This window comes from Lotus japonicus, chromosome 2, assembly GCF_012489685.1.
Source record: "Lotus japonicus ecotype B-129 chromosome 2, LjGifu_v1.2".
Lineage (NCBI taxonomy): Eukaryota > Viridiplantae > Streptophyta > Magnoliopsida > Fabales > Fabaceae > Lotus > Lotus japonicus.
In genome coordinates this window covers 72,781,556-72,851,947 of record NC_080042.1, presented here as the reverse complement: position 1 = coordinate 72,851,947, position 70,392 = coordinate 72,781,556, and the positions used below count along the sequence as shown (strand labels likewise).

At 36.6% G+C, this 70,392-nt stretch overlaps 8 protein-coding genes, 1 long non-coding RNA gene and 1 pseudogene across 12 annotated transcripts in view; 8 read left to right on the top strand and 2 right to left on the bottom strand.

The window, feature by feature from the left end:
* The first annotated feature begins 5,995 nt into the window (after positions 1–5,995).
* Positions 5,996–6,382, top strand: LOC130739385 (uncharacterized). The gene has a single exon (XM_057591656.1). It carries the CDS (start codon positions 6,103–6,105, stop codon positions 6,262–6,264), a length of 162 nt encoding a protein of 53 aa, XP_057447639.1. The 5' UTR covers positions 5,996–6,102; the 3' UTR covers positions 6,265–6,382.
* Positions 6,383–11,561: 5,179 nt separating this feature from the next.
* On the bottom strand, positions 11,562–16,279 carry LOC130739384 (KH domain-containing protein HEN4-like). The gene is made up of 8 exons (XM_057591655.1): positions 16,127–16,279; positions 15,082–15,720; positions 14,399–14,827; positions 13,905–14,162; positions 13,538–13,804; positions 13,365–13,420; positions 12,022–12,089; positions 11,562–11,858 (listed from the first exon to the last, which is right to left on the bottom strand). The coding sequence occupies exons 2-7, from the start codon at positions 15,652–15,654 to the stop codon at positions 12,041–12,043; spliced, it is 1,632 nt and encodes a 543-aa protein (XP_057447638.1). The 5' UTR covers positions 15,655–15,720; positions 16,127–16,279; the 3' UTR covers positions 11,562–11,858; positions 12,022–12,040.
* A 2,304-nt stretch (positions 16,280–18,583) lies between these two features.
* LOC130739383 (polypyrimidine tract-binding protein homolog 1-like) lies at positions 18,584–24,385 on the top strand. Of its 2 annotated transcripts, none has more exons than XM_057591654.1 (10): positions 18,584–18,910; positions 20,282–20,491; positions 20,637–20,699; positions 20,778–20,851; positions 20,927–21,022; positions 21,878–21,935; positions 22,013–22,117; positions 22,191–22,272; positions 23,230–23,295; positions 23,569–23,731. In XM_057591654.1, the coding sequence occupies exons 1-10, from the start codon at positions 18,728–18,730 to the stop codon at positions 23,577–23,579; spliced, it is 948 nt and encodes a 315-aa protein (XP_057447637.1). In that variant the 5' UTR covers positions 18,584–18,727; the 3' UTR covers positions 23,580–23,731. The 2 variants fall into 2 exon arrangements, with proteins under 2 accessions (XP_057447637.1, XP_057447636.1); XM_057591653.1 differs by having other exon boundaries at positions 18,586–18,910; positions 23,230–23,342; positions 23,569–24,385.
* A 6,336-nt stretch (positions 24,386–30,721) lies between these two features.
* LOC130739382 (uncharacterized) lies at positions 30,722–34,137 on the bottom strand. Its single transcript, XR_009019860.1, has 4 exons — positions 33,391–34,137; positions 31,935–32,795; positions 31,209–31,253; positions 30,722–31,124 (listed from the first exon to the last, which is right to left on the bottom strand). It is a non-coding gene; the product is annotated as an uncharacterized LOC130739382 (long non-coding RNA).
* A 2,064-nt stretch (positions 34,138–36,201) lies between these two features.
* Positions 36,202–38,588, top strand: LOC130739380 (expansin-A1-like; annotated as a pseudogene).
* A 791-nt stretch (positions 38,589–39,379) lies between these two features.
* On the top strand, positions 39,380–42,180 carry LOC130739381 (reticulon-like protein B16). 3 transcript variants are annotated; one of them, XM_057591652.1, is made up of 6 exons: positions 39,380–39,614; positions 39,876–39,958; positions 40,288–40,468; positions 40,555–40,696; positions 41,421–41,490; positions 41,941–42,180. In XM_057591652.1, the coding sequence occupies exons 2-6, from the start codon at positions 39,922–39,924 to the stop codon at positions 42,105–42,107; spliced, it is 597 nt and encodes a 198-aa protein (XP_057447635.1). In that variant the 5' UTR covers positions 39,380–39,614; positions 39,876–39,921; the 3' UTR covers positions 42,108–42,180. The 3 variants fall into 3 exon arrangements, with proteins under 3 accessions (XP_057447635.1, XP_057447633.1, XP_057447634.1); XM_057591650.1 differs by having other exon boundaries at positions 39,381–39,603; XM_057591651.1 differs by lacking the exon at positions 39,380–39,614 and having other exon boundaries at positions 39,621–39,958.
* A 1,189-nt stretch (positions 42,181–43,369) lies between these two features.
* On the top strand, positions 43,370–43,780 carry LOC130737004 (uncharacterized). Its single transcript, XM_057588776.1, has one exon. The coding sequence runs from the start codon at positions 43,370–43,372 to the stop codon at positions 43,778–43,780; it is 411 nt and encodes a 136-aa protein (XP_057444759.1).
* Positions 43,781–43,903: 123 nt separating this feature from the next.
* On the top strand, positions 43,904–47,723 carry LOC130739379 (zinc finger BED domain-containing protein RICESLEEPER 2-like). Its single transcript, XM_057591649.1, has 5 exons — positions 43,904–44,113; positions 44,224–44,270; positions 45,256–47,091; positions 47,208–47,270; positions 47,374–47,723. Exons 3-4 carry the CDS (start codon positions 45,309–45,311, stop codon positions 47,264–47,266), a joined length of 1,842 nt encoding a protein of 613 aa, XP_057447632.1. The 5' UTR covers positions 43,904–44,113; positions 44,224–44,270; positions 45,256–45,308; the 3' UTR covers positions 47,267–47,270; positions 47,374–47,723.
* A 17,740-nt stretch (positions 47,724–65,463) lies between these two features.
* On the top strand, positions 65,464–66,868 carry LOC130739378 (uncharacterized protein At5g19025-like). The gene has a single exon (XM_057591648.1). It carries the CDS (start codon positions 65,864–65,866, stop codon positions 66,605–66,607), a length of 744 nt encoding a protein of 247 aa, XP_057447631.1. The 5' UTR covers positions 65,464–65,863; the 3' UTR covers positions 66,608–66,868.
* A 2,508-nt stretch (positions 66,869–69,376) lies between these two features.
* Positions 69,377–70,392, top strand: part of LOC130739377 (uncharacterized) — a 2,209-nt gene continuing 1,193 nt past the window's right edge. The window contains exons 1-2 of the mRNA XM_057591647.1: positions 69,377–69,717; positions 70,308–70,392. The exon at positions 70,308–70,392 is cut by the window's right edge and continues 258 nt beyond it. Of these exons, the coding sequence (XP_057447630.1) occupies positions 70,309–70,392 (84 nt within the window). The 5' untranslated portion in view covers positions 69,377–69,717; position 70,308. The remainder of the gene's footprint in view (positions 69,718–70,307) is intronic.

Genomic DNA, 70,392 nt, shown 5'->3' with positions numbered 1-70,392 from the left:
CTCTTTGATTGAGTGTGTACTTGCTTCCTCTGTTCAGACACTGCTGAGGAGAGGACACTTGGTACGATGTGGTTTGCAAAAATAAATTATGATACTAATTAAGATCAAGGGACAAGATGTTTAAATTTGTTAACAAGTGCATGCCATGGGGTAAGACAAATTGTACATTTTTATGCGGTATAAAATTACAATAAGTATATATTCACACTTGAATTTTACTTATATGAGAAATGGAGAGATATTATAAATGATGTGATAAGAAAAAAGAGGAAAAAAAAATTGAGTGGAAATGAGATGAAAGAAAATGAAAATAGCAAATGAATCAAAACCCATAAAATTAAAATGTTGTTTAATTTTGAAAATTTCATAATTAATTGATAAAAAATCAATTTAGTGATAACTGATAAAAAAAGGTAAGTATTAAATAAAAAGAAATACTATCCGTTGATAAAAAAAATTACAATTTTTTACTTAGTTAACAACATATTATATGACAAAGGGTGTGTTCATTTCAAATGAGAGTAGGAAAAGAGATGGGAGGTTGGGCCGGGAGAGATTTTAATTGAGGGAATGTGAGGGAAGGGGAAGGGAATGGGGATGGGAAAAATATTTTTTCTTGTTTAATTTGGTTCAAGAGGGGTGAATTTTTAAACAACTTAAGCTTTAATTTGTTGCTCTTACTAATTTTTAATTTACAACTCAGCTAAACATGAGAAAATAGTTTTATCTAACAAAATATTTTCCCTTCAATTTCTCCACTTTTGGAGAGAAGATAAATTGAGTTATGTGAACTTTGACCCCTCTACTCTTGTCCTTGCTAAAGATTTGGCAATAAAAAAGCTTAAAAAACCTCTCATATCCCCTCCTCTTGGCCTCTCCCTTTCAACCAAACACTATGAAAGGGATAGATAGATAATATAAGATTTGAGTCCAAAACTAAGGTTTTGGCAAGTGTAAACAAAGTTAGGCTACCTAATTATATTAGTAGACTGTTCAAACCTGTGCATGCATGCACCTTTTCTGCTAATGGGAGACTAAAATATTGCACTTTCGGCTAAATATAGTTCACAATTACAAACTCGCATAAGCAACAAAAAGGGTATTGCTTGCTAAAGAGAGTAAGATATTAAATAAATATAAAATTGATAAGGAATGTAATATGTGGTGGCCCTCTTCGCAAGGGTCTTTCTCACGTCTGGAATCGGAGCTCTAGACGGGTGGAGTTTGAGATAGATTGTGTGGACCTCTAGTGGCTGTAGTTAGTAAAGCGACTCTGATCGCTTTGAGGTAAGTCTTCGGGAGATAAAGTTCATGTTATGGCGTGATTGAGAAGTTTTCGTTCACTGGGTTCTAATTAAGAGGGTGTAATGCAATTTTTTACTGGCTCGCTAGAGCAGGGACTAGATATCGACACTCGTGTTGAGTTTTAGAGGCTCGTATGTTGAGATGGAAACTCTCTTTGACATTCTCTACTTATTCCTTAGTGTTTTCGTTTCTTGTCTTATTTTTCGATGTATAAAAAAAAAAGAATGAACTTTTTTTAAGATCCAGGACTAGAATAATTCATTATTAAATTAGGAATGGAATAGTTTATAGTATTACATTGACAAGATAAAAATATCACATGCTTATGATTAAAATAAGTGTGGTTAAACCCAACACATGTTAGTTGGGAAGGAAGAAGCACTTACTCTTAGAAGGTTGTGTCATGTGTGTTTAATTTATGCTATCAATATGAGAGTTGTATAGGTAGATAATCTGTAAGTACCTCTGTAAACGATTTATGATTCTAATTAAAAACATGCTCTAATTCGTGATGGTAACCAAAGTCAAACCCACCCAAAGTTTTTAGCATGAAAAAAAGTGTGTTAGTACACATCTACTTAGAATAGAAACCCTAAGTTAATGCTAACCTTTCTTAATGTTTTTATAAAAAAAAATATAAATCGTTGAGGATATAGTAGTTTATAGAGAGTAATTTAAATATCTAGATTTATTGATATGACTATATACTATTATTATTATTATTATTCATATATATATATATATATATATATATATATATATATATCCAATATGTTTCTTTAGGGAATGAAGGGATTTGCAGGTGATGGTCAGGGTTTAAAATTTAAATCCTGATGAAAGAACTAATTTACTAACAATTAACAACTAACATTTGTCAATAAAAATTTGATTTAAATATGAATTGCAAATTTGTAATGGATGGGTCAAAAACAATCCGTTAACCCATTAAGAATCATTAAAACTGCTTTTTTTTTTAATTTGATCCATTCATGTGGCCCATTTAACAAAATTCATTCAACTCATCTATTAATAATTTTTAACAGGTGGAAATTCAATTTATCTATTAACTTGGTTTTTTTACATAATTTTTCTCTCTTTCCCTCTGTTCACTCTCTCTCTTGTCTTTTTCCCTTATCTTTTTGTCCACATTTGGCTCGACCTAGCATTGACCTAGTCTACTGATCCCATCCAGTACTGACCTGGTCCTCCGACCCCACTCACACTACAAGAGAACACGGTAAAACCGATGGATTTTTACCGACAACCTAAAATTGTCAATAAAACTCACTATTACTGACAGTCAGGCCAACAGTAAGGAGTTTTCTAAAGATATAAAATAAAAAACACATTACAGATAGTTTTGTTATCGGTAACTTGGCGGTAATAATTTTTTTTACAAGCTTAGTTACCTCTGAATTGCTAATGCTAAGACTGTTGCTACTAACAGATTAAGTATTTGGCAATTAGGTAGGCTTAAAAAAAAATTGGTCGTTAGTTTTTTTTAAAGCAAAAATATGTATTAGATAACAGCTTTAGGAACAAAGTAAAAGAAAATACCAAGAGTTTGAAGGTGATTAAAGCACCAAAAAAGTTAATAACCTAACAACAAAGAACAACCCCTCAACTAAAAGATCAAAAGCCAGACCAATGCAACCAAAAGACAAGATAAAGGGAATCGGAAAAAAAAAACAATAGAGAACAGGACAATCTCTCAGCTTTGCCTCAACCTACGAGCTTTAATATGAGAAGCTATGTCATGGAGGGCTTCCTTATTCGAGCAATTATACGAAAAACCTAGTTGTTTCCCCGTGATCAAAGCTCACCTCACCCTCATCATAGCACCCAAAGGTCCCTTGGGGCTCAAAAAGCACTAATTACTTACCTGGGTCCTCCTCACCTAGACTTGAAGAAGAAGTATGCTCACTCACCAAGACATTGCCCACAAGCTTCTCCTTCCTGGGTCACCCATAGGGATGAGGCTCCTTAACTAAGGGACAACGACCCCTAACAATCCGTTCTTTCAGCTCGACAGGAATGTCGCAAGAGCTAAGCCCAATCTTAACCTTATTAGGCCATCCTCTCCTATTGAGGGAACTGGAAGCCTCGCCAACATCCTCACGAGGGCCATAATCAGCCCCACTTCGGGACTATAGAATACACTCTAGCCACCAACACTAAAGGAGGGGCTAGGTTGCACATCCCCTACTCTAGTAGGAAAAAGACGGAAAGGAATTGCCCCTCCAAGACGGGCCAAGTAGCCACCTATACCTAGACACAACGAGAAAAAATCACTAAAAACCAAGAAGAAACATAAAGTTTTTGTCCTCAGTTACCGACGGTCTGTGTTTTTTCAAGAAAAAAGCTAGATTATGGGAAACAATTGCTAAGGTTCAATTCCTTGACCTTGAAATGGGATGACCCGATCGTCCTAAAATTTTAAATATGAATCAGAAAAACCATTCATATATATATTTAAAAACATGCACTTCTCAAATTTAGAAGATAAGAGTACCTATCCTTGAAAGCATGTGGTCGTTGCTACCTTTTAATGTGATGAGAAAGGCACCAAATACCTTGTTTATTATCGATACTAAAGTTGCTGCTGATTGATTTAGCACATATTAGGTCTTAACTGCATGTTAGTGTTGGCGCATCTAGAGACACTAGCTAGTTAATCAAATTATACTATGAATGAATCTGGTTAATTGCTGGAGGCAAGATTCAATGGATATGTCCAAACAAGGTGATAATATTTCCAAAACAAAGTTTGAGGTAACTTTATAACCCCCTGTCGTATGTTTGATCCAAAAATGGCAAGGAATGGCCGAAGCGTGACTTCGGTAATATCTCTTCATTATATTCATTCATCTTTTCATTAAGGTGAAGAAAATTTCACGGTGAGGACTGAGGAGGTGCATGGAACCTACTTTAAGAAAGTTAAAGGCTCTGAGCTTAAAAAAAAAATACTTGTAGGTGAATTAATCTATGTTTAGGTATTCGTTACGGCACACATTTGTACACACTTTGAGGTATATGAATTGGAACAAAAGTTAGTTTATATTACAGTTTTTTAACTGCGTTAACGACTCAAACTCAAAATATCTATTTAAGCTAAAATAAATTTACGTCAATTTATATTATATACGTGTTTGGAAGTACACGGGTTTCAAATTGTCAAATGTGAAATTATATCTTGGTCCACTTAACTAGTTTATTCAATTTCTTAATTTATATCCTTAATTTAAATCATATAAGGAGATATCGGAGCCTTATCGCATTTTGACTAGAGCGAGGAGTGCCGTGTTGATGAGGAAGCGCTTAGACTTGATGTATGATTATGCCATGATGGTGTTCCTCTCTTTTAAAATGCAAATGAGATCAAGGCGTGCAAAGCTTCGCAGCGCCGTTGAGGGTGGATAATAGGTTATAGGCGAGTTTTCATGGTTTTTTTAAAGCTTCTGGGTAGTATTTTGAGCGAGCGGCATTTGGTTTTTGAGGATGTTGTTGTTTTATTTGTCATTGTTTTGGGGCGGTTTTTGCTCTTTTTTGGGTGGTCAGCCTTGGTCGTGTGAGTTTTTAATACCTTATTGAGGAGATTGTATATCTTATCTTATATTCTGCTTTCAAAAAAAACAATAAAACAAATCTGATATATATAGTGTCATTAATAATTATCTAAAAAATTTAAGTTGTTAGACATAATAATTTTATATTATATTCTAACTCGTAGTATCATATATAATCAATTTTGTCATCGAGAATAATGTATTTACAATTTTTTTTCAAAATTAATTTGGCTTTAAAATTGATTATAATAGGATTTCCAAACATTTACTATTAACACAATTCAAACTCTAGAGGAAATGAAATAGTACAATCAATAGAAGATGAGAAGCTTACCGTCACAGTTGAGAAAGGGCTTTGTTATATTATCAAATAGTTTGAATTTATCAATTGTCATTTTGTTAAAGAGGTATCTAAGTAGTTTTTCTCTTTCATACTAGTGCTATACTGCTATCTACACAGACAATATTGACCCCACCTTTTGTTCTGCATTTCTATTAATACAAGGATTTACCCATTAACTCTTCTACTGTGGAGCAGAGCAAAGATTGGTAATCTGAGCAAAAAATAGATCCTATTTTAAGTGAAAATGATGAATGTACACCATTATTTATGGACACGACATCATATGCAATTTCTGACTCTAAAAAATTAGTGTTTAGAAATTATTAAGTACTACCATTTGTGACATAATAAACTCTATGATCTTGGTCGAAAATAACCACAAATTACACATGTTACTGAATGCATGTCTACCGGAAATGGCGTCCTCCAATTGCAACCATATTTTAAGCGTAGCAGTCTATCAGATGTCTTTTATTAAAAGTCCATTAGATCCTATTATATATCTTCACAAAGTCTACACATTGAATTTGAAAAAAAGGGAGAGCTCTTTTTCAATTGGTAAAAAATTGATCTTGATCAGAAGTTCATAACTCAATTTGCTCTATATACTATATTACAATTGTCACCTAATCACCAATGTTATTCACCTGATTTAGTTTTGGGGAGCATTTTATTTCCAAATGGATCAATGATTAATCTATTAACTATATACTTTATTGAGTACCACCTTCACACACAACACAAGCATTGACTTGCAAGGAGGACTATTATATAATAAGGCTGTAAGATCAAGGCAAAGGGAACCATCAAAACTTGACCCAAAGTGTGGCATCTTCCTCATCCAAGCAAGGAGAAAGAGAAGAAGAAGGAATCGGTGACTGAAAGAAAATGAAGCAGAACATCTTAGCTCTTGTGATTGGATCAATTGGTGCAGTTCTCACCTTAACTGCTTACTCACAGGACTTCATGTCTCCAGGTCAAAGCATCGGAGTTGGCCTCTTTGTCCTCATGTTAGGCTTGCTTATTGGAGAAGGTCTCATATCTTTTTGAATTTTGGTGCCTGTTTCATTTCCATTTCTCTTTTTCAGTTTCTCCTTCTGAAATCAACATTAATTATGTGTGTGGAATGAGTCTTTTATTGGAATTTTCAAACTCTTTTTAAGTTTAATGTTCTTTCTCTATGTTTTGACTTTACATCAAGTCTTAGCCTATGAAGGGTTGAAGGTTAATGCAATCTCTGAGCTGCCACACATTTCTTTGTCTGTTATAAATATGAATTATAGAGCTTTTTATTTAGGAGTTATGAATTGAACGCTGCAGTTGGCCAAACACTTATACAAACCATTCAAGTTTAGAATAGATGTTATCATTTAGAGTTCTACTTTAAAACAGGGCTATGACAAGGTTATAGCCATTTATAGGTACATAGTTTTTTTTTTTAAACATAGGTACATGGTTAGATTAATTAGCTTTTGCTATTTTAGCTACACACTCCGAACCCAAACTTAGGTTAGGGAAGTTCCTGAAGTGAAATATGGGTGAAAATAAAAAATAAAAATTTACTTACCTATGAGAAAATCAACATTTTTTTACACTTATTCTACATAAAACTTTAGCGCAACGGAAAAGTTGTTGTCATATAACTTTACGGTCACATGTTCAAGCCATGTAATCAACTTTTTGCAAAAATGCATGGTGATGCTACCTACATTAGGTGTGTTCGAAAGAGCTAATTTAATCCAATAGCATAAGCACTTATGGAAGTGTTCGAGATAACTTAAGTAAATAATCTATGACCTACTTGTAAACAATTTTGAGCTTATGATTATTGTTAACCTATTAATTTTATACTTATTTCAGTAAATTGCTCAAATTAGCTTAGTGCTTAATTATGACCATAAGCACTTTAATAAATTGTTTTCTCAAATGCACCATAGATCCACTAAGTAGATTCGGTCCGTTCCTGAACTCTCTCGTAGCTAGCGTGAGCTTTATAGTTGTATGTGGTGTTTAGAATCGAACCACAAGCTATTGTGAGTAGCATGAATAGAGTTACACAATTCTGGCTTCCAATAATGTGAAAGCAAACATGTATAAGAGTAGCATTTGTGAAGTGAATCCAGGAGATTTAACAGTAAATCTAAACATGCAGTAAATAGGGCCCAAACAAAAGTTAATTTGAAACCTTACTCCATGTGACCGCATTGATTGTTCATACTGGAGAGATATGTCAGATCAGTTAACATTAAATTTATGTCCGGACAAAACTGCATAAGGTTGCTGGACGCAAAGCATTCTGTACTTCTAAAAATAGACCCCCCATAATCCTCAACAATTTTGAAAGGGTTCAATCTCGATATAAGAGTTTATAACAACCCTCAAATTCTCTATAGTTCAATTCAACTGATGCTAAACGTTATATGGTGAGTAAATAATTACAACCCGGTTCAACAGTAGTTGATTTTTGCTATTCCTCACTTTTACAACCCTCAAATTGATCACTTCATTCAAGATGAAGGTCTAAATCATATTGCAGGAAAAGAAACAATGAATAACAATGGATTGGAACCTTTTTCAAAACACAAAATGAATAGTTCTCTTGCCAAGAGCTTACATATATGTAAGCAACATTTTGTTTATCTTTGGATATTAACCAAGGTATCTTCACAGTCAATAGTCGTAAGACTAATCATCTGCCTCACTATCAGGTGTGTCGGCACATTAAGCAGTGGAAGGCTGGCTAAAAAGTTTTTTTCATTTGCAAAAGTTCTCATAACTAAGTGTTAGATTTCTTGTGAGAAAGAAAAGGGAAAATCCTACTATTAAAGGGATGCTCATACATACTATAAGTCAAGTTAACTAGAACAATGCATTAAGATAGGGACTTAAAGAAGTTTTTTCTCCTCGTCGTATATGTGCAATATCTTTAATACTTAGTCTTGATATGAAGCTTATGAGAAGCTCTCCCCTCTTCCCTTCCGTCCCTTTTAAAACTTAACTCGCAAACACGCCCTAAAATGAAAAGATGGGGGACAATGACAATATAATGGGAAGGCTAGTAAAATATTACTAAGATGATTTTTCAAATTCACAAATGGAAGGAGATTGAACAAGAGGTGAATGTTGATACCTGCAAAATCTGGCAATGTTAAATCAACATGAGAATCAACCTTGACTGAGTTACTAGCTGCAGCAGATTATATGTATTTCTCTACATTATGTTACATCGTTTATAGCTACAGCATTAGTATACCAGTAAGTCTCACCATTGATCATGTCCAAATTGTGCATGGCTATATCATCATGAAGTTTAGCATGAGAGAACGAGGCCTTTACGTAGCCAGAGATGACTTGCCGGACAATTAGTTACATGTGAGCACTGAGCAGGCAATGCCGGCAAGTCATCCTTGGCTGCACTACATGACCTCATTCCCACATGTTAGACATCAGATGAAATTTGAATGACCATAAGCTGAAAAAGGCTCAATAATCCTGAGGAATATAAAATTCTTTCAGAAAACAAGGCAGATTAGTCTAACCAATCAAATGAATCCCATCACTGCCACCATAATCACAGAACTGAAAGACTGCTGGGACTTTTTTCCCCAAATGAGGAAGACAACATTCCCTGTTAGAATGAGGAGAAAAGAACCCTCTATTTGATAGAAACAAATAAGCATGGATCCTATTAGGGGGTCTGTGATAACTAGTAGAGAAGAAGAAGCCAATTGGACTCAAAGTCCAATCTTGGCAGGAAATAGACGAATGAGGGTTAGAGACACAGAAAGCCACTGATAAATCTTATATAAAAAAATTACTAGCATGGAAATTCAAAGCATTTAATAGTCCTAGCATTCCTGCAGAGGGAGCAGTTCTTTAACTGTCCAATTGGTGTCCTTTATCTACAGTGAAACTAGAAAAAAGATGAGTAATGTGGAGGATTCTTATTGCAGGATGTGACTTAGCATAGGTGAAGAAACCAATAAATGTGAGCACTTTTATTTAAGATTCATCACCCTAGCTCAGAGTAGCTTCTGAGATCAGCTCTGTTTGTCATTTAAGAGAAGAGCTTTATCTTTGTTCATGAACAGCAGCATCTCACTTACACTAATACTATTGAGTTAGGTGGGTCTAATTTACTACATTTGGCCATTAAGACATAGGACTTGAATGTTATGGCAAGTGTGTGGATTTTGACTCTAAAGCAAAGAATCCTTGTTTTAAACTATGATTGGATTGGATGGGATACCAAATACTCCAGCCATTTCTATTAGTTAGATATCGCTTTAGAAACAACGTTGCTGAGATATATTCTCATCTAGGATATGTCTTACCCTCATCCTTATCGGGTTATATGTGATGCTTCATGGCTGATTTTCTCCTTTCTGTGCCTCATTTATGAAAACAAATATGTGAACATATATGTAAGCTTATTAAATCCATATAAACGACACTCCACAAATTAACCCCTTCCCTTTGATCATGAAAATCAAAATTCAATAGAACATATTTGAGTTTGAACTGAACTTAATGTGCTAGGAAAATTCTCCATCGTTCACACTCCGAGGGCAACAATATTTGGGAGCTCAACAGAAGGAACGCATCTCATCTTGAGTTCACATCTAGCTGCCATAGATAATATGTAACTAGTGAATGCGATCAGTGTTAAGAAAAAAAAAAACTTAGTCGACTTATCAACATAATAGACCTTTAAATACGGTTAATTATTATTGATTATTATAACATGACCCTATTAGATAAATCCAATGCCTTAATAACAAGGAAAGTTAACAAAGTTTCCATGAGACTTTTTAGAACATGCCGTACAAGTTAGAAAATCAAACTTAATATCTATCAAATGCGAAAAATTCAATTTTTTTGTACAAATAGAAGCTCAAGAACTTCAATTTATGGCCAAAAAAAAATGGTCAAAGTAAATTCATTTTAGTTTAGCAAGACTTTAGTTGTGTGGGATGCTTGAAAACATTCACTTCAGTTGACTTTGTTTAGTGCACATGGCCAGGGTTAAATTCAAATTGCAGAACAAAATAATTCCAAATGGGACTATGGACCCAAAAGCAGTTATTAATCACAAGACGTAGGTCACACCCAATCCCATGAAGTCTACAAAAATGAATTCTTGGGGGTCCTAACTGATTCTTGTAAGATTTGGATCCCCTACAGTTGAAAATGAAAGTGCAGGGGTTGCAGTTCCATCTCTCTCACCATTCATTCTAATTTAACTGTATCTTAGTCTATTTTATTGCACTGAAAATAAATCTTAAAGGTTAATTATTCATGCAGTTTGAAACAAAATGTAGATATGCAACATGCCAAGCTATCAGAAAAAGAAATCACTAGTGTTTAGCACAAAATCAGCCACCAATAAAATCCGAATAATCACCAGTTCGCAACAAAAATTGCTAATACCTAAAATACCTACCAAATGAGCTGCAAATGCACATAATAAACAAATTGATTTCGACTAAAATTACAGCCCAGTAAAACGTAAAGCCAATCAAAATAATAGACAACCTACACATGGGCCATTAAATTCCAATTGATCCACAATATCTCGAAGGAATCATCAAAGCGAGAACGTAAACATCAGATTCATCTTATCTCACTACCTGAAAAAATGAAAGACACCAAACCTCCCAAAGAAAATCGGGCCGTAGCCTCCTCAGGCCATATTTTTTCAAACAAGTACCCGATAACAGTATTATAAGACTAACACTAGGCTCACACTTGCATATCAACCACTGGATCAACTCACAGTACCATAAGATTGACACCCAATCAATGAACTGTGCAGGTGACCCAGTGGCCTGACAGCAGATATCTTCTTCTGTAAGCCAACATTTTGAGTAGCAGTACTAGTGTACTACAATATAATTATTGCTACCAAGTAATCAAAAAATACAAAAATTAATTCAATGCAGCTGAATGCTAAGCTCAAACAAAAGCATGCACTGGATCAATAGCATGTGATGAGAAAAGAGGTGAAAGGCATGGGATTCTATTTTCGAATCACCAATGATCATGTGCTCCTCCAAAGCATGCTTCAGTATTACAGTTAATAAGAGCATAACTAGTAATACCTTAAACTCAAAGGTCTACTCATGTAAGTGCTCATAGTAACTATCCATGAGCATGAATTTTCAGATTCAAACAATGCAATACACCTTTACCTGCTTATGATGATATATTTTGAGCAATTAGTGGCACCTGCAGTAGAGATGACACAAAAACTCGACCAAATTTTGTGTAAGGTGGTCGGACATCTTAGCAGAAATTAACATGATACTAAAACAACCATAATAGTTCATACTTCATGAGACGGTGAATTATGAGAAAATAAGACCCAGAAACAGGGATACAAGTATATAACTGCCGGATGATCATAGGTACACGGTGTTGTTTTTAGTTCTAAAGACAAATGAAAACAGAATATAGGTTCTTGGGATCACAAGTTATCGAGCTTGGGAATAAAGGTATGATGGACATGGCCAATCTCAATAGTCTCCCAAAAAAGTTTGGTCCTCTAAGTAGACGCGTCAAGGCGGGCATAAGTTTGTCAAACCCTGGTTCATCTGGTCTTCTAGTTTAGGCAGTGGACAGGCTTCAGGCTTCATAGATCTCTTCTGTTTGGATGGTAAGGGAAAGGGAACAGAGGGAAAATAAGAGCATCAGAATTCTAAACGGGATACTGGTCAGGTTAAGATATCAATCTCTTATATACAAACTTCACTGGCCTACATTACAGGAAGTTGCAAGCTAAAAGAGTATATAAAATATGTGTTCTACCTGTGAAGACCCATCAAGTTCAATAAGCATGGCTTCTCCTCCTAGAACCACCATACTGACTAGACAACCTGAAAGCAGATACTAAAAATCAGAATGAATTAATTTAGGAACACTCAAGGATAAAATATCAGTGTGGTGTAGGGATGGAAATAGGCCAGACGGTTAGCAAGAGCCTACAGCCTAGCCTAGATCAAGCTACTAGAATGCCTAGTAAGTCTAACAGGAAGTTACCAACTACTAGTGGGGGGAAATTAAACTCTTGATATATACCAGTAAAGTAATTAATCATTAAGAAAAGAAAATCTTGTGGGGGCAATTGCCCCCACACTCTTTAACATAAATCCATCCCTGGCCTTCACCACACTCAGGTCGGAATTGCAAGAGCAATTTAGTACACCCAAAAAATAATCATTTAAGCCTTCAAGTCTATTTAAAAATGAACTTATGATCTATTTAAATGCCTTACTACGAAGTAGAATTTCAAATAAGCTTTCAGCCTCAGGCCTTTGGAAGCCCAATACAACCCAGCCTATTTCCACCATAGCTATTAACATATACTCCTACTGGTTTATTAGGGCAGAAATCATGCCATGTGCTTCATGTCATGCTATAAATAATTTCTCTTCTGAAAATTAGGGCATCTATAGTCTGAGAAAATTATGTGTTTTCATTTTCCTGTATTCACTAATAATATTATAAAAATATCAAGCTGGTTTCACTGTGTTTCCTATTTTCAAATATTTAGATAGGAAACAGATGGGCCTCTTAAGTCTGTATATTAACTAGAGAATCAAGAAAGGAAGTAAAGGATGCAGGAACAGAATTTTACTGGGAAAAGTTGGTAGAGTGTGGAGGAGGTGCTAGAACCATTTGGGGGGGTGGGTGGGGGTGAATATGAGAGGAATGGATGGTACTGTGTATAGAAGGCAATCACTTGGTTAGTTCTGACTTTGACGGGTGGTTGTTGCCACAGAGGGCAGGGAAGGCTTCTTTGATATTTTTCTTTCGTTTCTGGTTTCTATATTTCTTGCACGTCCCAGCGTAACCAGATGTCTGTTCTCTGAGTCTTCTTGATAATTTCTATGATAAGTTCAGTTCCGACATTGTTTTCACAGTTTCCCACTCCCACACAACTCTTTCAAAACAGAAAACAAAGTGAAAATAATATGCACTTCTAGAATTATTAGTAAAAAGAGGAAATTAATAGAAAGAATCACAGCAGAAATGAAAGATTCATCTACCTACCAGATCTCTCATATTCATCTAAGATGAAAATTACACTCGTAAAGAAGAAAGAACAAAATCAAGAACAAAATCAGACATGAGGTAAGATAGTTAGTTACCAAGCAGGATTGCTCCGTCCCAAAGAGGAACTTCCATAAGCGCCGCTGCTACCAAGCTACAGACATATGGAACAATATTACAAACATCAAACTACAATTACTGGTTTAACACTTGAAAAGCTCAGCCACACATAAATATTCTCATAAACTCATAACGGATCATATAGAAGTACCTGTGGACCTCCATAGCTCCCATAAGTGTCACCAGCTGCTAAATCACTTGAGCCTCCATACCCACTTGAATATGAATGTCCACGCCCATGTCTTCTGCCATCTCTACTGTCATAGTCTAGAACATCTGGTCCATCAGCTGGAACAGGAACATATGGTAGAACTGGAAGGAATGCAGAGACAGCACCCTCCCTATCAAATAGATTTGCTCTCAAACGTGTAAGTACATGCACAAGAGCATCCTTGGCGACATCAAGGTCTCCTGAAATCTAATCAAGAGGACAGGTAGGGGTGAATAATAAAGAACAATGTTAGGACTTCAGCCACACAAAGAAGACGACATCACCCAATCAAAGAAAGTACCCTCACCTGCACCATTTCATCATCTTCAGATGCAATTCTAGGAAGATCTTCCTTTGGAAGTATGCGGATATTAGCTTTTGTAAGCCTCCTCATCTCAGTTATGATAGATCCTCCTTTACCAATAAGGCAACCAATTCGTGAGGTTGACACCAGCAGACGGGTAGTGAAAGAGATGATTCCTGAATCTCTTTCAGTAGATTCACTGCATCGAGGCTGCAAGCGCACAGCTGCTTCTATTGTTGGAGAGAAAGAGTCTTCAAAGAACTGTATTACCACAATTCAGAAAGTATCACAAAGACTGCACAAATCGTACCACAAAAGTATATTTGAAGAGCAAAAACAAAAATGGCTCACTGGGTGATCAATATTACTCCTCCTTTGGTTGAAATGGTTATTAGCATAATTTAGAAAATATCATAAATCCAGTACAAATCATACCACAAAATTAAATTTATACAGCAAAGAGAAAAATGAGTCACTGGTCAATCAATATATTTCACCTCTTTTGTTGAAATGGTTATTAAGCATTCATCTCCTTCTGTTGCTGAACTATCAACTTTGATTGTTGCCCCTGACTCCTGCCTAATTTGATTTATTATAACACCACCTTTTCCTATCACACCTCCAATGTTCCCAGTTGGACAAACCAATCGAACTGAAAATTCCTTTGAAGACATTTCATCCCTTGGAGCTGAGTACAAGGACCGCGACCAGTCACCAGTGTCACCTTTATAGCCCCCATAAGAACCAACAAGAGGAGCTATCCCCAAAATTGGAGCTCTTCCAGCAGGAGCCATGAGTGAACCACCAGCAGCATATACACCAGGAACAGCGGAAGTAAGCAGATGCTGAGATCGCGACGGGTTATCATGGAGTCGAGATGCAATTTGATTCAGAGCCTTCTTCACAACAGCAGCATCTCCAGAAATCTGGAGTTTCGAAACCAATAAAAAGAAAAATATAAGCGAAGATAAATATGATAACCGTTCCCACTTCCCACTCAACCAACAGTATTTCAAATCAAGAACAACTACTGCATCTACTACATTTGGATGAAACCAAGCCATCCAGATAGCAATTAAACTACTACCCTGATAAACAGTTAGATTAACAGTGTGAAACAAAAATAACTGAAAAGGATCATAAATTGAATATAATTCTAAGAAAATTCTATCCAGTTTACCTGCACAAGTTCATCAGAGCTCAGGGCACATGGAGGTAAATGCTCGTCCTTAAGTATACGAATATGAGCCCCAGATTCACTGCGTATGCTCTGAACAATCTGCCCACCTTTTCCAATAACACAACCTATCTGATCAGATGGTACTAGCAGCTTAGCATTCACTTGTGGACCTCCTTCTTCATCGTGATCATCCAAGTCTTCAGCAGCCACTCTGTCATGAATCTTAAGCAGAGCATCCTGAGCAGGACATACATGACTGCCACCATCCTCAACAGCATTCGCCTCATCACTGGAGCTGTAGATAGTAATAACGCGCTCTTGGCTCCCCGGCACAGTCTCACCAATCCTAATCTTCGACTTAGTTTCCGCCCTAAGTTGCTTAACAATCTCACCTCCCCTACCAATAACACTGCCAATCTTACGGCCAGGGCACAAATAACGGTACACAGTGTCTTCCGGATCAATCACAAACTGCTCCCTGTCATCACCAGTATTCCTCCTTTTGCTTCCTCTATTGTCATGGTCCGAACGAGAGCTGGGGCGCTTACCATAGCTACTCCTTGGGCCAGCCATCACAGCAAACTCTTAATTTCAGCTACTAAATCAAATCAAAAGCTCTCTAACAAGAACCTAGATAATCTGCAAATGTTCACAACACAAAGTCATCAAACAACATGAACAAAGATTATAAAAAAATAAACTTTATGACATTTTAACATAAACCCACATGAACCAAAAGTGCTATCTACGCATCCCAGAAAAATAAATTCAGAAAATCTGAAAAATGTGTTTTTGAAAATTGTCCTACACTTTGAACAATTAAATTTCAACTGGGCATGAGAAATTAAGCGAAATTGTCAACGCATTGGTTTCGGTCCTCCAAAAAGATTCAATTTTTGTTATTACGACATTACAATTACGGATAATTTCCAGAGGGACGATTACCAATTCGAATTTGGGGGAAAATTGAAGAGTAGATGAAAATTTTGAATCAGAAGAAATGTGTAGAACCGGAAAGATTGGATCTGGGAATGGAGGGGCTTACCGGAGGGTTGAATGGTGGAGGAAAGTCGTCGTTTCTGGACAGCAATGGGGAATCTTGTGAAGGTTGCAGATGTTAGGGTTGGGTTTATATTACTGTTTTCAATGATATGAGGAGGAAGGGTGTCATGTGTACAGGTATTTTCTTAATTAAAAAATATCACTAATCACTTTAATATTCATTTCAAAAAAAAAACTTTAATATTTCTACAAAGTATAAAGGTTTTTTTTAACATGGAAGGGCAAGCCCCTAAAAGACGAAAAGACGTTACACTATAATTTACAAGAGCACTTAGAGAGGTTAAGGTCTCACAAGTATCGTGAACCAAAATGATATGGCACTCTAACGAAGGGTAGTGCAAGATAATCCAAAGCCAAAACCACGGTCATTCTTCGCTGAAGAGTATGCTACAAAGTTGATGTCTCGATGAATAAGTTGGAACAACATCTCCATATAGGACAATACTAGGATAGTGCCCGTTTCCGTGCGATGCACGGAGAAACAATTCTACAATTTGTTAAACTTTATTCTACAATTTATTAAAATGAGTAAAGCAATCTACATATTAGCAGTCTGCTCACGGTTCCAACTTCAACTCGATTCCAACCTGCAAATAGGGTTTGGAGATAAATGGAAACAAAATATTTTTCAAATTAAAGACATATAAGCATGAGAGAATTTTTGTTTTATCACCGTAACTGAATTTTAAATTTTTATTGAGTTTAACTTTGATGCACTGACCGTGTAAATTTTTTTTAAAAAGTCAACCAATTAGATTTCAAAGATTGGTCATTTCATTCAATTTAATTAAATAAGAAAAAATCTATCTTTACCACATTCATGAAATCTGATTGGTTGACGGTGTAAAAAAACTTTGCACCGTTGGTGCATCAAACTTTTTCTCATTTTTATTTCTTAAAGTCAATAAAAAAAATTCAAAATTGTAAAGGTTAAGAAGTTTTTTTTTTTAAAAAATTCTAGAACTTCAACTTTGAAAATCCAAAAACAAAATATTTAATTACATAATTTGAAATTATGAAAATATAAAATTATGAATGTGAATAAAACATGTAACTAAAAGGTTTTAAAATGATTAAATATGTGAACATTAATTTTAGGATGTGTGAATATTATTATCCAAACAAAACTTAACTTATGCATGTTTTTCCATATGTAACAAAAAAAACTTATGCATGTTCAATACTAACACATCCATGTATATCAAATTGATCAAAAAAAAAGGTGAAAAAATGACTAACCTAAAGATCTGTATAAAAAAAATAACTTCTCGGCCCAATTTACTCTTCACATGCCCATGAGGTCAGAAACGGTGGTGTCGTAGGAAATGGGAGAGAAGGTTCATGAACAGTACAAAAGTGGGCCAGCAACTTGTAACCATGAGGTAAGAAACAGTAAATTAATCCAACGTAAGTCTACCGTAAGATTGAAAAAATTGGAGGGTGGAGATGAGCTCTCCCAAATGAACAGTGAAATGAAACTTTCTCTCTGCTTCAGCTTTATTAAGTAATAGATAGATACCCTTACAAATGTGGTTAAACAGCTCCACGTACAAAGGGACAAGGACCCCATCTGAAGTAATAGCCTTAACTGCATCACTGAAATCACTTTCAATAATCACTTTTGGGATGGCCTCTTTAACAACTATGTTAACCGCACCCGGATAGCCTAAAGTTCGGACGTAAGAGAATTGGAGGCACCTAACCTCCTGCAGAAACCTTTAATATTTAATTCTAATGTATTTGTCATGCCTATCTAAAATGAGTGATATGATTTATGATACATAGAGAAATATAATAAAATAAGAATGTGTGAAAATGAGAGATAAAGTGAAGTGTGAATTAATCATTTCTTCATCCACAGAAGTGAGTCTGACCTTCTAGAAGAAGCCTGGTTCTTTCTAAAGGAGACTTTGGTGGTGTTCAACTTTCCTAGCAGTATGTCGGTATCATCAAGTAATCATATGTTGTGTTAGCCTTTCTCAATTTTCCATCATTTGAAATGGTTCTCATCTTTTTTTGGTTCGAGGAGAGGGTTTAGACAAGGCGATCTCCTATCTCCTTATCCTTTTGTGCATTGTATGATGAGACTCTCAATTCATATTCACCATCTTATGGATTATGGCATATGAAAGCCGATTAAAGTGTCACCTAGGGGGCCTCCAATTTCTCATCTTTTCTTCGTAGATGACATCCTCCTTTTTTGTAAGGCCTTTAGCTTGAAGGTTCAGGCAGTGATTGAAGTTTTATACATATTATGTAATAGTTTTGGGGTGAAAAATAACATTCTTAAATCCAAGGCAAATTACATCGAAAAGTAAAAGTGTGAAACCTAAAATCAAAAATAGAATTAGAGAATTGCTCCATTTCCTTTTTTTTTTTGGCTAAGCTCTCCATGTAAAAAAAAGGTTATTTTATATATTAAATTAAAATTTAAGATTAAGATTAAACAAAACGTTTAACGAATCACTCTCAAACTCGTTTTCTCGGAATCGAGCAGCACATTTTCTCGGCACCCAAACACCCTTCCGAATCCCCATTCTCCGCTCGCCGCGCCGGAGCCCCCAATCGAAATCGTGACCAACCGATGTCTGCGTCAACAGCGCAACAGTTCCGGTACAATCAAACACCTTCGAAGGTGCTGCACTTCCGCAACCTTCCATGGGAGTGCACGGAAGACGAGCTCGTTCAACTGTGTTGCCCCTTCGGCCAGGTCATGAACACCAAGTGCAATGTTGGCGCCAATAAGAATCAAGCTTTTGTTGAATTCGTAAGCTCCTACTCTCTCTCTCTCTCTCTCTCTCTCTCTCTCTCGCTCGCTAATATCGTTTTTCAATTGTGAGTTTGTTTTTCTGATTTTTGGATTAGAATTGTGATTGTTAGGGTTTTAACTGTTTGAAAATTTGAGAGAGATTGAGTTCAATAGGAATATGGTTCTAACTGTTCAGCAATATTGAATATCAGAATTGGCTTGATTAACACTGTTGATGTGACTGAGGTGTTTAGCACTTTAGCTTAATAAAATGTTGTGTTATGTGTGCAAATTGTTGGTCTGATCACTATTTTCATTCAGTAATTGGAGACCAAGCTGGATAAGAGAACTGTGTTTTTTCAATTAGAGAAATTGAGGGATTTGGTTACTGCTGAAAGTTATTGGGGAACTCTTGTAGTACGAGAAGTGTAATAAAGCTAATAAATTATAATATTATCTCATAAAAATCAGACAGTATTTTTTTGGTTGCGCCGAGGTATCCCCACAGTCGGCAGCCATGAGACTAATACTCTCGATGCTCTGAGTTCGCATTAAGTGGGTAGGCCTCGGATGTCAAAAAAAAAAGTGGGCAGGCCTCTCCCAATAAATCATTCTCCCTACGCACCGCCCATGAATTGACATTGGACTAGATGCTTAAGGAACCCAACTATCTACTAGTTGTGTTAGACCTTGTTTGGTTATCAGACAAAACATGGGTTGTCCTTTTTAAAAAAAATAATTAATCATTGTAGGTAAACACTAGGAGTTCCTGTTTATCAAACTCTATTTCACTTGAATCGACTCAAATTTAAAACAAAAAAAGAAGTACAAGCTAGGAATTATCCATGGTGTTTCAGGAGTGACTACTATTGCATCTGGGTGCTGATACATATTTGAAACGAGTGTGTTTGGCATTTTGAAGTGTTTTTGCTTCCTAGGTCTTTATGAAAGAGACTGAACTGGAGACTAGATTACAAAGATGAATATTTATGGATAATTTTTTTCAGTAATTTTTCTGAATAAATGAAGTTAAATGGACGGATGGGAATTTTAGAAGTCTGATGACTCTTAATGCAAGTGAAGTTCAGTTGGAAATATGTAGACCATAAACTACTTGTTTCTGCAACTGGTCTTCGAACTGGCTTTCCCATAGGTTATTTCAGTTTTTTTTCCCTAGTTAGAAGTTAGAACTTTATGTGGATGACAACTGACTAGTGTATATACTGAATCACAACAATAATGGTAAACGAGTAAATGACTCTCAAGATATGAACTATAGTACTGGGCTGCATTACATGCTTTCTTATATTTGATGACACACTTTGATCTGGTTCTTTATTGGTTTTCCTTCTCAAGTTTCTAAGCTCTTAAGTATATATGCTTTACCAGGGGGATCTAAATCAAGCCATTTCAATGGTTTCATATTATGCTTCATCTTCAGAGCCTGCTCAGGTTCGAGGCAAAACTGTTTACATTCAATATTCCAATAGACATGAAATTGTCAACAATAAAGCCCCTGGAGATGTCCCTGGAAATGTCTTGCTAGTAACCATGGAAGGCGTAGAAGCTGGAGATGTGACAATCGATGTTATCCACTTGGTAAGTGCTACTGAGTTGACTAGTTGATTAGGATCTGTATGTGAGGTTGCATGCTCCTTGTTTGTGTAAAATGTGCATTGTACTACTTTCTTTGTAATGCATATTTGCTAATTTGATTTGGTACATGTCTTTATGCTTTATTCAGGTGTTTTCTGCATTTGGCTTTGTACACAAAATCGCTACATTTGAAAAGACTGCAGGTTTCCAGGTTAGTGAAACAGTAAATTAAATTGCACTTCTTTCAATGTATCATTCTCAGTATTCACTGTGTGTTATTTTGTGGAAGGCTTTGATTCAGTTCACTGATGCTGAGACTGCTTCTTTGGCTAGGAATGCACTGGATGGAAGAAGCATACCCAGGCAAACTTTGCTTTTACATTTCCTCTTTTCTTTTTCACCCTCATCATTAATACTAATGATTTCTTTTATGTACAGTTACTTGCTCCCACAGCATGTTGGTTCTTGTAACTTGCGTATTTCATACTCAGCACATAGAGATCTCAATATCAAATTCCAATCTAATCGCAGCAGGTAGTAATGGGGATTCGAGACAGCTATTCTCTGTTGTGTTTAAACTTAAATGCCCTTGCATGTAATTTTTCATGGTGTCCTCTAATGTGCTGAAAACTGAAAGATATATAGGTTTTGTCATCTAATAGTTATATAAAGTTGGCAGTCAGAATGCAGATGTGTTGTAATGACCTCTTACTAGTTTTCTTTCTTTTTCCAGATGTTAGATAAATTTGTTATCATTAGACTTTAATTATGAAAAATATTATTCTCTTGTTATGGAAACCAATTGTATAAAGCTACCTTTTCTGCATGTGGGTAATTTGTTTAATCATATTAGAGAGTTAATATTAACTGTGTTTTGTTCTTAAATCTCAATTTAATTTGTTCTCCTTGATCTTTATCTATGATGATAATTCTGATTTCAAAACGTACAAACTGCCTTTTATAAGTGCAATCTCTATATATCAATTTGTAGTTGTTGTCACAGGCGCACATCATCTAGATTTCTTAATTGAATCGTCAATCAGACACAAATTTTTTTCTATGGTTGATTATGCCAAGATCCCCACTGGCCATTATCAAGTGATATTTTCTTTTTGATAATATCTTCTTTTATAAAAACTATCAGACAATACTTTTTTTCCCCTTTTATGGAGATTCCAAGTTTAAAACCTATTTTCAAAAAACTAGATATATTCTAGTTGGCAGGAAAAGGAAATAGAAGTGGAACATCTATAGTTACATGATATTTAAATTCATATGGTTGATTTTGTACAATATCCTTACTGCATTTATTTTTGAAATCATTTGTTGATATTAGTCCTATGACAATCCTTGGTTTGGTTATATTCATTTACTCTTATGACTTTGTAGGGACTACACAAATCCAATGCTTCCTGTTAATCAGACTGCTATTGACGGGGCATTACAGGTACTTTTGTTCATTTTTTCTTCAATAATGTATTTTTTTCAAGATTTTAGTATGTTCTTACAATTTATAATTTTCAGCCTGTTGTTGGTCCTGACGGGAAGAGAACCGAATCTGAGAGCAATGTGCTTTTGGCTACAATTGAAAATATGCAGTACGCTGTCACTGTGGAAGTTCTTCACACGGTGAGAACTTGTATTTCTCATTAAAATTTCAAATTTATAGATGATTATACTCAATGCTGCTTATTTGTTACAGGTGTTTTCTGCATTTGGCACTGTGCAGAAAATTGCTATATTTGAAAAGAATGGTCAAACTCAGGCACTGATTCAATACCCTGGTATTAATCCTATTTGACTGATGCTCTTGAGTCTGTAGTCTTTATTTTTACTATGAACTTCGAAAGTATATACTATATATACACATCTTTATATTCCTTTTTTGCCACACATTTATACAATGTGATGATAATTTTCCTTCTGCTTCACTGTGGAATGTGGGTGATGGTTCTCACTCATGAATGGAAAATAGTCATGATACTATTTTTCTGTATGATTATGTGTTTTCATCTGTGAGGGGAACTCTACTCATGGTGTTTAACAGAAACTACTCTGATAGAATGGGCAGCTTTGTTGTATTTTTTTAGCTTCTTTGGCGTGCTATATTCTGTCTTTTATTCTATATTAAGCTGATAAATCCTAGATGATAAATTACCACCTAATGGTATTTCTTCTCATCAGTTTTTCTTTTGCTCCAGACCATGGTTTATGATCATATGTAGATTAGATTAGGATAACGTGGCATATTCAAATAAAACCAAACATGAAAACAACAGCTGTCTGAGCATGATAGGCTCCACTCAAACTCGACTAATTATGTCAAATATTTATTACTCTATATGATATAATTTAAAATTTTACTAATAATTTTTAATGATATGATTTATTGATTGAAAATTACTCAAAACAATCTTGAGCTTGATGTTGATAAAATAAAGTTTAAGCTGAGTTCAGGCTTAACTTGGCTTTATTTCACCCCTAGAATATGATTAACACTAATTCTAGTAGTTTCTCAAAGTCCCGTCATTACCATTCTAGGCTTTTTGTTTTGTATAGTTAATTATGATATAGTTAATCTAAAACCATTACTCTTAACCCCTGAACTTTTTAACCGTAATATATCATGGAATAGATCTTCCTTTATTCTATAGTCCATTGAAATTCTTAATTTGTTTATGTATAGTAATTGTGCATCCTTTACTTGACAAATCATTTCCTTTTGTGGCCCGTCCTTTCAGATGTCACAACAGCAGCAGCTGCCAAAGAAGCTTTAGAGGGGCATTGCATATATGATGGTGGCTATTGTAAGCTTCATCTAACATACTCTCGTCATACTGATCTCAATGTAAAGGTATAAAGATATGTGTTTTAGTTAGTGTTCATGAGGGGAAAGTATTGGGGAGAGGGGTTTAAAGATATTCTTAGAAGCAATGTGGACAATTTCTTGATCACAAATGGGTCTTGAGTGTATGCTCCTCGAAACTTGATTGACCTTTTACAGTATTTTCTTTTTAATCTGTGAATGACTATCGCAGAATCTGATTTTAAGTATTAAATATAATTGTTTTTGGTTTTAGGCTTACAGTGACAAAAGCAGAGACTATACAGTGTTGGATCCTAGTCTCCGTGCAGCACAAGTTCCTGCAACAGCATGGCCGAATCCTCAGGCTGCTCCTATGTACCCTGGTAGTGCCCCTGCATTACAGGGTCAAGTATCCGGTGGACAAATGTCATCATGGGATCCGGCCCATCAGGAAGTTAGCCAAAGTTATATACCCGCACCTGGTACTTTTCCCGGTTATTCCCCAGCAGCAACATCAAGCAACCATTTAGTTCATAATGCAAGTTCTATGGGAATCACTCAGAATGTACATTCACAGCCCAGTGTTGCTTCACCTCCAGGTCCTGGTTCCTCACCTCATACACAACCCAGTTCATTTGCTGGTCTTCAACATTATCATGGTTAGTAATATTTCAACTGAATGAAAGAGATTCCCCTCTGCCCCCTACGTTTTTTTTGTTGGATCATAAGAGGTCTACCGAATTACAGTTTCAATTTCAAATGTCTCAAGTGCAATGCCTCTCCTCATATTGGTCGCTCTTTCGATGTATTATTCTTACTTCTTGCATGGCTTTGTTTACACATTCATTGTTTTTGTTTATACCAACCCTTGCGGGCACGAGGTGCACAGCGGTGAATTCTTTCCATTTTTTCTGATTTGGATGCCTGTATTTTTCTTTGTTGTTTCCTCCTTTAATGGGTGTCAAGTTGGTACCCAGCTAATGGGGATTTGTGCTTTGCTGTGTAGGTCCTTTCCTTGGTGTATGGCAACAAAATACATACACCCCCCCCCCCCCCCTCTTCAATTATGTAAACCGCCACATTTTTGTGCCTTTTTTTTCTGCTATAGCGTGCATAAGTTAAAGTTCAAGAATTAACTTTGCGTTCGATTGTTCAAGAAATATTAATATAGTATTAGAGCCCATGTAGTCTCATCATACATGGTCCAAGGAAAAAATCCAAGGATGAAAAAAAGGAAAGGAACTAGAATCCCAAACAAAAGGAAGAAAAAAAGGGAGCATAAGTTCAATTCATTGAAAGATACCAAACTCAACTCGACTAGCCCACCCACATAGAGGGTTGAAGAGAAAAATAGAAGGATATAAGCTTGGATGCTAAAATGATTCTAACAAACCAAACCCTACAGTAGAGAAAGGGGGAAAATATTAGTGTAGCTGCTGCTCCCCCTTTGGGGGTTCCTCTTTCATTAAGGAGGCTTTTTCTTCATGAAAGTGTTTCGTTTTGGTAAGCTCCTCCTCCAGTCCAAACCCTCCATTCACCCTCCGTTACCTTAAATGTTGGTTTGTTGTCATCAGTGGATTTCTTTTGGTCGTTCTAGTAGCTGTTCATGCACATCTCCAGTAGAGTTGGTTAGGTCTCGAAAGTAAAGAAGCGACATTGTAAGAATTTTATCAACTTTTCGCTTCTAGACAACAATTAGAGGCTATGGTGGAGCTTTGGCTTCATTGTTGAAATTTGGAGGTCTATGAGCTTTGTATTGCTTTTTAGAGTTTCTACTTCATACATTCAGTTGGATGCATCAGCCTGTGTGAACATGATTTATTTTTTTTATCTACTTATCTATATGCATTGTACTGCTCCTTCTTGAGATTTATACTCCCACATGATGTAAGTGTCGTTGGACAACCCATTTGAGTGTTTATCTAAAACACCTTTGAACCCTAAAAAAAGCTTGGATGCTAAAAGTCTAATTGTGTTAAGTCATTTTAGATTAAATTTACACCCTCAAACCGTAAATTTATTATTCCAACAAGTGGTTTTACAACATGATGATGCTAATGCCTCACATAGTTGATAGACGTACTAGAGATTTAACAAAGAAAACCCTTATAAAAATAGAGCAATTCTCATCCTTAAAATAATTTTCATATTAGAGTTAGAACTAATACAAGTTCTTACGAGACAAATTGGTTGGTATGCATATATATGATTGGACTATACTACCAACCACACATGTTTGTGAAGCATAATTCAATTCCGAGCTTGGAGACTATGCATCGTAATAACAAGAATAATCTAAGAATGATGCAATTATTCCCGCTCCCCAGTTACCTAAGCTACTTAATTAGCTCCCCACTTTCATGCCTAACTAGTACTCCCTCTAGCCTCAATTGTAAGCAAATATTCTCATTTGCACACTTATTAAGAAGTTGAATTTTTGTATTAATTTTGTATAAACTATGGGTTAAAAATACTAAAATACTCCCTCCGGTCCTATTTATAAGCATGAAAGAGAAGAAAAATATTGGTCTTTTTTATAAGAACCAAATGAAAGTTTGAGCTATATTAATTATTTTTTTCCAATGATGCCCTTATTAATTCTAACGTGTAGAATGTGTCTCATTAATTATTCTCACTCTTTCTCACTTTCTAACACGATTAACAAAGGGTAATTTTGGAAGTTTATTTTGATTAAAGACAAATTTAATGCATTTTATCTAATTTTACTACATTTCTTAAACTATGTGAATTTTTTTTGTTGCTTATAAATAGGACCGAAGGGAGTAACCTTCTAATTTTAAACACCAAAATTTAATGAAATTAAACCGAGTGCATTTAGTTCCGTTATAATACTATTAATTGTCTAACATATTTAATGCAGTAACGTGCAGAGTAATATGCCTTTTGATGTTTCCCTTGTAAAAAATCAAAACATACAAAGATGAACCACTTCTAATGAATCTTCAACAATTAATTGTGAGAAATCCTCATCATCACAAGTGCCCAAGTCAAATGAAGGTATGCTAAACAAATTATGTGGTGCTGCCAATTTTTCTTTTGGTACAAGTGACGCTGCCATTTTTAAGTAGTGTAGGAGTAAGTCTTTTTTTTTATAGTACTAGTAAGAAACTTGGAAGCATAAATTAACTTGGGAACGTGTGTGAAAATGAGTTATAGCGGCTCGGTAATACAAATATAGGAAGTTGTACAAATTAAATGACAAAATGCATGTGTAAGGGTATTTGTGGAAAGAAAATATTAAATAGAGTTGAATTTTATGATTTTTGCTTATATTTGAGGTCAAAATTTTTCCATGTTTTTTTGCTTACAATTGAGGCCGGAGGGAGTAACTAAAGCATTAGATACGTGGGTGCCTCTCAATATAACGATCAAAACAGTTAACAACCATGGAAGAGAGTGGGGAGAGCACGCTACACGATCATTGGGTTTTAATGATTGCTACTATTAACTTAAGCATGGAAATATTTACTGTTGGCCGATTGAGCACCATTCACCCCTTTGTTTAATAATTAGGAACAACGTTTGAGCTTGGATACGAAGAACGGAAGAAGTACTCACTGCACAACAACATTAATTAGTTGTTGTATAGTCTTATAGATGCATACAAATTAAATAATGTGGGGTGGGGTCTTGTAAACATGTCACAATCGTGGGATCCATGTTACACGAATGTGAATCATTCATTAGGTTTATGCAAATCTTCATATAATTGCAGTAATGAAATCTTCTCACAATTTCTTGTTATGCCAACGTCCATTTGCAAATGATCATAGCTACAATAATTTTTAAGAAAATAATTTCCAAAATTTAAGCAAAAGCAAACATGTACTAGTCTAAAATCTAAATCATTGCAATCACCTCACCGAATATCTCACTTACGAATTTCATTGATGTGGAAGTAACTATTGTGAATTCAGATTTATGTGCTTCATTTATTATTCCTCAAATCAGATTCCAAAATCTCTACATTATTAATTGTTACCCTTCATAGGGTACTTTTACTTGTAGTAGTGATAATTTTCATGAAAGTTATCACGTTCTAGAGATGTAAACCGTAGACATTGTGTCCCACCAAAATCTAGTCCCAGAGATACGTTCTCTCTCTCTCCGGTGGGCAATAATTCATTAAAGGATCCTTGACTTCCATGACCAATTAAGCTCATCTAAGATTGGTAACAGATCAAACTTACCATCCTTTTGAAAAATTTCGTTGACAAGACCTGAAGTGTTATGCTTGACTAAGGATGTTTGAAGTTAACTAATTAACCAATGCACATGTGCACCGAGTAACCAAGCTTTTATGCTGTTGATATAAATGGGTTATAGTAGCCATTGTCTTTAATAAAGTAACACACATTAGTGACTCAACAGCATTTTTGTTACCTATGTGGTGCCATGAGCCTATAGATCGATTTAAATAAATACCACATGTTTGAATTTAATGACAACAGGCACCTTTCCGTGCGTGCCAGCCAAACAAACATGTGTGTTTAGCTATAGGAACAGTGGAACACCATTGTAGGCAGCCGAGCATATGTTTAGGCAACGGTTTATCAAAATGGGATCCCGACTCGTTCGGTAATCCATTTTCTAGATGAGTTGAAAAATAAAGACTCATATAATCATATGAGTTTTTTTTTTCTAGTTCACTTAACTCAATGAGTAGCAACTAAAGTGAGTCAAACTAGCTTGTGTTTAATTGATTGTTGTGTGCTTATCTTATTGTTTAACTATAATAACTGTGGTTGTCGCTTTTTAAAGTAACTAGTGTTTTTGCCCGTGCGCTGCACGGCGAAGTTTATTATTATATTTGACACATCAATAAATTTTTTATTTTGATTATAAACAATTTAAGATATAAAAAATGAAAGAACAATCATAATAAAGATGTAAATATTCAAAAAACATAAATTCGGACACATATAATATTTATACTCATACACCAATTTAAATAATATAAAAATTTTGGAAAAGAAAAAGAAATTAGTCAAAATCACCAATTCTGCACATGTGACATATAAATGAATTTTGCCTTGAAGATTAAAATACATATATTTCAATTTATTAGATTCTGGACTTACAAAGTGAATCCAAAATACATAGATATATATAATTGCTCCTAAATTTCTCTTAGAATTATTAACAGTGCACTTAAATTATTTAAAAATAAATTTTCCGTGCAGCAAAAAAATTATTCGAAAATGAACCTTTAACATGAAAATGATTTCAAGTAGAATGTTCTTACCCGTGCACGGTAAATTTTACTCTTATTATTAGGCATGTACCAATACAACGATTCAAAACAAAATTGATATACTAAAATCAATATTTGCAAATGTTTTAGCTGCTATAATAAGAGACTAAAAAAAAAAGAGCATTCAACAAACCAAAACCACAACGAATATCACACAACCCGCAAAATTTCACACAACTTTTATATATATTTACTCCTAAAATTATTTTAAAAATTATGAAAATTATATATATTAATTTTTATGTCAAAGTATTTTCTTTCAAAATGTGTGACATAATTTTACATTCACATTAGTTAAAATTGTATATACTTATTCAGAAAATTATTTAATTTATTTTTAAATTTTATTTAACATTAGTTATAATCTTATATTTTTATTAATGTCAGTTTACCAATTTTAAACAATCAATAAAAAAATATTACTACTGAAATTTATTAGAAAATTAATTCTAATTTTAGGAAATTTGCTATTATTAAAAAATAATAGCTTTGAAGTGTGAATTTATTCTAAGAATAAAAAATTTAATGTAGTTGATTGTAAAATGTTCATTCCCGTGCTTTTTCCCGTGCGCTGCACGACGAAGTTTGATATTGTATTAGACACATCAACTAACGGAGTCCTTATAAAGGGAAAAATGAATTTGATAGAAAGTCATGAGATTGAGATAAATTATAAAGCGACATAATGAAGCTCAAAGGATAATTTACATATATTCGTTTAAAGTAGTCATTGTACAATGGATTTAGCTCTTATTATTTAGGCATGTATCAATACAATGATCCATAACAAAATTGATATACTAAAACCAATATTTGTTAATTTTTTAACTGATAAAATAAAAATACTAAATAAAGATGAGCATTCAACAAAATAAAACCAAAATGAATTTCATATAACCTGCAAAGTTTCGCACAACTTCTATAGAAAATCATTTAAAAATTATGAAAAATATACTTAAATCAAGTGAAAATTTATTCTTTTATATGATTTAAAATATTTTATTTTTGTCAATAAAAAAATTAATTTCTTCTTAAAAAGTTTTCATTATCTACTAAAACCAAATATTTTCAAGTTTGCATTATCTGCTCAAACTATAGGCAGAGGAAACGATAGACAGGTTTAGTTATTTTAAAACATTAAATTAAATTAAATTAAATTTTTTAATCAACTCATTTTATAAAATAATTTTCAGGAACAATAAAAATAAGTCTTTTTTTTTTCGAAAGAAATCTAACTCCAATATAAAATTTAAATAACGAATCAACCTTTAATTGGGAACTACTTAAGCTAAATCAATTAAATTAAACCATGTGGGAATTCCAAACGTATACTAATGGATAACCACCCCCCATTGAAATGCATTTATGTAGTCGAAGATTAAAGGGTAGTGAAAAATTCAATGGAAAAATTCAATAGAGAAGTTATTGGAAACCCAAAAGATATGAGTAAAGATTCAATGAAAAAATTAAATTGTTTGTAAAGAAAGATACATCGTGGGACAATTCGAAATTTTATAATAGCAACAGAATCATATTGTTATGATTTGCTTCTATTTTTGGAAAAAATAACACAATGTCATATCAAATAGATATGATAAGCTTTGGAAAGAAGTTATAAATTTTTTTTTGAAAGTGAAAGAAGTTATAAATTGAAAATAAAGAAACATAAATATTTTAATTAACGTATAAATAGAAGCAGGAAAAAAAAGAACAATTACTACTCATTTATTTAAAAAAAAAACAATAACTAATCAAATAACAAAAAACTTAAATTTCATAAAAAAAACTTCTTTAGAAACAAAAAATTGTTATGATTTTCTCCAATTATTGGGGAACTTAAAAAAACATGTCATTGCAAATCATATAATAAATAATGATTTTGTTTTATAAAACATGGCAAAGAGAAATTGTAAATACATAGAAAGAACTTTTTGTTTATTAATTTCAAAAAAAAAGATAACCTACATTTTACCGTAAAAATAGGAAAAAATTGAAAGATAGAACGTATGAAAAAGATAAAATAAACAACTTTTTGTAAAAAGTTTATTCGATAACAGATTTGGAAATATAACTCTAAAACATATCTAATGAATTTAAAAAAAAAACGTATCTAATGAATTAAAAAAAAAAACATATCTAATGAAAATAATACTAATTGACAACTATAACCATTGCATCAAACAAAAGGATGAACATAATATCAGTTGAAACATTCATTACATCAAGGTACACAGCTCATAGAGCAACTTGAAATAGAAAACAAAGAAAAGAAGAAAAACTAAATCAAGGATCTTAAAAGGGTAACCACGGCTCAAAGAACCAACAAAATACATCAAAAAATAAAAGCAATATCAATAACAATACATTTTCTCCTTGACAATCTTTAATGGCTTCCTGCTTGCTAAATCAGTTGCAATGGCTTCAGCGTCAATAGGGATGAGACATTTAGAAGGAGGAGAATCATGATCCTCGGCTTGAAGGGAGTCCTGAGAGTTGCCATTGACTGGGACAACAACTTTCATATTTCCATCAACTTCAACTTCCTTTTCTTGAGTCTGAAAACATTAGGGAAAAAATTTAATAAGTATATAATGTCTAGCAAAAATTAAGTAATTTGAAAACATAAGTAATCATAAGACCTGCTCATTTTCGGATTTTGAGATGAACATCCCTGCTATTTTAATCTGATTAAAAGCAAGAGGGAAAAACACAAAATCTAATTAGTAAAAATAGAACACACAGGAACAACACTTTCAAAAAACACTCATCTTTTGTGACATTGTTTCCCAACAAAACAAATATGAAACTAATATACATCAATCCTTAGGGGGCGTTTGTTTCAAGGTTTGAGATCACATTCCCGGGAATGTTATTCCCAGGAATATGATTACCGGGTATGTTATTCCTGGGTAAATTTTATAAATGTGTTTGGTAAGTATTTTGTATTCCTGTGAACATTTTAAATTTTTCTTAATTTAAAAATTAAAAAAAACTTAAAAATAGAGGTAATAATGATAAATTGTGGGAGAAGTGGGAAGTTACATTCATCTTTCCCATGGGAATGTAAGATTCCCAACCTTTTTCATGGGAATCAATATGAAGGAAATCATGGGAATTGTGGAAGTTATTTTATTCCCGTGAATGATTGATACCCAGGAATCATAGTTTCTAATCTTGTAACAAACACAGGAATGTTCATTCCCAACCTTCATATTCCCGGGAATCTCTTTCCAAATCTTGAAACAAACGCCTCCTTATAGGTAGAAACCAATAAGAGATGGAATGAAGGAAGTTCTGCAGTAAAAAAAAAATACACTACAGTAAAGAAATGAGAATGAAAAATAAGAAACGTTAAAATTGAATACCTATAAGAAATCACTCCTGCATATAATTCCACCGTGACGGTTCCATTGGAAGGGTAGGATGTGTCAATTGTTAAGTCATCATCCACTTTGAAAGCCATTGCAAAATTTTTTCAAACAACAGAGATTAGAAAAAGGAAGACGGGGTGGCAAGAGGACTGATGAGCAGATGAGAACTAATAAGGGTCTTATATAGAATTATCCAGCCAGTGCAACATTTGGACTTCTTCAGGGTTTAAGAAAATGTAAATATAATTTGGGGTTTTTAATAATTGGGCAGTAGGGTCTGTTAGTGGGAATGAACATCGTTTATTGGACAATAAGGGGGGCAGATCCAATAGATTATCTTGAAAAACTCCAGGGAAGAAATCCCATCAATTTCCACACCTTACCCAATTAGCTAACACCTCATTTGAACCAAAACCCATAAATATCAAAGACATCCATAACCATAACTAAAATCATAGATATTAAACACCAACAACAACTTCAACGATGCAAGATACAGTACAATAGACATCCAAATCAAGAATCTCATTTCAAAAACAATGTCGTTTATTTACATGCTTGGAAAAGACTGGAAATGGAAAATGAACCTCTTTTTTTACATGCTTGGAAATCCAACTGATGATTTTTTATTTCTAAACTTGAAAACCAATCTTGGTAAGAAAACTATACAGTCCTTAAAAAGATCAGGAATGCCATAAGACGCAAAAGCATGTTCCTCTGAAGACATTTGCTGAGAACTGAGATATCATAATATTTAACAAAAGTTAATTTTGTTCAGTAAAACTTGTTATTTTCCTTCCCTTTGGCACTTCTCCACATCACCTGAATCTGCTTCTATTTCAATAAGAGAAGAACCTGAAAATAAAAAGAAGAAAAACACATAAAACATAAGCATATGTAGGATACTCGTCCTCTACATAAGTTGACTCGATCTCTTTCATTCCTAAAATGTCAAGATTATCTACAGTGAAAAAAAGAGAGTGAAGCAAACATATTTCAGAAGACAATTTCTCCGGCAGCTAGTGTCTTAGTAAAGATGAAGAAAGCATGAACTGAATCACAGAAATGAAACCAAACATGAAAAACCAAACATGGGCAAAAGTCACAAAGCATCACTCCAATCAATATTATAAAAAAACATGAGGGGCATATCATCATGAAGCCTTAGTTGATTAATCCATGTCAGTATAGCCATATCTCATAGTAAAAAACAGTGTTGAAATAGTCCATCATAACAAAACATGTAAGAAATGCAAATTCATAAATCATAATAGAAAGGAAGCCAACACAAAAGTGTATAAACTTTATCATCTAAATCAAACCCAGTTCCTTGCCTCTTCTGAATATTAGACCCCCTTAGTTCAATTCAAGTGAGGTTGGATTTGTTGCAACATTGGTTCTGTTGCAAATCCCAGAAACACTTTTCTTATAAAACCAGTATAGAATATACCTATGGTGTCCATGAAGCTGCGAGAAACAGATTCGCGTTTAAGGAGAGGAGGGTTTGAAGCGGTTGATTGTGTGGATTGGGGAGAAGGGTTCTGATTCTAGATACATGGGGAGGGTTCTAATATGGAGATAAAGAGGAAGAAAAAGACTTGAAAAGGGGACATTAAAGAGAGTGAGAGAATTTGCTTCCGAGGTAGGTGAAGAGATTCATTGGAAATTTTGAAATGTTGTTTCAAATTTGAAATCTGAAAAGCACATAGTGAGTTTGTTGAGGAAGGACTTTATATAGAAGGGTTTCAGGGTTGAAACATTTGAATTTCAACAGGAATTATAAAAACAGAAGTAGAATCAACAAATGAATGTGGTTGATCAGAAGGAAAAAATAGTGGGAATGAACAATAATCAATAATCATTGGGCACAAATAGAGAAAGATAAAATTCAAAATTCCAATATGAATGAATTAATGGGACGTGGGAAGGAAATTGGGAAATTGGAAGGGGCGGTGCAATTGATTACAGGAAAGTGGAGCATGGAGAATTTGAAAGTGTTCAAAGGAATAATGGAAGGGGCGGTGCCATCAATTATATGAAAGTTGAGCATGGAGAATATGAAAAGTGTTCAAGGGAATAATTAATTTGGGTTTGAAAAAATTGGAATTTACATAAGAGGAGAAGAAAGCAATCAATCAGAGGAGGACTTAATGATGAGCTTGGTTGTTTCGAAAAGAAGGGAATTAATGAGGAAGTTGGATGTTTCAAAAAAAATAAGAATAAGAAGAGACACCGGTGGTTGGGAGGTGAAAAGGAAAAAACGCATTGATGGCAGAGTGGGTGAGAGAGGGTGTATGGAATAAAATATAATAAAATAAGGGGTGAGAGAATAAAATATTACAGTTTATTCAGGTGGGGGAATAAAATATTGTCAAAAATTTGTGGAGTTGACACATCAGCTAACAACTTCTTACAATGATTCTGTTTTAATATATGTATTGATTGATATGTATTGATGTTGATTCCAGCGAATCCGATATATGGTTCCCAGGTTCTTGCAGGTGCAATTCTTACAAGTTCAGCGTGAGAAGAATAATACAACAGATTGTTTGGCGCGTCAGACTAGTTTGTCCGGAGCCCAAAACGAAGGCACGTCTGTCGTTTGTTTATACTTCTTTGTATTTATATGCAGTTAGCTAGTTTTAGTTTTTAATTTGCTACTTTTCCTCCTTGTGTTTTATTTTTTAATCAATAAAAATTTAATTTTTTAAATGTAAGAGCAAGACATGAGTCAGTTTTTTTTTAATCTTAACACATTTTGTTGTGATACATTCCCATTCTTCTGATTTCCAATATTGATTTCCATTTTCTTTTTAAATAAAAGTGAGTCAATTCATGATGGGTTGAGCCGTGTTATAATTTTAGAGGATTAAAAAAGTGAACTAACTCAGTTAGTTAGTTGAAATTGAGAGAGATAGAATGGTAGATTGAGACTCTATGAGTCCCGATATGTAAATCTCATGGTGTGCACCATACTACCTGTTTTCATGCCAACGGTGGTCGATAGATACATACTATCGTGCTCTCCCATAATAGGCGGTGTTGGTCAAGTAAAGGGGTGTTTGGGTTATGACTTGTATCTGGACAGGATCATGAGCACCTAGTTCTGGTCATCATGTGAACGATGGCTGGGGTATGCAGTGCCAGTGTAGTGTTTCATCATAATAGGTGATGATGGTCAGGTAAGGTGAGTTGTTGGGTTGAGGCTCATATTTCGGCAGGATCAATAAGTTTATTGAACTAAGTTCAAAACAACTAATTAAATGTACAACCGTTTATTTATAAGCTAATTTAAGTAGTTTATAAGAATAAGTTTAAAACAATTTATAGATAGTTTATAAGTTATTTCATAAAGTTTAACCAAATACTTGCTTATACGCTTTTCTATAACTCAAATAAGTTTTTTCATATGTCGTGCCTTAATCAATAAACTTTTAAGAGAATTCATAATATTTGTAAGATAAACTAAAATAACATTAACCGCTTATCTACTTACTAACAATTTGTTGGTCTAAGTGGAAGAGACTTTTTTTTTTTTAAGAATGTGGTTCTGAGTTCAAAATAAAATAAAATTGAGAGGGGTCTTCACTTTAGTGTTTGATGATACTTTATAAGATTAGTCTCTCACATATCTATTGGTTAAAATGATACTTAGGGGAAAAAATCACTTCTTCACTTAAGAAATAATAGAATCAACTTATTGAGGAAAAAAACTTATATTGTACTCCCTCCGTTCCTTATTAACCGCCCACTTTGAAGAAAAAAATTTATTCATATATATATATCTGTCCACTTAGAGTTTCAAAAGAGCATTAAATTATGTTTTTCTAAGAAATGCCCTTGCAGGAACAATAAATGAGGAAAGATAATATATATTTTAAAGGGTGAAATAGGAAATAAAAAATACTTTTATGAAAAGTAACAAAATTAATTGCACTCCTTAATATGTGTGTTTCTTCTCTTCCTAGACAGTTAAATAAGAACGAAGGGAGTATCTTTATATTAATCTCTTAACATTTAATGTCAAATCCAATACCTTCTTTTATATTTAAGATGGTTAATTATTAGGAAAATTGGTTAGAAAAGTTTAAATATTTCATTGAAAAAAGATTCTATTGTACCAAAAAAAAAAAGAAAAAAGATTCTAAATAATCATTTTCTGTAATATTAATTCTTGCAAGTTGCAACTAATGCAGTACACTAGTCAATAAATACCTCTAAAATTACAATGATTCCAAATTGAGCCCTTTCAAGCCTTACAATGATTCCATTTGACCCATTTGTATGGTGAAATGCTTTGTTCCCAGTTAAAAAGCACAGTTTCCATAAAACAGAGTCCCAAGGCCGCTTACCCCCTCACAATTTTCTGCATTTGCATGGTCCCAACAGCTCAACTGTGTCAGGTTTGATGTTGACTGAGCCTCTATTTATTCCATCTCCATTTCACCCTCCATTTCCTCAAACAACTCCTTTCAAGGTTCAGCTTCTTGTAATTAAATTGTCTTCCCTCATGTCTTTCCTTCCTTTTTGGATGTTCTGTTTCAACTTAGGGAGTATTAACTGCTCCACTTGTGTATAACATTACTTATGAACTGTGTGTGAATACTCCTCTGCTACATTCATGCAGGAAAATGGCTCATCTAATTGGCTTTCTTCTTGTGGGATTCATCTCCATTGTCTCATTTGTTCATGGACATGGCAATGGGAAGAGCAGTGGAGGTTGGACTAATGCACATGCCACCTTCTATGGTGGCAGTGATGCTTCTGGGACAATGGGTATGTGTGCACTTTACACAACCTTAACTAAGTACATGTTTGTAAATCTTTCTGAAATCGAATCTAAAGCCAAGATCTATTATGGGAAGTAGTTTTTCTGAGTAGCTTTGAGTGTCTGAATTGATTATGAGGAAATATAAACTGATTAACATAATGTAACAAGTAACAATTATGTTTGTCAAGTTGTGCTTGAGATTCTATACTTGCTGCATATGTAACTATATATCTCAAATTGCAGGTGGGGCTTGTGGGTATGGAAACTTGTACAGTCAAGGTTATGGGACTAATACAGCAGCACTTAGCACTGCCTTATTCAACAATGGCTTGAGCTGTGGTGCATGCTATGAAATTAAATGTGTAAATGACCCAAAATGGTGCCTCCCTGGCTCCATTGTAGTCACTGCCACTAATTTCTGCCCACCTGGGAGTTGGTGTGACCCTCCCAAACACCATTTTGATATTTCTCAGCCTGTTTTCCAGCACATTGCCCAGTATAGAGCTGGTATTGTTCCTGTAGCTTACAGAAGGTAATAATTTAGTGCATGTTTGGTAGCAGAGTTCAGCAATCACATTTAGTACATGTTTGCATAACCGATTTTTGGGGACAAACTTCACTAGGTAACTTATGAGTTTCATAATTGTTTCTTATGAAAGAAAAGTTGATATAAACATAATACCAGTACCAACCCCTAAAACTGTGTTAATTCAGAAGCTAAATATGTAGTGTCTTAGCTAAAGTGCTTTGGAAGTTGGAACATTATTCAACATACCTCCAAACATCTGTTAGTGGTCTCAGTGTTTTTTTTTTTTAGGATTTTAATTCATACACACCTCACTTTTTCTTCTCTCTATTTTTTTTTCAATTTTTTTTTCTTAGCTCTATATGCAAATACTCTCATATCTCTCATTTTTCTCTCTTCTTATCCTATCTCTTTTTGTGTGTGAGTGAGATTGATACATGGATGAACATTTATTATTATTCTTATCTTATTGCAAAATAAAGAGTTGTGTGCACACTTTTAAAGAGAGGGTCACATTATTAAATGACTTGCATGAAGATGTATGTATACCTATAAGGAGTATGCAAGTGTAAGTTGTGCAGATATATGATTAATCTAGTACTATATGTTTGGCCTTTGAAGCTAACATTTTTTTCCTTCATGCATGGATTTTTGAAGGGTAAGGTGCAGAAGAAGAGGTGGAATCAGGTTCACCATCAATGGCCATTCTTACTTCAATTTAGTCCTTGTGACTAATGTCGGAGGTGCTGGTGATGTGCATGCTGTGGCCATCAAAGGTTCAAGAACTAGATGGCAAGCCATGTCAAGGAACTGGGGCCAAAACTGGCAGAGCAACTCCTACCTGAATGGACAGAGCCTTTCCTTTTTAGTCACCACTAGTAATGGCCATAGTGTGGTCTCATTCAATGTTGCCCCACCAAGTTGGGCCTTTGGACAGACCTACACTGGAAGGCAGTTTCGCTACTAACCCACCTTCTTATGTTTGGATATCTGTTAATGCTGCAGCAAAGCAAATAGACATTGGCACCCACTTCGAAACAAGAATTAAACGAAATTTTTCTCATGAATGGAGATGAGAGTTCGTTTATATTTGTACTCAACTGTTATCCAAACACATATGTAATATGCATCGATCCTTTCATGGCATCCGATAGTGGTATCATAAGATTGATGTTTTTTTTTTTTTTTTGGTCAAAGAGATTGATGTGAAAAGGATATCTAAGCCATAACTGGGCCACAGCTAAGATATGGTTTAGTCCCTGTATCGTAGTATATTTTTATTTAGATTACCAGATATTTTTCAGATCTTGGTGTCTTAATTTAAATGCTAAGTGTCAAGGGTTCTTCACTACTTCTGTTTACCTATGCTGTCAAAAAAAAAACAACTAACCTAACCTAACCTAATTGATTTATCTTTTTTTTTTTACGTTAAATAATTGATTTATCTTACTTCTTTTATCTATGTTAAATCCAACGTAACAAAATTTCAACTTTTCTCATACAAAAAATTTGAGGTTTTCACGAACAACAAAATAAATATATGCTCAATGTCTTCTTAAAACTTTCTAGGTTGACTTATATCGGTTGTGGATTTTAATTTAATAAAACATGTTGAATGAATAACTTAGTATTTTCCCTAGAAATCCATGTAATTATTTAATCCATTATGAGTTTAATCAATTGATAAGTGGTGTAGGACCAAGCAATTAAGCAAGTGGCCTTAAGACCTATGATGGATAGAAACTAGAGTTACTATTATATATATGGTTAAGATTTCATCTCCTCTCTTGAACTTTAGCTGCGCAGTCTACCCATCAAGAGCTCAATTATAGAGATGGAGAAGGAGAGGAAGATCCTAACCTAGAGTGCACACTTGTATGGTTTCTCGTTGCATAGATTTTTGAAGATGTTACAATTTTCATTGTGTGTACACAATTTATCTTAATCACATCAATGTTCCAAAACCTAATATAGATCCAATTAAACTTATCTTCTAGAAGTTATACTCCAAGACAAATGAAAAAAAATGTAGAATGGTTTTTAGTGGAAAATGAAATACATATTCAAACAACTAAAATTATTTTATTAAATAATTTCCTAAGTTATTTATTGTTTAAGGTGTCTTTGAATCCAAATCTAGCAACAACAACACAAAAACAAAAACAGTATTTTGAAATACTTGTCATGTCGGCTAGAACTACTTGACTTGAGTTCTTTGTTTCTATCCAATCATACCGAACCCTATTTTGTTTCGTTCTTGTTCTCATCAATCAATTTTAGGGTTTCACTTTGATTCCCTTTCTCCCTTTCGCTTTGCGTTCTCGCCTCGTCACTGTCGTCCCGTGATTTCCCCTCAGATCTTCGTGGTAGAAACCATGTATTTAGTTCCAAGTTTCAATTTTTTTTTTTCACATATCAGATTTTAGGGTTTTCATGTTTGAATCATTTAATTGGCAATTGTTTGTTGTAAAATTGCATGGGGGTGCTTATGTTTTGCCTGAATTGGATTTGTGCAAGGTTGTTGTGAACTTGTGATTTGGCACAAGAGATAACTGAATTTTGAACATTGATTTTGATGTTATATACTTGTGAAGTCTGTTGTATGGTAATTCAGTTAAGTTTGTTGTTATGTATTCAGGTCTGGGCAATCTGGTTGGTAGATTTTCATTTGGAGAGTTAATTTCATGTCTGAGTCAGACACTCAGGTTCCTACTGCCTTTGGTATGTTCCAACTTCCTGATCAGTTTTCGCCAATTGTCTTGTTCATGATATGCATTCATTTTAATGGGGTTATATAGAAAGTTAGACACACTCAAACACACTTTAAAGTGTTTTGGATTGAAAAGTGTTTTGGTTGAAAATTGCTTTTGGTTTCTTATGTGAAATCTGATTCAAATAAGCTAAGAAGTCGTTTTTAAATTCTATTTAAATTTACAAAATTGGAAAATTTTGCTGAAAAGGATCACGCTGCAAGGATGACTTTTTTTTTCTCTTGGATTTAGTATGGTTTAACATGTTCTTATCTTTGCTCTCCTTTGTCTCTATTGTAGTTGCTGATGTTATACTGTGGAAACGGTGGCCTGTTTCCTTGGGTGTCATTCTTGTTGCAACAGTTGCCTGGATCCTGCTAGAGTGGACTGGTTTACCATTTTTAACGATTTGTTCAGATGTCTTGCTGATTTTGATCGTACTATTGTTTCTGCATGCTAACTATGCTGCCTTTAGAAATAGGTTTGGCTAGTAACCATTTTCTGCTTGTTTTATGTTTTTGTCATGCTTAACACTAAGTCATTGGTCATCCCTTTCTCTTCATGCAGACAAGCACCAACATTACCTGAACTAGTTGTGTCAGAGGAGATGGTTAATAATGTAGCAGCTTCGTTTCGGGTCAAAATCAATAATGTGCTCCTTATAGCTCATGACATCACTATTGGCAAAGATTTTAGAGTATTTTTTAAGGTTAGTTTTGCTTGAGGCTTCTGCGTTTTAGGAATTGTGGCTTTGGGTAACTGCGATCTAAATAATTAGTGATGTAATGGGCTCCGTTAGGCCTTTTTCTAAGGCTTGTTGTTACCTTCTTGAAAGCCCATCTTGGCCTTAAAACCTATTTTATTATGGAGCTTTTAAATAGGCCAACAAGTATATTATTTGAAGATATTGAAGATGATGATGATGATTTTTATTTAAATAGGCGTCCATCAAGCTTAAAACATATTTTGTTGGCCTAAAAGCTTGACTTCTTTATCTAAATAGACTTTTTAAAAAAACATTGACTTAATTTATTTAGTAAGTAGATCTAGTTTGAGCCAAATGCAAGCTAGGCCTAATGTGGATCAGATTATAGGCCTCTTTTGGGCTTTATGGTCTATTCCCACGTCAGATTTTCTAGAAGGAATGTGCTAGTAAAGTTTAATAGGGATGACATATAACTCGGGATGGGCTTGCGCAATGTGTGAGCTAGTTGTATGTGTATAGGATCTGCTCTGTTGAAGTATTTCCCTCAAATTTATCATTTGTTTTTTCAACAATATCTGGTGGTGACATGTTCTGTTATATTATATATTCAATTCATGGTCTATTACTGTCTTTAAGTTTTATTTTGCTATACATTTAGAAATGGGATCATTATAATTCTTAATATTGTGCTGAAGAGATACTTCGTTGTCAATTGTCTACTTGACAGGTGGTGGTTTGTTTGTGGCTCTTGTCTGTCATTGGCAGCTACTTCTCCTTCTTCACACTCGCATATATCGGTATGCTTACATCGTCCATCCTATTAAAATATAAAAGCAGTTTGTGATGTCTGTAATCGGTACCTCCTTTCTCACTAATGTGTAGTATATTCTGCACTAAATCTTTTTTATGTTATTTTCTTGAACCTTTGACCTTCCTATCAATATTCTTCTATTGTTTGGCTTGTCATGAGTCACCATAGCAGTCATCTGTGTCCAACTCTACAATGTAACCCCTCTCAATAGTTTCATTGCATCTTCATGCTTTCCTGATTGTATGTTTGCACACACATGATCCTGTGCTTTTAATTTAGGTCACATGCTTTGTCACTAGTTCTAACTTCTAATTGACATCTCAATCTAGCGTGTTATGTGCTGTTAAGAATCATTTTGGCAGCTGGCTTTTGTGAAAAGCATTTGTAAAGCTATTGTAATTTTTTAACTTACATTCTTGCTCTTCAATGTTGACAGGATCCCTCATGATGATTACGATCCCCGCGCTGTACAGGAAATATGGAAATTATGTAGATAAATGTTGTGGAATTTTACACCACCAATTTTCAAAACATTATAGAATAGTAGATGAAAGTGTTTTCAACAGACTGCCCCATAATGTATCAAAAGACAAAGAGTCTTGATTTCCAAGGCCTTCCTATTTATGTTTCATGTGTGTAAAGTAACTCTGCCTTCTTATTGTTGAGCTATTTAGCATCTTGCTAGCACTTTGCCTCGTACATTTAGGGGGCAATTTTGTAGTTTAGATGTTGCTCGAGCTAACTGCGGCAGCTGTTTTATGCTCTGCGCTTCTAAATTGAGAATTGACTGAGTTTGAGGATTTTTGAGAATTGAGAATTTAATTTGAATTAAACTTTATATATCTAAAAATATTACTTATACTTAAATATTTATTTTAGTATATTTTCCGATGTACAAATTTTTTATTTTATTTTAGTATATATTTATAAAATAAAACTATATACATCAAAATAGATTTTTCTTTAAATAAATGATTGTGTAATGTACACTTAGTGAAATTAAGTAATTATATAGACTAAATATTTATTAGTAAGTTTAAATATATATGAACTTATGGAATTAAGTTCGTTTTAAAACACTTTGAGTTTGAAATGAACTATGGTTTGTTTGGTGTTCGAGATAGGATAATGATGGAAAAGAAAGTAGATTTTGATGGCAATAAAGTATATGAGGATAATGAACTATTATCTTATCCAATATTAATTTAATGCTCATAGGAGGCAATCATATGATGATATAATCATATACAAATGCCAAAGTTACCCTTTTGTAAAGTGGTGGTGATAGTAGTGGCGGACGCTAGGTGGCAATGACAATGGAGGGTGTAAAGCAAAATTGGAGGAGGGTGGAGGCTGAGGTGGTAAAATGGTAGAGGGTCCATGGAGAAGATGGTAGAGGTCCTGAGTGTTGAGTTGTTGCAACACTGGAAGGCGTCGTGTGGTCAGGTGCCAAAGGATATGGTTCCTTTCAGAAAAATAAATTAATATTTTTTTATTAAAGAAAAAACAATGAATCTAGTTGAGTGATAGTTATAGAGGAATTTTTTTTTTTTTGATATAGTAGAGGGTGACAGCCCATATAGAGGAAATCTTAACAATGGAGGTGGTGGTTGAGGGTGCATAATAGTGGTGACATATAGAGTTTAAGCGACATTAAGTATGTAGGTCTCTTCCAACAAATGTTTCTCTATGCGCATCGCACAAGAATTAAACTCTGGATTAGATGCTTAAGAAGCCTAACTATCTACTAGTTGTGCTACACCTCGTTGGTCACAAAAATATTAAATTGGAATATGATAAGATAACTTTTTTTTTTGAAACGAAATATGATAAGATAACTTTACATTGAAACCCAACGTAAGGGTATGGGTGGTGTCGTTAGGGGAGCTTCCGGGACTTTGTCGTTTGGTTTTATGGAGGGAAAGGTTGGAGGCAGCCCTATGTTTGCTGAGATTTTGGCGCTGAAGGCAAGTCTTACGCTTCTGTGGGATATGGGTTTGAGAGATGTTATTTGCGAAGCTAATTGCTTGGAGATTGTTACTGTCATTCATCATCAGCGGGGGAAGTTCCATGAGTTCGCCTCTGACTTCCAGGAAGTCCAGCAGTTTCTAATGAGGGATTGGAGAATCCAGCTTCTTCATATTTCTCGGGATGCTAATATGGTTGCGGATTGCCTTGCGCACTTGGGATCGGATAGTCAATGTATGTTCACTCTGCTGGAGGATCCTCCTTCCCAGCTTAATCTCATCTTGGCTAGGGATTTGTTAGCCTTGTAGCTTTTCATTGTTTTGCTTTAATTTTCCGATGTAAAAAAAAAAATTATCTTTAAAAAAATAAGTTCTTCAACCCGACAGTTATATTTCATCGGTTCGGGTCTTATCGTGCTAACCCGACGAAATGGGAAAAAATAAACAGCGGGAAACACCAAACCGAACGGAACCGAAGGGACTCCATAGAACCATAACTAGAAGCTCACTATAAAAGCAAGAAACAACACGCATTTCACTCTCTCAGCTCTCGAAACCCTAACGCTGCCGCTGTTGCCTCCTTCACTCCGGTGGCTTCCCTCTCTCCCGTTCATCTCTGCGACTGCGACTGCGACTGCCACGGTTTCTCTCTCAACATTTCTGCTTACAACTATTTTCCCCATTTTTTCGATTTCTATGCTGTGATGCGATTCACGTTTACGACTTTACTGTTACTTACTTGCTCGTTGCAGGTTATCACTGATTGATTCGACGGAGGAAGATCGTATTGCAAGAAAGGGTTAGGTTCCTAAACTTGATTTACTGTTTCTTTTGCGTTTTGTTTGGGTGCTGTGTTATCTGCTTTATGAGTGATGATTGTGGAGTGTTTTTGCTGTATGACCTGGTTGTGTTCATTTCTTTACTCTTGTTGTTGGTGTTGGTGGTGGTTATTTATTAGGGATTTCGGTTTTGTTTTTTTGGTGATTGTTTCATTCAGAATGCAACTATGTTTTGTTTTGTTCTTAGCTTAGTAGTGCTAGCCTTGATAGAAGATACTGAGCCTGTTTGGATACAGGTTTATTGGAGCTTATTTACTAGAAAACGCAACTTTGTTTTGTTTTGTTCTTAGCTTAGTTGTGCTCGCCTTGCTTGAAGATAAACTTGGTTTGAACCTGTGTTTTGATATGTACGTTATTCGGCAAATAAGTTGATACATGTTGAGTATTAAATCCAGTAGTTAGTAGTTACTTTCTTTTTTCATTAGAATAGCAGGGTTGTGTTTCTGGTTTTAAGGAGCACTAGTAATCATAGTGTTGGAATCAGTCACCGATTGGCTTTTTTTATTAACTGTTTCTGTAGGAAGTTCTATATAATTCTCTGTAAGAATCAACAAGTTTTTCTTATTTTAATGGAACTCTTCATATATAAAAATCTTAATTTATCATATTATATAACCATATCTATATATAAATCCCTCAGCTGCTCCTCCAACTCCCCGGAATAAGCCATGAAGAAAGAGGAAATTAAAAAAAATGGAGAGTTCTATTCGTACGACTTTAAATATCAATGCTGATTGATTATTCTTTACATGAATTGTTTGTTATAAATCCAGCACTTGTTCATAATTGTACTGCACAATCTTCTATAGAAAAATGAATACCGAATTCACAACGGTAGAATTGCTAACAACGGAGTTAGAACTTGCAAAAGTATTTTATTCTTGGCTTTCTTCTTCAAGAAACTGCACAAAGAAAATCAATGATGACAAATAATTTCTGTAACAGATTTGAAAGCTTATATAAAGATCCCAGATAGTGAAGTTGATAAGAAGCAAACCATGGCAGTTGGAATTCAATTTGAGGATGGTCTTGATACTATGGAGGATCTGGACTTTGAGGGTGATCTTGATATGGAGCCTGTGGAATTTGATCAAGAAAAATGCAGAGATGGTCTTTTAAAGATGATAATTATTGATGGACTGCCGTTCACGTCTGTTGAGAAACCTGGACTTCAAAATTTACTGAAGGTTATGCAACCTCAATTTGAAATTCCTTCCGCGGAGGATGTTGAAAGAGATTGCATACAGTTGTTTGAAGAGGAGAAAGAAAAATTGAAATCTATGTTGTCTTCCAACCTTCAAATGGTTTCTTTGACAATTGATACTTGGACTTCAATTGAAGACATGACTTATCTGTGTGTGACTGCTCATTTTATTGATGAGGGATGGGATTTGCATAAAAAGATATTGAGTTTTGGTGTGATTCCTGACCGTGAAGGGGAAAGCATAGGGGAACCTTTAAAGGAATGCCTAAAAGATTGGGGGATTGTCAAGATTAGCACTATAACGGTGGATAAGTCTATTGCTGACAGCACTATACCATATTTGGTTAGGAGTATAAGTGATTGGAATGGTAATACCATCTTGAAAGGGGAGTGCATGCATCTAAGATGTTTTGTTGACCTCTTGAATTCAATTGTTTGTGACGAGATGAAGAAACTAGATTCCTCTATTGGCAAGATCAGGGCTTCTTGTAGGTATTTGATGTCATCGTCTACTGGTTTGGCTTCGTTTAAGAGGTGTGTCCAATTGGAAAATTTACCCACCAATCAAATCCTAATACTTGATCTGCCAACTAATTGGAATACCACCTACCTAATGTTGGAAGCGGCTGAAAAGTTTGAAAAAGCATTCACTCGCCTTGAAAGTGATGATCCCTCTTATCTAAGTGCCCTTGAAACTGATGGGGGGCCTCCAAATTATGATGATTGGAATCAAGTTCGTATCTTGGTGAAACTTTTGAAGATTTTTCATGATACTATACTTGCATTCTCTAGATCGTGGCATGTCACTGCTGACATCTTTTTCCGTCATCTATATCAAGCCCTATATACGTTGAGTAAGTGGATGGAAAGTGATGACTTGGGGTTACAAAGGATGGCAACAAATGTGAAAACTGAAGTTGACAAATATTGGGACATCAATGGAAATTTAAATTATCTCTTGCTGGTGGCTGTTGTCCTTAACCCACGGTATAAATTGGAGTATATTGAGTTTTGTTTTAGTCATGTGTATGGTCCAGATGAGTACAAAGAGATACTGAAAAACTTGATTGATCTCTTAGAAGAGTTGTTTGCTAAGTATGAGGCACTGTATCCTTTTCCCCCTGATGCTTGTGATGCTGGGGACTTATCATCGCATGTTACCTCCCAATCACAAGTTGGGCATGATGATAACAGTGAAAATGTTAATTTGTTAGATAAGTTCAAATTAAGGGTAAAGGGAAAGCGAACTGGGCTTATAAAGAACGAGTTAGACAGATATTTGAATGATGATCTTGAGGATGGTTTTAATGGATTTGACATTTTGGGGTGGTGGAGAGGCAACACAACAAAGTATTATGTTCTTTCCCGGATGGCTAGAGATATATTAGCTATTCCAGTATCAACTGTATCATTGGAGTATGCATTTAACACTGAAGGTCGTGTTCTTGATGAATTTCGTAGTTTATTGAGTGACACCACAGCTGAGGCTTTGATTTGCGTCCAAAGTTGGTTGAAGTCCAGTACAAAGGTTGGTGATTCTCAAGGTCCAGAAGATGAAGCGGAGCTATCTGGTGCAGGTCTGAAAATTCAACTGTAACCTCCTGGTTTTATTTTGTTATTTCATATTAGATCAGTTTACATCTTTCGATGATAAATACTTCATATTCTTTAACTACTTTACTGGTCTTGCCAGGAATCATAAGACTCGAGGAGGTTGAGGATGATGATGAATATCAAAGCCCATGGCAATAGCAAGGTCAAAACTTTTATGCCTCATCCATTTTTAAGTGTTGTTTCGTTGGTTAGTTTTTTATTTCATTAGTTTATGTAACACATTTTCTTTTTTTGGAACATTGCAGAAACTATTTGAAGTAATGAACTTGAGAAGAGCAGACTACGAGGAACACTGAAGCACTTTGTGTTTTGCAGTTGAGGATATTCGAAGTGGAGCTGCTTGTTAGTTAATTGCTTATTTTTTGGTATATGAAGAATTGAAGTAATGGATTTGAGATGATTTTGTAATTTGAAGTTTCTGTGTCTTTTGAACTTAAGTTCTGTTGTCGTACTTATCTTTACTTTGACATTTTATCATTGTAGCTGTTCTTTACTTTATCTTTACTGACTGAAGTTGAAAAGCACCAAAATGTATGAACATGAAGCAGGTTGGTTTTGTTTATTTTAAGTAATGACTAAGCTTGTTTGTATTTCATATTTTAGTATGCAATCCTCTTACTTTTCTTCGATTTGCAGAGTACTTTACCTTATAACATTATGGTATAATTTATTTTTTTCTAATATTCAAATGGTACTCAAACTCCATTTGATTGTTTTGGTTTTGCATACAAGTATCATAATCACCCCAAGTTTAGGCATATTCCAAAATTCAAATGGATCTTTACGGTCCCACATATTACACAATCAAGTAGAGGACTTCGAAGCTCTTTATCTTTATCCAGTACTACAATTTTTTTGCATTCTGAGCATTGGTTTATGACCGACGTTAATAAACTTTTTTCTTTTAGTACATCAAGTCAAAACCTATATATTAAAATAAATGGCACATTGGAGCTTCTAAATGAAGATATCTATATATAATAATAGTGCAAAGAAGCCTCTTAGACGTCAAATAAAGAAGAGAAAGAATGTTTGCTTAACTAAACATGTTGAGTGCTTTTCTTCTGAATATATATGACCTAATTAATGCATCTTGACTCTTGAGTCTTGGCCACTAAGATCGGACCAGGGGGATGTATAGTTTCTCGTACGCGTTTCGTGATGGCTCATGGCTGGATCCGTGTAGCATTTTGTCCATGCAAGCATCATTGTCTTTATTTTTTTCTAAAAAAGAAAATTGATGATATATAATTAAGCACCTTGAATAAAAGTTGTGATTTGATTTGTGTGGCAGGTCGACAAGAATGGCGTTTGAGAATGAGAAGAATTCCCGAATCGTGAATGGTTAAGTCAAAGTCTTAAGAAAACTCTAACAAAACTTGGTACGTTTTCTTAATCTTGCATGATTATAATTAATGGGTTGGCGCGCATCACAACAATTGACAGGATTGGTGCGGTTAATTTTGACATTTAGCAGCGGTTCTAAACTGATTAGGGACGGTTTAACAACCGCCACAAGATATGACACCACAACCCCCAACGCACACTAGCTATGGTTTTGACCAACACTAACTCGTAGCTAAGTTGATTATAGCGTCGGCTTTTACCTTGCTAAAATTGTCTTACGGCCAACTCCTTTTAGCGTTTTTTTATAGTGAACATCTTAACTTTATAAAATTCTTACAAAGTACAACTATGAAAGATTAGGTTGAAATAGATTTTTTAATTAAACTTATGGTGCCTTGATCATGTTTAATTCTAGGGTTAAATATGTTTTCAATCTCTTTAAAATAGGGATGAATTAGATTTTGCTATTGGAAAAAATTTCATAATTTTTAGTCTCAATATCAATAAAATACATGAAGTTAGGTATGAATTACCAACAAGGCGTAGCTCATTTGGAAAATAGTTAGGCTTCTTAAGCATGTATTTCAGGGTATAATCACTGAGTGGAGTGTGGAATGATTTGTTGGAAGATCTATCCACTGTGGTCTCCGAGTCTTAAGAGGATTAATCTCATGACTGCTGACTATAAGATAGATGAATGAACATTCACTTTTTCATAAACATTCAATCGATATGTTTTACTGGCGGTTTTTAAGTACAACTAATTTTGCGGCGGTTTAAAACCACCATCAAACCATACAATAAAAGTGAATGTCTATGTAGTATTTTTCATAAACCAATATTTTGATTTTTTTTATATCTAGTCATGTATTAGTTCTGCATGCATAACATTAATTTTTAGTTTTTTCAATGATATTTCATGCTCACCTAGTAATTCTCTACTATAATGCAGTTTTCACTAATGAGTCATTCAATTGTTATATTTTTGTTGTATTAAATTTCATTCGCAATTTTGATTTGGTGTGATGAAAACCAAATATCTCCTTTAAAATGTTTTTTTTATAAGCAATTGAAATTATATTGAAGGGAAGTACAAGGGGTACTTCAACCCAATACAAATGAAAAAAGAAAAGAGAAAAGAGTGAGAACTAATGTAACTTTATCTCAGTTACAGTTACAATGATCCAATAAACACTCACAAAAACCCCCATCTCCTTTAAAATGTGATTTCTAAGAATCAAACTTTTGATATAACTATATAAGGGTTAAAAAACTACATTTTGTCACTGTCTTAAATGCTAAAGAATGTAAAGTCTATAAAGGAATTGTATGATTTTTTTTTATGTCAAGCTGGTTCATTCCTGAAAAAATTGTAAAAAATAAGTGCAACACGCCCATGTCAAACCTTGATATGTCAAACCTGGAAGCGCACTTACGTGGACAAGTTAAACTCTTAAACTACTTCATTAAAATGTTTGCATATGTTGGGTGCACTACGCTGACATAATGAAAATTTCCACTTTTGTATTAATAATCTTACCACGAAAGATGATTGTCAAACTAAACACGTTTTGATCAGGTAGATAACATGATTAACATAGCTTCAACTTTATTTTCTTTTTTCTCTAAAACAAAACTTTATTTTCTTTTTATTTAGAATTTAATAGATATGCACCATGAGTGTACACTGAAATTTTACACTGACATCCAATTGAATTACGCTAAATAAATAAATATGATTTTATTTTAATTAAAATTGAAAATGAATATAACTCTCTCATACGTGGCAAACATTGATTGAATGTCAGTGTAAAACTATTTCACACTGACAGTGTGTTTACGTCGATTTTTGGTAAACAAATATCCTCTTAGTTCGACTAAAGGAAGTTTAGATTTCAGGGTCCTTTTGAGAAAACGCTTTGCCAAAGTGTAGTGTGTGAATAAATGTGTTTTCGACAACAACGAGCAACTCAAATGAAACTAGATTTTATTGAATACGAGTCGATTACAGAACAGTCAAACAAACTAAAATAGCATGAAAACTACATGAACTGCAGATTTCGACAAACAAACTACACAAAAGAACTGGAAATCAACAAGCTGAAATGCAGGGAAACTAAAGTGTTGGTTCTGCAACATACTCCTCCATCATCACGTTTCGCTCCTCGAGTCTCATTGATGCGGACATTAGAGCTTTCTGGTGAATTTGTCAGAGTTTAAGTTGGGAACCCTTTCTTCTGCTGCTACTTCCTCTATTTATAGTGTTCTTTCTTCGCACGTTCTTGGCGGTTTTCTTGAATGCATAATGGCTTCGTGGGTTTTGAATTTTGGCGCCATACCCCACGTTTAGCCGGTGGTCTTCGCGCACGTGACTCTATTGCCACGTGGATGGTTCTGAGTCGTGGGTGACCGTTGCTATTCGTGGCATCGTGGGTATATGCACGTGCTTGTAGTTGCTTGTTACTCGGTAACTGCCTCTTCTGTTAGGATGATCGAGATTTCTTCATCTGCTGAGTTTGTCGAGATATAGCTCTTGCTAACTTGGCTTTGGGGGACACCATGTGCTGAGTCGCCGGTCTCGCCGTAACCCTTTCTGTCGAGAATATGCCTTTGCACCATGATGTCGAGAATCGTAGTACTTGTAATTTTTAGCTTAACAGTTGCCCCCCAAGAATGTTGGTTGTCGACTGCTTTAGCTTGGAGACACCAAGCATTTTTTATCGCAGCCGTTTGATTCTAACGATTCAAATACTTTGCGCTCTCGACCATTCGATCTTCAGGTCCAATCAGCAGCCATAACGTCTGAAGACTTCTCCACTAACTGACAGTTATAGCCTTTTTAGGGCCATGATTTCCCCTATGCCAAAAAGCTGAGAAGTGACATGAGTTCGCTAATAAAATAATCTTTTGGACTCCAAATTTTATAAATTCCTGCGCAATGTGGCCTGGGTTCCGTTTGCCCTTTTGCTTATAAATACCCTACTCACGGTCCTTGTTCAAACTTTACCTTTTCTCAAACCTTCAGCTTCTTCCCCCAAAGCTCTCACTTCGTCTTCTTCCATTTTTCCTGGAATACCTTCCGTTTCCTTCAATGGCTTCCAATCCTGAGCAGACCATTCCATTGGCCACTGAGCTTAAGCTGGATGAATCCAAGCGCGTGGCAATCCCGGAACCTCCCAACGAAGCAGAGAAGAGAGCTATCTGGAAATCCCAGGTACTCATTCCTTTCTCTGTTAATGGTACTTTACGCGCCATTTTGGGTCCTTTGAAAGTAGTGAAGCATGATAGGCCCAATAGTCTTCATGAAGAACATGAGTCATTTCACCCTAGTGTTAGGGGAGAGGAGCTTATTTTGGCATTCCAACCCTCTTACCGTATGCCATTTCTTGCTGACCCAAAACGAGCCTTTCGTTCAGCTCCTCCTAACCCCTCTGCTAACGACAAAGCCTACCTGAAATGGTTAGATAGGGTTGAGGAAGACAAGAGGCAACACTGGAAGGATGTCGGGATTTTAGACTTGATTCAGTTGTCGAGGTTGCAAATCTCGTATAACCCTGCTATGCTACTGAGTGCACTTTATTTTTGGGAGAGGTCTACTAATTGCCTCCACGTTCCCTTTGGCATGATTACTCCCACTCTCTTGGACGTTGCTGCCATTACTGGATTATGGCCCATTGGTGACGATTATCACTCTGCATCTGCAGCTGCTAACCCCATTTCCATTCCTACTGACAATATTTCGTTTAGTCGATTTATTAAGGACCATTGCGTCGAGAGTGGTGAGGTGTCTGATGCTGAGCATGTCGCTTTCTTGCTGTATTGGCTGTCTGCTTATGTTTTTTGCACCAAGTCTTTGCGTATACCTGCCAAGCTTTTGCCCTTAGCCAATCTACTTCACGAGGGTCGACAACTCGCTATGGCTAGGCTTGTCCTTGGCAACCTCTATCAAATGCTGAATGAAGCTGTCGAGGATATCCGGAATACCAAGACCGTCTCTCTGAATGCGGCTGGACCTCTTTGGATGTTTCAACTTTGGTTGAATGCAGTCTTCGAATCGCTTCTGCCGGTACAAGATAATCCTCCAACTGTTTCTAACACCAGGATTGATGCCCATAGGCTCGAGACCCTGACCCCTGCTTATGATGCGTCGAGTTTTGAAGCTGATTTCAGAAAGTATTTTACCATGTTTCTCGAGCTGAAGCATTATCGTTCCAGTTTTTCTCCTTATAGCAAGGCTGTTCGTGGCCCTTTCTGGTTGAGGAATTCTTATCCTAATGCTTCTGATTCTGCATTGCCCAAAGAGCACCATATCACACTCTGGAGGACCCTCTTATCTCCTAGAGTCTTAACTGTAGGCTTTGCTAGTAGTGACTATACTCTATGTGGCTACAACCCTCAATTGGTTTCTCGACAGTTTGGGCTTAGCCAAGTTCTACCCAACACTTTGTTTGACAAGAGTCTAGTCCTGTACCCTGGAGCCATTAAGAGGGCTTCTGCTTTCGACACAACTGTTCATTTTTACAACAAGAAACTTCTCAACCTGAGCCCCTTCACTTACGCTCCTTCATATTATGCTACTAATGCTTTTAAAGCCTGGTGGTCTGAGTATTGGGCTCAGATTTCGAAGCCCCTCGTAGATTGTCTGCAATGCATGACAGATGCTTTTCTTTTGCAGAAGCAGGATCCGAAGAAGACCAAAGGTATGCACCTGGCAGAAATTAGATCCTTTCAAGAGTTCTTTGGTGTGGTATATTACCCAACTCTTCGCCTTCGAGATACGGTTGCGAAAGCAGCTCAGGTATTGAGGCAAAAATGGGAATTTAAAGCCAAAAAATCCAAGATGGTTATTCCTCCTGGTGAGGAGGGTCTTTCTTTTGTTACTCGAAAAACTGGCTTTAGGTTCCCATCTTTGCCTACGAGTAGGTTTGCATTGGCCTTCCCACCGGTCCTACCCAAATGGGTTGACCATGTAAATATAAACGTGTTGGCCAATCAAGCTCTACCTCCTCGAAAGCGAGTGACTTGGACTAAGTACCATTTATGGAACTTTCCATATCATGTGCCCGTCGAAATCTTCAACCACATATCGCTGAACATGCGTATTGGTCAAGGTAATACTTCGACTTGGCCTAGGTTTTGCTGTTTTACCTCTTAATTTTTCTTGTTGTTTACAACTGAAGTCATTACCCAACCAGCTCCTCAAGTCGTTTCTCCAGTGGCTCATTCTTCTAAGGACAAGCCAGTCGTGATTGAGGATGATGATGATGATGATGAGGATGATAATGTCAGTCTCGCTGACAAGCTCAAGGTACTTTCCTCATGATTTTCCCCTTTCCTTTTCAATTTCTTTGGAATATGGACTAACGTATCTTTCGACAGAGTCGAAAAAGGAGACCCAAGCCTGCTGCTTCGGCTAGTCAGAAGAGGGCCAAGGGGGTTGGTGCTTCCACCACCAGTGGGGCTTCTAAGTTAGCATCTGATGCTCAACCGGAAGTCGATGGCAAAGAAGGTGGTGGCGACGCCTCCATTCAGGTATGTTCCCCGTTCTCGTGGGTACCTTGCGACATTTTAACCTGTGATTTCTTAATCCGATTGTGTTTGTCCTTATTTTCAGGCTGATGTTCATGAGCATTCCATTTCCAATCCTCCATCCCGTGAGAATTCTCCAGCTCCCAATCCTGCAAAATCCAAAGCTGAAGGTGTCGAAAAACCTCCCAAGGTCGCATCCTCGGCTAAAAAGACCTCAACATCTGAAGGGAGGAGGAAGGTTAGGAGCAGATCTGGCCCTAAATCTCCCCATCGTTCCAAAAGCTCCACCAACTCAAGCCCTTCTAAGAAATCTGCTTGCCAGGTATCTTTACATTTCTTTATGTTCTGCTGGTCCATCTATTGTGCATTTTACTTTATCGAAAAGGGCATGAAAGAGGTTTCTCTTGTAGGAAACTCAAGGTGCAACCTCTCCCATTCGCGAAGCAGAAACTCTTCCAGGCAAGGATGATACCCCTATGCCTCTTCCGAAATCGTCTGCCACCATGCAACCTTCGCCTCAAGCCAAGGGTGGCTCTTCGTCTCATGTGTCTAGTGAAAAGCTTGACACTTTGTTCGAGGAGGACCCGTTGGCAGCTTTGGATGGCTTTCTCGATGGCACCTTAAACTTGGATTCTCCACCCCATCAAGCTGATGCCACTGCTGAGACTGCTCAATCTAGTGGGGTGGCCAACTTTCAGCAAGTCGAGGAGAGTATGGGTCGGCTGAAGGCTATTGTTTTCGCCAGTGGGTTTCTCGACCAGGTCCAAACTGATCCTCAAGCGAGCCATGCTGCTAAGGAATTGCTCGTCTTCCTTCTTGGCCAAAAACTTGATTCTCATCGGGCTGCTGCTTTGGCCAACCTTCAATCTTTCTTAGTAGATGCTTCAGCCACTTTTCATCAAGTCAAGGACGTTGGCCAAGCTGTTAGCCTTAAGGAAGCAAAAGTCTCTTCTGGTAAAGCTCAAGTCGCAGCAATGAAAGAGGACTTCAAGAAATTCACTGCTAGGAAGGTTTTGATTGCAGATGAAATCTCTGAAGTCGACACTAAACTTGAGGAGCTGCATCGAGAGATTACCAGGTTGGAGAAAAAGCGAGCTGATTTGGTCGAGGAAGGCCCTGCTGTGAAGGCTCAGTTGGATGTGCTTACCAAGGACTCCAAGGCTCTGATCATCTCGACAAAGGATGTTATCAAGGAGTTGGAGGTTGACCAGGCCGTGAAGAAGGATCTCGATGCCAAGATTGCCACCTTTGCTGATCGCTTGAATTCCTTTAAATTCCTGCTTTAAAACTTTATCTTATCAATATGTAATGATGACACTATTTTAACCATGGCTTTCGATGCCGATTTGCATGTAATATATCGACAGTGGTTTTGGCACGTAGACCGTATAATTTGACGTTTAATCTGCCAAGTCTTTTCAGTTTCCACTATGCATTTATTCTGACGGCTATTCACTTATTGTTGCACCGTTCAAACTCCCTTGCACCCCCTTACGTAGTCGTTGCTTGGTTTCTGGGGAATGAACCCATTTATTGCAATCTTATACCACGTTTTCTTGATTCAATGTAAGTCTTTGTTCATTAAAGGCCAAAGCTATTCACGATGGTAGTGGTAATCTACATGGCCTGTAACCATAAGATGAAGAGTTGGCAACTGATCGCCATTAATTAATGCATTCCTTTGTGGTTATACTATAAATAGAGCGTTTTTGGTTACTTCTCTTCAATAGCTTCTTCAAACTCTCCCTTGCTTCTTTTCTAGAATTCTTTTCCTGCTCTTACAAACTCCTTCAGCCATGGCTAGCCGTCGTGTTCTCAACCAGATCCGGAGCTTGGCTTTTGATCAGGACCTATTCTGGGAGTTGCACTCTTTTCTTCCTTTGGCTGAAGAGCTTACGGGGCTCATTAACCAGCTTCTTTCGAGGAATATTATTGCCTCGGTAAGAATTCCTCTTCAGGAGTTCTTGAGCCTTCTGCGTGAAGCTGTACCCCTATACAAAGAACACCGGGAGCTTACTGCTCGAGTGTTCTTTGCTGAACACCAGATTGATGAGAAGATGGAGGAATTTGAAGCGTTGAAGGCTGCTCTGAGCCAGGCGGACCCCGAGGGGAGTGTGGGAGCTCTGAAAACCTTGGTGGACAAGCTTTCTTCCACTGCCCGTGAAGAGCTGGATATTCGACAGGAGAAATCGCGACTGGAATCCCAACAAGAGGATGTCTTGAGGCGCATGGAGCCTCTTAGGGCCAGATACAATAGTTATAGGGCCAATCCTCCCTTTTAAAGTTTCTTTGCCATAGTTGTAATGCTCTATTCTACTTAATAAAACATTCGAGTTTGGCAATTTATTTTCTTTTATTTCCTTATTCGATGTTTATTTCATGCAATGTTGGCTTATACGTTTTTAAGTATTTGCCATTTATCGTCATTTGTCGATTTCGACCTCCCAATTCCTTAATCGAATAAGCGTTGTTTAAAAGCACTTTCTCGACTGTAAAAGGGCCTTCCCAGTTTGGGGCCCACTTTCCGTAACGTCTATCTTTTTTATCAATTGGTAAGACGACCTTCCATACGTAATCACCAAGCATAAAAGATTTAGCTCTAACCTTTTTATTATAAGCTTTAGCGACGCGATCCTTTTGCCTGGTTAAGGTATCCAACACCGATAGTCTTTCTTCGTCGAGATTGACTAATTCGTCAAGCATCATATTCCAATAATCTTCACTTGGAATTTCCTCTTGCCTTTGAATTCTGCATGACTGTAAATATACTTCTACTGGTAATACCGCTTCTTGGCCGTATGCTAGTCGAAAAGGCGTTGCTCCGGTAGCTTCCTTAGGTGAATTCCTGTAAGCCCAAAGCACTTGGCCTAACGTTTGATGCCAGTTTTTAGGTTTTCGACCAACATGTTTTTTAATCAAGGAGACCAATGTTTTGTTGGCCGCTTCTACTTGACCATTCGCTTGAGCATAATAGGGGGTCGAGGTTAGGAGTTTTATACCCCAAGACTCTGCGAATGATGCCACCTTTTGGCCTACAAACACTGTGCCTTGGTCTGTAGTGAGTGACTCAGGTAGCCCAAAGCGGTACACTATGTGATTCTGAATGAACTCGATCACCGTGTCCTGGGTCACATTTTGTAGAGGAATTGCCTCTACCCACTTGGTAAAGTAATCTATAGCCACTATGATGTACTTATGCTGTCTAGAAGAACATGGGTTAATTTCACCAATTAGGTCTAAAGCCCAACCCCTGAATGGCCAGGGTTTAATGATTGAGTGTAATTCACTTGCTGGCACATGTTGTATCCCTGCGTGTCTCTGACAATCTTGGCACCCCTTGACATACTCCATACAATCTTTCATAATAGTAGGCCAATACATCCCTTGTCGAAATAGGATCCATTTCATCTTGATTCCTGCCTGGTGGGCACCACATAACCATCGTGAACGGCCGAGATTGCTATGAACGCGTCGTCTTCACTTAAACACTTCAGTAGTGTTCCGTCGACGTTTTTTTTGAATAGCTCGTTTCCCATGATGACATAGCTCATTGCCCTGTATTTTGTCTTTCTGTCTGTGGTACCCACGGGATTTTGCAAGTAATCGACAATTGGCTTTCTCCAATCATTAGGTGCCATATTGTTAATGACCAGGACGTCGAGGTCAGAGGGGTTTAGTTTTTCTTTGACTTCGATAAGCTCTTTTAGCCTATATTTATCGACCATATATCCTGACGCGATTTGTGCCAATTCATTGGCCTCTTGATTGTCTACTCTGGAAACATGGCCTAGCCTAGCTTCGTCGAATTTGGCCAACAGATTATTAGCTTTCGTGTAGTACTTAGCTAGATTTTCACTGATGCATTTGTATTCCTTGGTGAGTTGCTTTATCACCAACTCAGAGTCTCCTTTTACGACAACATTCTTTGCTCCAAGGGCTATCAGGATTTCGAGGCCTGATATCAGTGCCTCATACTCGGCCTCATTGTTCGAGCAATTCTTCTTAATCCTAAACTTGAATTTCGTGGGGATGCCCCCTGGGGATACTATGAACATCCCAATTCCAGTGCCATTTTTATGGCTGGAACCGTCGAAAAACAGCTTCCAAGGTTGGATGCTCACATAAGTTACAATTTCTTTAGGCAAAGTGTGATCTACTAGGAAATCAGCAATTGCCTGCCCCTTAACTGCCTTTAGTGGGGCGTAAGTGAGTGAGTATTCGGTTAGGGCCAGAGCCCATTTACCAATTCGACTATGCAAGATAGGTTTAGATAACATGTGCTTTATTATATCATAATGAGAAAAAACCATTACATCAATTGGCTTTATATAATATTTCTGCTTTACACAAGAGAAGTACAAGCATAAGCACAATTTCTCGATCATAGTGTATCGAGTTTCTGCATCATTCAACACCCTACTTAAGTAAAATATGGCTCTCTCCTTGGTATCTTCATCTTCTTGAGCCAACATGCTTCCAATGGTTCCATCTGTGGCAGAGATATACAGCTTCATTGGCTTTCCTCTTATAGGTGGTGCCATTACAGGTGGGCTGGACAAGTACACTTTGAGTTCATTGAACGCTTTTTGGTGCTCTGCTTCCCAGCGGAACGCATCTTCTTTTTTTAAGTCGAAGAAGTGGGGAAAATGATTTGGTCTTCTCGCTGAGGTTGGCAATGAATCTCCTTAGGAAGTTAATCTTTCCCAACAATGATTGCAGTTGTTTCTTGCTGGTTGGTGGACTTGTGTCGAGAATGGCTTTAGCTTTGTTTTTGTTGATCTCGATGCCCTTTTTATGCACCACAAAACCCAAAAAGTCACCTGCAATAACACCAAAGGCACACTTAAGGGGATTCATCTTCAAGCCATATTTCCTCATCCTCTCAAAGGATTTCCTTAAATGGACTAAATGGTCATCCCTCGATGGGGATTTCACCACAATATCATCGATATACACCTGCATAAAAGTTTCAATAAAGTCATGAAAAATGGTGTTCATTACCCTTTGGTAGGTCGCGCCAGCGTTTTTCAGTCCAAATGGCATGACCACCCACTCATATGTCCCCAAGGCACCAGGGCATCGAAAAGCTGTCTTCGACACATCTTCTTCTGCTATGAAGATTTGGTTATAACCTGAATAACCATCTAGAAAACTTAGGTATTCGTGGCCGGAAGCTGAATCCACCATCATCGCGGCAATGGGCATGTGATACTCGTCTTTTGGAGTGGCAGCATTAAGATCTCGAAAGTCAATGCAAACCCTCATCTTTCCATTTTTCTTGATTACTGGGACCACGTTAGCCAACCAATCCACATATCGAGCCGTTCTGATAAATTTGCACTTGAGGAGTCTTTCGATTTCTTCCTTGATTTTCACCAACACATCTGGATGGAACCTCCTGGGTAATTGTTTGACTGGTTTCTTATCTTCTTTGATGGGTAACTTTAATTCCACCAATTCTCGACTAAGGCCAGGCATTTCATCGTAATCCCAAGAGAAACAGTCTTTGAATTCCTTGAGTAATTTCACCATCCTGTCCTTTAACTCTGGGTCGATAAGAGCACTGATGTATGTTGGCCTCTTTTCTAAGCCATCACCCAAGTCCACTTCTTCCAAAGGGTCTTGTGCTTCCATTTTCTTGGAAACGTCGACCATTGGCTTCTCGAAACCTAATGGACCGTCATCATAGATGCAATCTAGCCTCGAATTGTGATGGTCCTCGAATTCACATTCCTCGACACTCTGCTCGTTTTCTTCTACGCACATGTTATCCTTATTTGTTGTTGCCTCCTCCTGAGATGTCATTTCGACAGGCAGAATTGAGGCATTGGCTTCGTCAGTAGCCATTTCTTTGGCTATTCTTGCGGCCTCTAGAGCCGTCCTTATTCTGTTTTCGGCTGCGTAAGCCGAGATTCGAGCTAGGCTCGAATTAATCATCTTTAACATCATTTTGCCACTCAGTAGTGGCATCCTTTTCTTCATCGATGTGCCATCCACTCATGGCATCAGGTTTGTAGGCTTCATTCAGGTTTAATCCCCTAATGGGGTCCAATGTCACTGAATATTCCGAGTAAGGATTGAAATATTGATTAGCTACTGTGTCTAGAGGAGCGATTGTGGCTAAACTTTTCTCGAAATTCTTTTTTCCGACGTAACTTGTCTCCGCTAAATAGTAGCTTTGATCTGCTTGCACGTTCTCGACGACCCCATCCGATTTCCAAATGGAGATACGTTGGTGCAGGGTTGAAGGCACTGCCCCCACGCCGTGGATCCATTCTCTCCCCCATAGCAGGTTGTAGTTGGCTTTTGAGGGGACCACAATGAACAGTGTGGAACGGGCTACCGTGCCAATGGTTATGTTCAACATGATTGCTCCTAAGGAAGAACCTGTTTTCCCTTCATAATCGGAAAGTACCATGTCGTGAGGGATTAGATCTGCTTCAGTCTTGCCCAGCCTCTTGAGCATAAACTTAGGCATTAAATTGATTGTGGCCCCTCCGTCGACAAGGACTTTATTGACTCCTTTTTCGTCGACTTTGGCCCAAACAAATAATGGCTTCAAGTGGCTTTTCATCTGCTCCGTTGGCCTTTGGAAGATAGCTCTTTCGTCTTCGACGGATCCTTTTTGCATCACATAGTAGCACAAGGGGTTGTCATCTGGCTCTTCCTCGTCGTAGTAGTCTTCTTCGTTCTCTGTGACCTCTGAGATTCTGTCGAATTCAGCGGGTAAGATAGACACTATGCAGATGATGTTAAGATCTTCCCCCTCACTGTCATCGAAATCCTCGAGCATGTCTTCATCCTCATCCTCGACAACATCCTTCCCTTTTTCTTTAGCTGGATTTGGTGGCACGGTTACTCCTTGTTTGATGGCGTGGTCAAGTTGATTGATGATCGACGCCACACTAGGCTCCTTGTGAGGGTTGTCTTCTGGCTTTATATCCCATAATGAACAGAACTTGCCACCCCTTTCCCTTTCCGCTTTCCCTTTCCTCAGGAAACGTCTGAACTGGGTTCTGGTCATTTGTTCAGGAGCATAATAATTCCCAGAGCCATAGGAATAATTCCGCGACACGCGGGAATTGTTGATGTAAGATGACCCTTGGCCTAAGTCGATTTTCTGCCACTTGGGGTATGGTTTTGGCCTTGGAGGTGCTGGCTTAAACCATTGATTTTTTGGTAACCCAGCGTCAGGGACATAAGTCTTGTCCTTGCTTCTTAACCCTTGGCCTTTATGGCCATCGAGTTCCTGATCTCTCTCAACCCACTCCTCATGGGGGTACTTCAATCTCCTGGACACAGGAGCTCTCTTCTGATAATGCCTTTTCATTTCTGAATCTTGGTAGGCCTTGGCTGCAGATTTGTCGAAAACGGCGCTGCATCGAGGGCACAGCATGACTTCTTTCTCGCCATCTTTGCTCCGGGATAGAAACTCGACGAGAGTTTCTCCAGCCTTGGGATAAACCTCTTCTAAGCTCACTTCTTTCTCGACTTCTGGCTCTTCGACAGTTATGTTTTCTTCTCTTGCCTCTTCAAGCGTCAAGCCCAGACCTAGCTTTTCAGAAATGTCGACCATGCCAATGTAGAAAGGCTCTACATAGTTGGCCTCAGCTATCTGCAGTGGATCAGAATCAATCTTCATTTGGCTTTTGGCTTTTTCATCATGCTTGAGTCTCCCTGAGTCCAATGCCCCTTGCACAAGGTCCCTGAAACGAACACACTGTGAGGTCCAATGGCCAAAAAAGTTATGATATTTGCAATATTTCTTCCCTTTCCTTTGTTCAGGAGAAGGAAGTTTTTGGTCTTTAGGGACCACAAGCAAACCATCAGACACAAGTATATCATAAATTGCATCACATTTGGTCACATCGAAAGTATAAGTTTTCACAGCAGGAATCGTGTTCTTGGGGTTTTCCTCCCCAAGTTTGTTTTCACGTGGCTTCAATGCTTTACAAACATAAGGGTCACCTGGCTGAAGTTCAGCCAGATTGACATCATTTAATTCGACGTCCGCAGGGACTTCTCGATAGGCACATGGACTTTGACATACTGGGTCAGCATCTATGTACGCCACTTTTTCCTTCTTCGGCCACTTAGTAGTCTTGGCCCTTTCCTCAGACTTTTCGGCCTTTAGCAATTCGATGTGCCTTACTCTATCTGCGAGCAGAGACATATCTCGAATGTATTGAGTATCGATTTTCTTTCTAATAGAATACTCTAAACCACCAGCGGCTAAGACCACTAACTCGTGTTCAGGGACGTGAGTGAAACATCGAGATTTAAGCATCCTAAACCTGTTTAGATAATCATCAATAGATTCTGCTGGCTTTCTTTTGACGCTAGCCAAATCCTTCAAGCTCACTTTGCACTCTCCCCTAAAGAACTGTTCATGGAAAATCCTTTCCAACTGAGCCCATGTGTGGACTGACCTAGGGGCGAGGGTGGTGAACCAGGTAAATGCATTCTTAGTTAAAGAACTCGGGAAGTACTTCATTTTTAAATTTTCATTGATGGCCAAGTCCCCTGCTTCGATTTGGTACCTGGCTATGTGTTCTACAGTGGACTCTCCTGAATCCCCCGAGAACTTAGTGAATTTAGGGACCTTCTAGCCTCGAGGAAGTTCTGATTCGAGAACCTCCTCTGTAAAGGCCGACACGAAATGGGGTCTATTCGCGAAACCTACGTTGAAACCATGTTGGTTCAACAATTGTTCCACTACAGCAGCAACATTTTGTTGCCCCCCAGCATTCTGGTGTCGAATTCTTTCTAGCACACCATCAGCGTGTTCTTCCCTGTTTACCATATACACATTTTGCAATGGTGGCTGTACTGCATCGTACAAAGGGTTTGCCCTCATCTCTTGGTGTTGCGGCGCCTGATAACGCACAGGGGCAGGGACATGGTTAGGCAACGGGATTTGGTTAATCCCTGGTGCCGGTTGGATTTCGACTGGTGCCCCCAGGGCTGTCGCCAAACGATCCTTCTGTCGTGCCAAATGCTGATTATTGGCATTATTATTTTGGAGCACAGGGTTGATTAGCTCACCTATCTGTCGAGATAGCATGTTAACCATTTCATGGTTACTATCATCTACTTGCTGCCTAATAGCTTGAAGTGAACCAGTATTCATACCTGTAGATAAATAAATTTGTGAACTTGATCCAGGAATAGGAGGGCTAACTTGACTCCCTAAATTTAGCATTGTTCCATTTGCCCCAAAAGGGGGTATGCTGAATGGGGGAGCATTTTCAGGGAACGTCGAATACGTGCCTTGTATGCCTTGCATCATGGACGTAGGCATACCATAAGGCATGTTTTCCCTCGTAACCGTTGGAACAATCTGTGCCTGTACTGAAGTGGATACAGGCATTTCTGCAACTGCAGAGATTGCTACATTCTGGGTAGGCCTCATTCCCGTAGACACTTCTTCATTATTGTTACCGCTACTTCCCCCAAGGTTGCTCTGGTTACCCACGTTATACCCTTGAGGAGAGGTTCTTCCTCGATTGCTCGTCATACTTATAGTCTTACCACTTCTCAGGTGCATATAAATCACAATCAAGGCAAGTAACAAATACCAAATAGCATGCAGCAAACGAAACACACAAAACGCTTCTGTAAAACTTAGTTTTCACAAAAACGGTCCCACCGGGGCGTGCCAATTTGTTTACGTCGATTTTTGGTAAACAAATATCCTCTTAGTTCGACTAAAGGAAGTTTAGATTTCAGGGTCCTTTTGAGAAAACACTTTCCCAAAGTGTAGTGTGTGAATAAATGTGTTTTCGACAACAACGAGCAACTCAAATGAAACTAGATTTTATTGAATACGAGTCGATTACAGAACAGTCAAACAAACTAAAATAGCATGAAAACTACATGAACTGCAGATTTCGACAAACAAACTACACAAAAGAACTGGAAATCAACAAGCTGAAATGCAGGGAAACTAAAGTGTTGGTTCTGCAACATACTCCTCCATCATCACGTTTCGCTCCTCGAGTCTCATTGATGCGGACATTAGAGCTTTCTGGTGAATTTGTCAGAGTTTAAGTTGGGAACCCTTTCTTCTGCTGCTACTTCCTCTATTTATAGTGTTCTTTCTTCGCACGTTCTTGGCGGTTTTCTTGAATGCATAATGGCTTCGTGGGTTTTGAATTTTGGCGCCATACCCCACGTTTAGCCGGTGGTCTTCGCGCACGTGACTCTATTGCCACGTGGATGGTTCTGAGTCGTGGGTGACCGTTGCTATTCGTGGCATCGTGGGTATATGCACGTGCTTGTAGTTGCTTGTTACTCGGTAACTGCCTCTTCTGTTAGGATGATCGAGATTTCTTCATCTGCTGAGTTTGTCGAGATATAGCTCTTGCTAACTTGGCTTTGGGGGACACCATGTGCTGAGTCGCCGGTCTCGCCGTAACCCTTTCTGTCGAGAATATGCCTTTGCACCATGATGTCGAGAATCGTAGTACTTGTAATTTTTAGCTTAACACAATGCATATCTATTAAACTCTTCTATTTATATAACCACTTCTTTTACTTTTATTATTTATCGAGTGACACCCTAAGATATGTTAAAAAGTAAGAAATATAAGCCCCATTAGACTCTATATAAAGAATCACATAGGGTTAGTGAGACTCTTATTGAACATAACATTATTCCTTATCAACTAAGTAATCACTTCTTTTACTTTTATTCTTCAGGAATTTTGGGTTAGATCTTTTGGATTTTGGGTTTTTAGATTTTGTTTTTTCCTTTGTTTTGGTTTTTTTATGAAGAAGATGAAGGTGAAATTGTTGAGGTTGAAAGGGGTTGTTATAGATTTTTCAGAATTAAAGATGAAGAACATGATAAAGTGTTTGAAGAAGACAAAAAAAAAAGGATGAATCTTTCTGGAAAACTTAGAAATTGTTAACTTTTGAGATAATTTGAACGGAAAATCAAAAGCGCTAATGCGGGTATAAGTGAGGAATAAAAGTGTAATTTTTTTTTCCATTAAAAATTACTTTCGAGCAAAGAGTATGAGTGAAGGAAATTAAACCAACTAAAAATCCATTGAGCTATTGTTTCCTACATAAAACAATAACATTTTCTTAGGTTCAATCATCATAATATCTTTTTAGAGAAACCCTAAAGGCCTAAGCACATAAAATATTAATATTCTTTGTCATGCTAATTCATATGTATGAATCATGATAACTTGTTTAGTCAATACTAATAAACTATGACAATTAAATAAGAACATGGCAAGCAAAATGCAACATCCCCAAACCAAAAGAGAGGTGAGTCAAGCCCATAGTGATGCCCCACCAAATCATTCCCACATCATTTTGCAAAAGAGAGAATGAATCCAAGCCCACTCAATACCACTATATTATATAGCCCACCACATCATCTCACAAAAACGTGTCATTGTGTATGTAACTTAAACTTATGCTTCACACTTCAATAAAAATAAAAATAAATACACTTTTGATTTCATTTCATATTGATAAAGCAGTGAACCATGACTCTTCTTCCTTCCTCATGCTCTCTCTGCAACAACCTCTTCAAGCCGGCCTAAACCCCATTTCCTAATTCTGATTTCTCTTAGCTCCTTGCTTCAAACGCTTCCTCTTGGATCATCTGATATTGAATTTCAACTCTCAAATTTGAAAAAAAATTGATCTTTGTGAATTTGATCCATCTGGGCACCGACAGATTTTGATCTTACTCTGTGCCTGGATCACTTCAAAGCTGTAATCTTTTCGAGTTTTGGTGAGGTGGGTCGATCCGATTCTGGTATAATATTGCTGGGTTTGATCTGAAATTTTGAATTGTGGATTCGAGATTCTGGTTTTGTGTTTCTGTTGTGTATTGAAATGGTATATTTCCATAGCTCAATCTCTCTCTGCAAGTCTGTTGATCAACCACCAGCTCCTGCTATGGCTAATTCGATTTGTTCTTCGGATTTCGGTTCGAAATCGAGGCAAAGCAATAGCCTTCAGAGGAATCGGAGGGGTCCTAGTTCATCGAATTCGCTTCAGATTCCACCCTGTGATCGATCTCGATCGGCTATGGTGGATGTGGTGATGTTCATTGCTGTTGTTTGTGCTTGTGGCTTTCTGTTCTTCCCTTACATCGAGTTTTTGATCACTAAATCTATTCAGATTGGGAGGGTGGTTCTGTTTTTGGTGAAGGAAGAGGTGGCGGTTGCGCCTTCGATCTATATCGCTATAGGACTCAGTGTTTTGTGTGCAGCATTGGCTACGTGGGGTGTTGTGGCGTGCACCACTAGGAAGTGTGGGAATCCTAATTGTAAGGGTCTGAAGAAAGCTGCTGAGTTTGATATTCAGTTGGAGACTGAGGATTGTGTGAAGAATTCTCCTTCTTTGAGCAAAGATGGTGGTGATGTTAAGAAGGGTCTCTTTGAACTGCCTCGTGATCATCATAGGGAACTTGAAGCTGAGCTGAAGAAGATGGCGCCGCCTAATGGAAGAGCTGTGCTTATTCTCCGAGCAAGGTGTGGCTGTTCTGTTGGTAGGTTAGAAGTACCGGGACATAAGAAGCCTGTTGGTAGGATAGAAGTCCTGGGACCGAAGAAGCATCGAAAGGTCAAGAAGTAGGGAACATGGAGATTGCAACAATGAACAATCCTTTTGATTTATAGGAAGGAAGGATCATTGATTGAATCAATACAGAATATGTGCTTTGTCCTTTTGGCAGAGGAGTGGTTTCTCTGATCATATGGTATCATTCCATTAGGATCTAGAATGGATGTCTTTAAATAAGCCCCTTGGCAATAAGTTGTAAGGAACTATGTGTCATACACAGACAGTTACTTGGTTATACCCCGCGAATATAAGAAACTTTTATATTTGAATTTACTTCTCTAGTATTCAACATTTTATAGCTCTCAAAATATTCTGATTCAGATGCGCTTTCGAAAGAGTTTAGGATGATGTATTGGATGCAGAGAATCTGAATTCATTTTGTTTGTTATGTCATGTTTTTTGTGATAATTACCTAGGATTTGGCTCCCAATCTTTTCGTAAGCTGCAGGTTGCAATAGAGTAAGTTTGGTGTTCCTGTCTCGTGAGCACACATATAAACCTTGTTGAGTTGGTTTCAATCTTGAAAAAAACATTTAGAACTAAAATGCCTTACATTGATGTTTTGGTCTTTGTGACATCTCCTTTTTCAGTGCCTGGTTTGTCATTGTAGGCAGACTCAAGTGGGAGTGGTTGCCTGAGATGTTAACCATGGAGTGGATTGCTCTAAAACAGGATCTCTTTTTATGCAGGTATACGTAAACTATGGTTTTCTGTTCGGATTATTTGGTCGGAAAATGGAATTCTCTTATGGAGAGAACAATTGGGTGATAACTTTGATTTTGAAGATTATTCTTTTCTTTATATTGATGTCTCCTTCTGCAGTTTGTTGTATTTTATATATAGCTGGTGCATGTTTATTGCACTTCTATAATCTATAGTCTTGTACTTATTATACATCTTGTTATGTTTTTGTATTAACACAACAAAACAATTTTGGACCCTAAAGTATGTCCTTTTAGTTATTTATTTTCCCTCTTTCTCTGTTTCTACCTACGGAATCCACTTAATTGTTGTTTTTATCTTTTACCATGGTCCAAGGCCTTTCTAGAGCTTACATAGATTGACTTGGCTTCAAGTATTTGTGAGTTTGATTGTATTTTTGTTTTTGATATAGTGTTGGCAAACATATTTCCATGCTTGCTGTCCAAACCTATCTGTTGCCTGGATACAAATGTATGTGTGTTTAATATCAGTAGCGCTACATTGATTTCTTTCATATGCAATAAACTAATTTCAAGGTTATTGCACATGTAAATATCTTCTACCATTGATGGATAACTGGAGGGAGAACACGCAGTTCTCGTATAATATGATGACCTGATTTGAGCAGCATGTTTGGTAAGATCTTGATGTTAGTTTATAATGCATTGAGCTAACTATTTACTAGAATTTGGGAGGCCTAAATGCCTAATTATTAACTCTACCCCAAAATCTAGCTTAGAGGTGAGGGTTTCTCTAGTATCTACCATTTATAAGGATTATTTTGGTCATATCTCTAGTCAATGTGGGACTTCTAACACTAATATTTATGAACTTTTCTGTTATCTGAATTTAAGGTAATCTGATCACACTTAATTGCCTATGTAGGTACTCTCAATCTGTCTCACATGATCAGATTGCGAAGCTACCATCTGGTATCAATTGCAATTCTTAGAGCCAGAAGAAGTGCTGGAATACCTTCTGCATTTACTGCTTTGTTTCTCTCAGAGCCAGAAGGCACACCAAAGAAGTTCTTCCCACGGGCATTAAGGTGGCTTATTGATGTCGGTAATGGGTCTATGATGAATCAGATTGAAAGTGATAGCTTGAATGGTGACCCACGCAAGTCAAATGGTTCAGTGGAAGGAAATAGTTCTACACAGGAAGCTGAAAGAAATGTGAAACAGATATTGTCAAAGATCAGAGATGAGGGTGTCATTCCTACCGGACATGCATTTAATGTGCTAAGAGCTGCATTCAACGACTCTAACTTGGCTGCTGATACATCTGGTTTCTCTGCTGAGGCTTTGGTTTTGTCCATTCGCTCTTTCTCTTCACCATACTGGGAGATCAGAAATAGTGCTTGTCTGGCTTAACTGCTTTGGTTCGTCGCATGATTGGTTTCCTCAATGTTCATAGGTGAGAATCAGCACGACGAGCACTGTCCGGGCTTGAGTTTTTTCATAGGTATGATTCTGGCTATAGGGTCTCATTACTTTTTACTCGGTTTATTGATTCATGTATGCATCACTGAAGCTTATAAGGATCTTAAATTGTTTTTATGAATCATACTGAGTCAGCAAGACCTTTATTGTTATGGTCCACTAGAAAGTGTTATTATGAAAAAGAAACTTTGTTATTAATACATAAGGCTTTCTTATCAAATATAAAATCTGCTTTGAGGAACTATCATATTTTTTTTTTCAACTACTCCATGAAGTGATAGTAAATAACAGCAAGCATGTACATTTCATTTTCTGCTTTTATGTTTAGTAGTAAAATCTGTCATATATAACAATCTTAAAGAAATTATGTCAACACACTCTTAATATAATCTATTATTAACAATCTTAAAGAAATTATGTCAACACACTCTTAATATAATCTATTATTCTTTTTGGTGAGATCTGCATGGAATTTATTCACGTGCAGATAGATAGATATAGAGTTAATTTGTTTATTTCCCAAGAAGTTTTGAACGGTAATTAGGAAAATCATTCTTATATTCATTTTACTTACGCATTGTTTGGTTGGGGGAGAGGGGAGGGGAGGGGAGGGGAGGGGAGGGATTTTTAAAATCTAATTTTGTTTGGTTCAAACTTTAGGAGGGGAGGGGAGGGAAATGGAGGGGAGCAAAATCCCTCCAACCTCAATTTTTTGTTCCCCCCAAAAGTGGGGGAATTTGGAGGGGAAATAAATTTCAGACAAAAATAACCCTATACAAATCTAAAAATTCCAATTCTTAGTAATAGGGTTTGACGGTGTATTTCATTTCTTCCTTCATCATTTCACGTGTTTCATACCAATTGCTCTGTCCATCTCTGGTCTCTCTCCACCGCTGGTGCCCCTCTCCCCGGTTTCTCCCTCCGCCGCCGCCGCCTCCTCCTTGTCAGCGGCGCCGGCGCCCTGCATCCGCGACCGAGGTATGTTTTAGCAGAACCTTCTACAATTTTCGTTTCATTTGGTTGTTCCCTTGGCTGGTTTTTTTCTGCTGTGAAAGTAGTAATTGAGTGAGAGAACACGGACCTCTTTCTAACAATGAAAAATGGAGTGATATAGATGGTATAAACAATTTGTTTAGAACAATAGCAATACAGTAGAATTTAGCTTCTATAGATGGTATAAACAATCTGTTTAGAAACAATCTTGTACTAGTTTGTTGGAGTTTCCAAGTATTTGGTGCACCCCATCTGTTTGTGATATTGCCATTGTGGAATCTATACATGACACAAGATGAAGCCCGTGTAGATTTAAATAAGCTTTGGTTTTGGTTTGAGCCTTACTATTTTAGCTATAACATGATTTTTTTTGCTGATTAAGTGGTTCTGTTTTATCCCTTATATCCCTTACTTTCTTTATTTTATCTTGATGTATGTTGAACTTGTAGTTGAATTTGGTTGAATTTATTGTAATGCTGATTTTCTTCAAATGGGACATGTTTTTTTGATTATTATTATTTTGTAATCATCTCATTTTATTAATTGTGTTATGCTATAATTGATAAATATCACAGTATGGCGCCCAAAAAGCAAGCAACAACTAGTAGTGGTAATAACATGAGTTGGACAAGATCCATGGATGATGCTCTTGTCAATGCT

Bases quoted from the DNA above. Each gene is read 5' to 3' on its own strand.
- LOC130739379 (XM_057591649.1), top strand. From the start codon at position 45,309: ATGGCAGTTGGAATTCAATTTGAGGATGGTCTTGATACTATGGAGGAT. The intron at 47,092-47,207 runs GTCTGAAAATTC...TGGTCTTGCCAG, and splicing joins AGCGGAGCTATCTGGTGCAG to GAATCATAAGACTCGAGGAG.
- LOC130737004 (XM_057588776.1), top strand. From the start codon at position 43,370: ATGGGTGGTGTCGTTAGGGGAGCTTCCGGGACTTTGTCGTTTGGTTTT.
- LOC130739383 (XM_057591653.1), top strand. From the start codon at position 18,728: ATGTCTGCGTCAACAGCGCAACAGTTCCGGTACAATCAAACACCTTCG. The intron at 21,023-21,877 runs GTAGTAATGGGG...ATGACTTTGTAG, and splicing joins TTCCAATCTAATCGCAGCAG to GGACTACACAAATCCAATGC. The intron at 21,936-22,012 runs GTACTTTTGTTC...TATAATTTTCAG, and splicing joins CTATTGACGGGGCATTACAG to CCTGTTGTTGGTCCTGACGG.
- LOC130739381 (XM_057591652.1), top strand. From the start codon at position 39,922: ATGTCTGAGTCAGACACTCAGGTTCCTACTGCCTTTG. The intron at 39,959-40,287 runs GTATGTTCCAAC...TCTCTATTGTAG, and splicing joins TCAGGTTCCTACTGCCTTTG to TTGCTGATGTTATACTGTGG. The intron at 41,491-41,940 runs GTATGCTTACAT...CAATGTTGACAG, and splicing joins CTTCACACTCGCATATATCG to GATCCCTCATGATGATTACG.
- LOC130739378 (XM_057591648.1), top strand. From the start codon at position 65,864: ATGGTATATTTCCATAGCTCAATCTCTCTCTGCAAGTCTGTTGATCAA.
- LOC130739385 (XM_057591656.1), top strand. From the start codon at position 6,103: ATGAAGCAGAACATCTTAGCTCTTGTGATTGGATCAATTGGTGCAGTT.
- LOC130739384 (XM_057591655.1), bottom strand. From the start codon at position 15,654: ATGGCTGGCCCAAGGAGTAGCTATGGTAAGCGCCCCAGCTCTCGTTCG. The intron at 14,828-15,081 runs GTAAACTGGATA...TCGAAACTCCAG, and splicing joins GCTCTGATGAACTTGTGCAG to ATTTCTGGAGATGCTGCTGT. The intron at 14,163-14,398 runs GTGAAATATATT...GTGGTAATACAG, and splicing joins TAACCATTTCAACAAAAGAG to TTCTTTGAAGACTCTTTCTC.